This window comes from Phyllobates terribilis, unplaced genomic scaffold (assembly GCF_046119375.1).
Source record: "Phyllobates terribilis strain yellow unplaced genomic scaffold, ASM4611937v1 Scaffold_1__5_contigs__length_1240528914, whole genome shotgun sequence".
Classification (NCBI taxonomy): Eukaryota; Metazoa; Chordata; class Amphibia; order Anura; family Dendrobatidae; genus Phyllobates; species Phyllobates terribilis.
In genome coordinates, this window is record NW_027362761.1 from 733,168,101 (window position 1) to 733,240,189 (window position 72,089).

A 72,089-nucleotide genomic window follows, 5' to 3' on the forward strand; every position below is an offset into this window, starting at 1 on the left:
CACCTCGTCTGGCAAGCGTCACCTGCTCGATAACTTGAAACCTTAATTGTGAGATAGGGTGACCCCTGGAAATGAAATGTGCGGGAATGGGTAAGAGCGAACGACCACAGTGAATAGTGGATTTTTGCTGGGATATGTGGTCCCGGATATGCTGAGTGGTTTCCCAACATATCCGAGACCACAAGGGTACTTAATGAGGTACACCACGAATGATGATTCGCATTTAAAAAATCCTCGTACTGGAAAGTGTTTTCCAGATCTCGGGGGAGTGAATGAATCACCTTTAATGACATGAGAGCACAGGAGGCAGCCAAGACAGAGAAAAATCTGTTGCACTGATTGGTTCCGTGAAGAGCCAATATCGGCCCTAACTAAATGATCCTTCAAATTTCTCGGCCTCATATTACACAAAAGGTGTCTACTATTAAATTCTGAAATATTAAGGTAGGCATTATTCAGAATGTTCCAATGTTTAATGATGCAGTGATTGACCTTGCCCATAAAACGGTGGTATGTACTAACAAAGGCCATTCTTTTAGTGGAGTCGGATTGAGGGCTTCTTGGACTGGATAACATCGAAGTTGGAATTTAGTGTCCATATCGCGGTACCCTACTGCTCGATTGGATTTGCCTGAGACGATGCGGTCAATGCGACAGTGCTGTTGTCACGGGTGTGTCAGATGTGACAGATAGTCTCCCTGCAGTTGGTTGCAGAAGATCTCTTTGTTTGTCATTCCAGTCGCCTTCTTAGATCTGTATCACTCTAGGACCCAGTGGCTACCTCCCTCCTGCTAATTGACCCCCAGGCCTGCGTGTTTAAATACTTTCTGTTTGCTACAGGGAGGTGCCGTTGATATTCTCCACTCCCCCTTTAACTAGTGTCTGGGCTCCCTTCCCCTCTTCCCTTCATGTTGCACTTAGTGTTTCCTACACCTTGCATGACATCAACGGCCGTACACATTTAGAGAGAAAAAAAAACCTGACACTTGGGTTTATTTGTGTATTGCTTTTATCAGACGTGTTTTTTTTTTTCCTTTCTCCCTTGGTATGGGTTCAGTTGCAGAGCTCGCAGAGCGGCTGCGCAGTCTGTCTCTGGAGGTGAATGACCTCTGCTGTAAGGTTCAGCAACCACATCAGCGGCTACTGGTCGCTAATGGGGGGGTCTCTGCAAGTAGGCCTGTCCAGCCTGAACCCAAGGTTGCCCTCCCGGACAGGTTTTCCGGAGGTAGGGACAAGTTTTTTGTGTTCAAGGAGGCCTTCAAACTGTACTTTAAACTTCATCCTTACTCCTCCTGAAGTGAGGAGCAACGGGTGGGAATTGTGATCTCACTGCTACAGGGAGATCCTCAATCCTGGCGTTTTCTTTACCGCAGGATTCGATTTGTCTCCAGTCTGTGGAAGCGTTTTTTGGGGCCCTGGCCCTCATCTATGATGACCCTGATTAAATCGCCTTGGCTGAGTCTAGACTACGTCGCCTTCAGAAGGGAAATCGGTCAGTGGAGAAATATAGCTCTGGATTCCGTAGATGGGCAACGGATTCAAAATGGAATGAGTTTGCACTTAGAAGCCAATTTTGTGAGGGCCTTATTGAAAGGTTGAAAAATGCTTTGGTAGTATATGAAACCCCTGAGTCCTTGGAGGCTGCCATGTCAGTGGCTATACGTCTTGATAGATGCCTTCAGGGTAGCTTATGCACCTTTTCCAGGGGAGCAGTCTGGCGGTGAACAAGTACTGAGGGATGTGGAGGAACCCATGCAGTTGGGGGTGCCTCTGCATCATACATTTTCCAGAAGATTTGCCAGAAAAAAGGTGTATGTTTTTTTGTGGGAAAAAGGGACATTTTACTGGGGCATGTCCTTTGGTTCCTAAGCAAAAGGAAACTCGATTAACTCTTGGTAGTCTGGAGTTGGATAAGCAAGGGGTGCATTTATCACAAACCTGCAGTTCCCAGTTTGTCCTGACAGCAGAGGTGGTGGTAGAGAGCAAAACCGAGAAAAATTTTTTTGCTTGTTGACACTGGAGTCAGCATGGTTGATGCTGAGTTTGTGAAAACTCATGGTCTTGCTTGCTGGTATTTTAGCTAAGCCCATTCCCATCTTCGCCATTGACTCAGCGCCACTTGCACAGAAAACACTAACTCAGATTGTACATAATGTAAAACTGAGGGTGGGGTCAGTTCATTGTGAGATAATCTCTTGCTATATCTTGGACGGTCTTACCACCCCAATTGTTTTGGGTCTCCTCTGGTTGGTGAAACAAAATCCGTTGGTGGATTGGCAAGCCAGGGAGATAATTGAATGAGGAGATTACTGCCATGAGAACTGTTTATATATTTCCCTTGCTACAGTCTCTACGGAAATATTATATGCTTTGCTGTCTGGTTTTGAGGACGTTTTTTTCTGAAAGGGAGTGTCAGGATTTGCCTCTTCATTGTGCCTCTTCATTGTGCATATGACTGTCCTATTAACCTGACCCCCCGAAGCTAAACTAACAAAATCCAGACTGTATAATCTTTCTGGCCCTGAGAGATAAGCCATTAAGGATTTCATTGCGGAAAGTCTAAGAAGGGACACATTAGGCCCTCATCTTCGCCCGTGGAGGTATGGTTCGTCTTCGTGAAGAAAAATTATGGCAGCCTACATCCTTGTTTAGATTTCCTGGAATTAAATCAAATTACCATCCAAGATCCATATCCTCTTCCTCTGATTCCAGATTTGTTCAGCCAGATTGTGGGAACTAAGGTATTCTCTAAGTTGGATTTAAGGGGAGCCTAGAATCTGGATAGAATCAGGGAAGGGGATGAATGGAAAACAGCATTCAATAGCCCTGAAGGGCATTTCGAGAGTCTGGTTATGCCTTTTGGTTTGACCAATGCACCTGCGGTATTCCAGCATTTCATAAATGATATTTTCCAGCAGTTGGTGGGGAGGTTTGTGGTGGTCTATCTGGACGATATTTTGGTTTACTCACCTGATTTTGAGACACATCAGGGGAATGTTAAACAGGTGCTTCAGATATTAAGGGATAACAAACTATATGCCAAATTAGAGAAATGTGTTTTCGCCGTTCAGGAGATGCAGTTTTTGGGGTACTTTTTGTCATCTTCGGGTTTTCGGATGGATCCGGAGAAGATCTGTGCAGTCCTTGATTGGGACCGTCCCGAGAACCTGAAGGCTCTACAACGTTTTCTGGGCTTTATTAATTTTTACCGGAAATTCATCCAAAATTACTCCGTAATCGTGAAACCCCCTTACTGACATGACTAAGAAGGGGTCTGATTTTTCCAAATGGTCAGATGCCTCCCTCCAGGCTTTTTCTTCTTAAAAGAACTGTTTTGCCACGGCACCTATACTCAGTCAACCTGATGTTTCCCAGCCCTTTATTGTTGAAGTTGATGCGTTGGAGGTGGGGGTTGGGGCTGTGTTGTCTCAGGGTCCATCCCCTGGTAAATGGCATATCTGCCCTTTCTTTGCTAAAAAATTGTCTTCGGCTGACAGACATTTTGATGTGGGTAATAGGGAACTTTTGGCGATCAAATTGGCATTCGAAGAATGACACATTGGTTGGAGAGGGCTGTCCATATAATTACTGTTATTACTGACCATAAGAACCTGTCATACCTCCAATCAGCTGAACGTCTCAACCCTAGGCAAGCTAGATGGTCCCAGTTTTTTACTAGGTTCAATTTTGTTGTCACTTTTCGTCCAGGGGTCAAAAATGTCAAGCCTGATGCTTTGTCCCCGAGCTTCCCTGGTGGTGGCGACCATGAGAACCCTGCCCTGATATTACAGAAAGGGGTAGTCATTTCGTCATTGTATCCTGAACTCGAGAGTGAGGCATTGGAGGCCCAGGGGGATGCCCCTGCCTCCTTCTCTTCAGGAAGGTTATTTGTACCATTTAATCTGTGCCGCAAAGTAATTAAGGAACATCACAACTCTGTGCATGCTGGTCATCCAGGTGGTAAGGCAACCACAGACCTCCTCTCTCGTCATTTTTGGTGGCCAGGGGTTGCATTGGGATGTAATTAAACATGTATCTGCTTGTAGCATTTGCGCGCTTTCTAATGTATCGCATACCCATCCATCTGGTACTCTTCTTCCGCTACCTATCCCTAGCAGGCCATCGACATATTTGTCTATGGATTTTATTACTGACCTACTGGTTCCCGCAGGCAAAACAGTGGTTTTAATGCTTGTAGATAGGTTCAGTAAAATGGTTAACTTCGTCGCATTAACTGCACTTCCAAATGCCAAGACACTTGCTCAGGTGTTTATAAATGAGATTGTAAAATTTCTCAGGGTTCCTCCCGACGTGGTGTCAGATCAGGGGACCCAGTTAGTTTCCAAGTTCTGAAAAACATTCTGTTCTCAACTGGGGTGCAGCTGTCCTTTTCCTCTGCTTTCCACCCTCAGTCGAATGGACAGACGGAGTGGGTTAATCAAAATTTGGAGACCTACCTCAGCTGTTTCGTCTCCAAAAATCAGGAGGATTGGGCATCCTACTTACCATTGGCAGAATTTGCCATTAATAATCATCGTCAAGAATCCACTGGCAGTTTGGTTCCTTTAGTGGGGGAGGAGCTTCGGGAGTTCCTGAGGATGAACGTTTTGCTTTGTCGCTCTCCTCGGTGTGGCGGGGGGTTCTGAGTAATTTAAAGATCATGGGAGACAGGTATAAACATATGGCTGACAGAAACACTTGCCAGGTCCGTACCTGAATGTGAATGAGTTTGTGTTGCTGTCTACCAGGAATATCAATTTAAAAGTCCCTTCTTGGAAGCTGGGACCTATGTATATTGGTCCCTATAAAATACCCATCGTCATTACCTCAGCAGCATTTCGTCTTGAGCTTCCTCAGGCCCTTAAGGTCCACAATGTTTTCTACAGGTCCTTACTCAAGAAATATGTGGAACCTGTTGAACCCTCACCCCTACCGCCGCCCCCAATAATGGTTGATGGTAATCTGGAGTTTAAGATTTCAAGGATTGTAGATTCTCGTCTCCAACGTAGTTCCCTACAATACTTGGTGCTTTGGAAGGGTTATGGTCCAGAAGAGAGGATGTGGGTTTCAGCATCGGAGGTGAGCGCTCCCAGGTTGGTTCGCTCATTCCACAACTCTTATCTTGAGAAACCTTGTCCTGAGTGTCCGGAGGCCACTCGTAGATGTGGTGGTACTGTCACGGGTGTGTCACATGTGACAGTCTCCCTGCAGTTGGTTGCAGAAGATCTCTTCATTTGGCATTACAGATGCCTTCTTAGATCTGTATCACTCTCGGACTCAGTGGCTACCTCCCTCCTGCTAATTGACACCCAGGCCTGGGTGTTTAAATACTTTGTTTGCTACAGGGAGGTGCCGTTGATATTCACATGTTCCCTTGTGAAGGCTTGGAGCTATTGCCGTCTTCTTACTTCCTTTCTGGTGCTTAGGAGGATGTTTGGTGTAATCTCTCTGAAGTCGGCTCAAGCTAAGTTACTTTCCCCCTTGTTTGTCTCCCTTGTTGTCTTTAGTTGTTAGTGGGGACTGACTAATGCTCATCCCCCCTTCCCTATCCAGGGCTAAGCTCTAGGGAAATACAGGGTTTAGGTTCCTGTGCGACAATTGGTGAGGAACCAAATAGGGACATTAGGGGAGACAGGGTGATATCAGATCAGCCTAAGAAGTCTCCACTCCCCCTTTCCCTAGTGTTTGGGGTCCCTTCCTCTCTTCCCTTCGTGTTGGTTTTAGTCTTTCCTTCACCTTGCGTGACAGCTGTGATCTAGGGAGGGATTGTTTAATATGTCGTGGATAATAACTCGTGTAGTATAAGAGGCTATTTCTGTCGGTGGGTCTAACATATAGGTCCGTCATTAATGTGCCATCGTTCTGAATAGATACTTGAGTGTCAAGAAAATGGATGATATTGGAATGAAAATGGAGAGTAAATGTTAGGCAAGGAGTGTAGAAATTGAGGTCATTAAAAAAATGCAACTAGGGCATGCTTGTCACCATGCCAGATGACAAAAATATTGTCAATATATAGCGTGTCCAGTAAAGCACGTGCAGAAAAAAATGAGTATGAGTGTATACAAACAATTCTTCAAAATGTGACATGAATATGTTTGCATACGGAGGGGCCACATTTGAACCCATGGCCATCCCTCAGTGCTGTAAAAAGAGATGGTCTTCAAACATAAAGAATTTATGAGTGTTAATCTATTGATACAGAATTGTGATTGGTGTGGTGTAAATGCAGTATTGAGGCTTAGAAAGTTGGAATGCTGGTATACAATATAGACTATTCACATCTAAAGTGACCAAGAGACAGACAGAAATTGAAGAGATTATTATTATTTATTATTATAGCGCCATTTATTCCATGGCGCTTTACATGTGAAAAAGGGGTATACATAGCAGAAAAACAATAATCTTGAACAAAATGAGTCAGCGACTGGTACAGGAGGAGAGAGGACCCTGCCCGCGAGGGCTCACAATCTATAAGAGATTATAAGAAACCGGTTGTATCTTTCAGATGGGACAAGAAGAGTCAGAATTTTCTCCAACGTGATCGCCCGTGGAGAAAGGATGGAGCTGGTGGAAGCCACGATGGGACACCCTCGAGGTTCTCTCAAGTTTTTGTGAATCTTAGGTAGCATATAGAACACCAGAATGACTGGATTAGTGTTGTCTAAAAATTCTGCTAATTTGGAGTCAATAACCCCCATGCCCCGGTAGTGTACAATCAGGTTTTTAATAAAACCAGCTATTCTGGAAGTTGGATTATTTGGGATGCGTAAATACGTGGTGGAGTCATTTAATTAAGAGTATGCTTCGGAGGTATAGTATGCCCTGTCCATTACCACAATAGCACCCCCTTTATCCGCTGGTTTTATTATTATGTTTTTATTGTTTCTAAGGGATGTAAGAGCACTAGATTCTTCCCTGGATAAATTATTCTATAGGTTCAAATTGCCTTGACTAATTGAAAGTAGGGTTTCCGAAACATCACTTTGGACAAGTGAAATAAAGGTCCCAACAGGATGATGATTACATGGTGGGTAAAAGTTCTGGGATCCCGTAGGAGAAACCTCTCTGTTGTTGAGGGAGTAACATTAATCTCATCAGTGTGCTCCTTTTCAGCGAAGTGGACCTTCAGTCTCAGAGAGCGGTAGAAATTCTGAAGCTCCTGATCCAGATGGACAGTGTTAGATAGGAGAGGGGTAAAAGCACAAACCCTCATTATTTCAGGTGGGGAAAGGATGAGATATTGTAAACAATGTCTGGGGTCCTACCACTGACCGCGTCTTCATCCGATATGCCTCTGTGGTGTCGCCCCCTCCTGCTCCTTGTCTTCCTCGGTATGGGCGAGTTGTTCTTATTTTTTCTTATTTTCAAACCCCTCTTATGGCTTCTGTTGACATTGTGTGTATATATAAATATATATCATTCATATATTCTATTGTTTTACACTATACACCATGCACCCCACTTTAACCTTTCCATATTTTTCCCCTGTTCCATCTGGCTTCTTCCTGTCATTTCCTTTGAGCGTACAGCACTTTTGTTGACTGTGTTCACCAACTTTTGGCCTTTTCCGTTATGCGCATGCACACTTTATTCCCAGAAGTCTTTTGGGTTCTCTCGGCTTTTTTCGCCTGGTTACGGCCTTTTTGTGCTGTGCGCACATGCACCTTTTAACCAGGCATCCTATTTGTTCAACACAGGTACTGGTCCCTTTTCTTCTTGTTTACTTTGGTGCACAATTCAGGCACCTTTTTCTTTCGTTCTCTTTCTATGCTAGTCCATGGACCTCGTTTTAGTTCAGGGCAGATTATTTTATGGTTATTATCATATTTCTAATGTTTATTTGTATAATAATGCAATATCTCTTTTATTTATCTATAGATTACCACAGCTTACCATGTATACCTTTTCTTTGGCGCCTACTTCAAATTCTGTAGCACTCACCTTCCTACGTTACTCCACTGTTACTATATGCCTATCAACAATTATGTGGTATATACAATACAGACCAAAAGTTTGGACACACCTTCTCATTTAAAGATTTTTCTGTATTTTCATGACTTTGAAAATTGTACATTCACACTGAAGGCATCAAAACTATGAACTAACACATGTGGAATTATATACTTAACAAAAAAAGTGTGAAACAACTGAAAATATGTCTTATATTCTAGGTTCTTCAAAGTAGCCACCTTTTGCTTTGATGACTGCTTTGCACACTCTTGGCATTCTCTTGATGAGCTTCAAGAGGTAGTCACCGGAAATGGTTTTCACTTCACAGGTGTGCCCTGTCAGGTTTAATAAGTGGGATTTCTTGCCTTATAAATGGGGTTGGGACCATCAGTTGTGTTGTGCAGAAGTCTGGTGGATACACAGATGATAGTCCTACTGAATAGACTGTTAGAATTTGTATTATGGCAAGAAAAAAGCAGCTAAGTAAAGAAAAACGAGTGGCCATCATTACTTTAAGAAATGAAGGTCAGTCAGTGCGAAAAATTGGGAAAACTTTGAAAGTGTCCCCAAGTGCAGTTGCAAAAACCATCAAGCGCTACAAAGAATCTGGCTCACATGAAGACCGCCCCAGGAAAGGAAGACCAAGAGTCACCTCTGCTTCTGAGGATAAGTTTATCCGAGTCACCAGCCTCAGAAATCGCAGGTTAACAGCAGCTCAGATTAGAGACCAGGTCAATGCCACACAGAGTTCTAGCAGCAGACACATCTCTTCAACAACTGTTAAGAGGAGACTTTGTGCAGCAGGCCTTCATGGTAAAATAGCTGCTAGGAAACCACTGCTAAGGACAGGCAACAAGCAGAAGAGACTTGTTTGTGCTAAAGAACACAAGGAATGGACATTAGACCAGTGGAAATCTGTGCTTTGTTCTGATTAGTCCAAATTTGAGATCTTTGGTTCCAATCACCGTGTCTTTGTGCGACGCAGAAAAGTTGAACGGATGGACTCTACATGCCTGGTTCCCACCATGAAGCATGGAGGAGGAGGTGTGATGGTGTGAGAGTGCTTTGCTGGTGACACTGTTGGGGATTTATTCAAAATTGAAGGCATACTGAACCAGCATGGCTACCACAGCATCTTGCAGTGGCATGCTATTACATCCGGTTTGCGTTTAGTTGGACCATCATTTATTTTTCAACAGGACAATGACCCCAAACACACCTCCAGGCTGTGTAAGGGCTATTTGACCAAGAAGTAGAGTGATGGGCTGCTACGCCAGATGACCTGGCCTCCACAGTCACCAGACCTGAACCCAATCGAGATGGTTTGGGGTGAGCTGGACCGCAGAGTGAAGGCAAAAGGGCCAACAAGAGCTAAGCATCTCTGGGAACTCCTTCAAGATTGTTGGAAGACAATTTCCGGTGACTACCTCTTGAAGCTCATCAAGGGAATGCCAAGAGTGTGCAAAGCAGTCATCAAAGCAAAAGGTGGCTACTTTGAAGAACCTAGAATATAAGACATATTTTCAGTTGTTTCACACTTTTTTGTTAAGTATATAATTCCACATGTGTTAATTCATAGTTTTGATGCCTTCAGTGTGAATGTACAATTTTCAAAGTCATGAAAATACAGAAAAATCTTTAAATGAGAAGGTGTGTCTAACCTTTTGGTCTGTACTGTACTTGCATGGTTGACCATAATATGATGCCGTTTAGTTTCAATGTTACTTATGTGAATTGTTTAAATATTAGATTGTTGTTTATTTTTTCTTCAGTTTTATTTTTCTTCTAATCTTTTTACTTGCAATTTTGAGTGCCAAAGTAATTATTTTTTAGCTATACAGGGTATGTGAGGGCTCATACTGTATTTTGGAAGCTATGTGGGGGTTCATACCGGATATAAAAAGGCTGTTGGCTATGTGAGGGTTCATACTGTATATAGAGGATATTTGAGGGCTCATATTGTATATAAAAAGGCTATTTGGAGGCTCACAATGTATATAGAGAGGCTATGTGGGTGGTCATACTTTATATACAAAGGCTATGTGGGGGCTCATACTGGATATAGAAAGGCTATGTGGAGGGTTCACACTGTATATAGAAAGGCTATATGGGGGTCATACTGACGATAGGAGGCTATGTGGGCATGCATACTGTATATAGGAGGTTATGTGGGGGCTTATACTGTATATAGGAGGCTATGTGAGGGCTCACACTGTGTATAGAGAGGCTATGTAGGGGCTCATACTGTATAAGGAGAGACTATATGGAGGCTCATACTGTATTTAGGAGACTATGTGGGGGCTCATACTGTATATAGGGGACTATTTGAGGGCTCATATTGTATAGAGAGAGGCTATGTGGAGGCTTACAGTGTGAATAGAGCAGCTAGATGGGGGCTCATACTGTATATTGGAAGACTATGTGGGTGCTCATACTGTATATAGAAAGGCTAGGTGGGGGCTCATACTGGACATATAAAGACTTTTGTGGGCTCATTTTGTATATAGGAGACTATGTTAGGGCTCATATTGTATATACTGTAGAGAGGATATGTGGGAGTTCACATTGTATATAGAGACGCTATAGGAGGTTATGTGGTGGCTTATACTGTATATAGGAGTCTATGTGAGGGCTCATATTGTATATAGAGAGGCTATGTGGGGTTCACACTGTTTAAAAGGAGGATATATAGGGGTTAAAACTGGATAAAGAAAGGCTATGTGGGAGCTCATACTGTATATAGGAGGCTATTTAATGGCTAATATTGTATATAGAGAGGCTATATGGAGGCTTACAATGTGTATAGAGAAGCTATGTGGGTGCTCATACTGTATTTAGGAAGGCTATGTGGGTGCTCATACTGGATATAGAAAGGCTATGTGGGGGCTCATACTGTATTTAAAAGGCTATGCAGGGCTCATACTGTATATATGGGCTATATGAGGTCTCATATTAGAGAGGCTATGTTGAGGCTCACATTATATAGAGGGGCTATGTAGGGGCTCATACTGCATAAAGAAAGACTATGTTGGGGCTCATACTGTATTTAGGAGGATATGTGGGGGCTCATATATTTATATAGGAGGCTATGTGGAGGCTCATATTGTATACAGGGGCTATTTGATGGCTCATTTTGTTTAGATAGTATGTGGAAGTTTTCACTGTATATAGAGAAGCTATGTGGGGCTCATACTGTATATAGAAAGACTAAAGCTTATGTGCGGGCTCATTCTGGATATAGGAGACTATGTAAGGGCTCACACTATATAGAGAGTCTATGTGGGGGCTCATACTGTATTTAGGAGTCTATGTGGGGGCTCATACTGTATTTAGGAGGTTATGTGAGGGCTCATACTGTATATAGAAAGGCTTTCTGGCAATGTTATAGCTCATACTGTATTTCAGCGGCTATGTGAGGGCTCATACTGTATATAGGAGGTGATGTGGAGGTTCATACTAGATATAGAAAGACTGTGGGCTATGTGAGGGCTTATACTGTATTTCAGAGGCTATGTGGGGGCTCATACTGTATATTGGGGCTATTTGAGGGCTCATATTGTATATAGAGAGGCTAATTGGAGGCTCACACTGCATATAGAAAAGCTATGTGGGGGGTCATACTTTATATAGAAAGGCTATGCGGGGGCTCATACTGGATATAGGAAGCTATGTGAGGGTTCATATTGTATATAGAAAAGCGATATGGGGGTTCACACTGTATATAGAAAGGTTATGTGGGGGATCATACTGATTATAGGAGGCTATGTGGACGTGTATACTGTATATAGGAGGTTATGTGGGGGCTTATACTGTATATAGGAGGCTATGTGAGGGCTCACACTGTATATAGAGAGGCTATGTAGGGGCTCATACTGTATAAGGAGAGACCATATAGAGGCTCATACTGTATTTAGGAGACTATGTGGGGGCTCATACTGTATATAGGGGACTATTTGAGGGCTCATATTGTATAGAGAGAGGCTATGTGGAGGCTTACAGTGTGAATAAAGCAGCTTTATGGGGGCTCATACTGTATATTGGAAGACTATGTGGGGGCTCATACTGTATATAGAAAGGCTAGGTGGGGGCTCATACTGGTCATATAAAGACTTTTTTGGGCTCTTTTTGTATATAGGAGACTATGTTAGGACTCATATTGTATATACTGTAGAGAGGATATGTGGGAGTTCACACTGTATATAGAGACGCTATAGGAGGTTATGGGGTGGCTTATACTGTATATAGGAGGCTATGTGAGGGCTCACAGTGTATATAGAGAGGTTATCTGGGGCTCACACTGTATATAGAGAGGATATATAGGGGCTCATACTGGATAAAGATAGGCTATGTGGGGCTCATACTGTATTTAGGAGACTGTTGGGTCTCATATTGTATATACAGAGGCTATATTGAGGCTTACACTGTGTATAGAGCAGTTATGTGGGGACTCATACTGTGTATTGGAAGGCTATGTGGGGGCTAATACTGTATATAGAAAGGCTAGGTGGGAGCTCGCACTGGATATATAAAGACTTTTGGGGGCTCATTTTGTATATAGGGGACTATGTTAGGGTTCATTTTATATTCTGTAGAGAGCATATATGGGAGTTCACAATGTATATAGAGAGGCTATATACAGTATGAGCACCCACATAGCTTCTCTATATACAGTGTAAGCCTCCACATAACCCCTATATACAGTATGAGCTCCAAAATAGCCTCCTAAATACAGTATGAGCCCCCACATAGCCTTTCTTTAACTAGTATGAGCCCCTACATAGCCTCTCTATATACATTGTGAGCTATTGTGAGCTATGTAGAGGCTTATACTGTTTATAGAGAAGCTATGTGGGTGCTCATACTGTATGTACATACAGTGTGCGCATCCGCTATGTGAGGGCTCATACTGTATATAGAAAGGCTATGTGGGGGCTCATACTGGATATAAGAGGCTGTGTTGGGGCTGATACTGTATTTAGGAGGCTATACAGGGCTTTTACTGTATATATGGGCCATATGAGGTCTATTGTTATATAGAGGCTATGTGGAGGCTCACACTGTATATAGAGAGGCTATGTGGGGGCTCATACTGTACAAAGGGGGCTATGCGGGGGTTAATACTGAATATATGGGCTATATTGTATATAGAAATATTATGTGGGGCTCACACTGTATATAGGGGCTATGTGAGGGCTCAAACTGTATATAAAGAGGTTATGTGGGGTCTGATACTGTATATAGAAATGCTAGGTGGGGGCTCGCACTGGATATATAAAGAGTTTTGGGGGCTCATTTTGTATATAGAAGACTATATTAGGGCTCATTGTATATTCTGTACAGTGGATATGTGGGAGTTCACAATGTATATAGAGAGGCTATGAAGGGGCACATATTAGATAAAGAAAGGCTATGTGGGGGCTCATACTGTATTTAGGAGGCTATTTTGGGACACATACTGTATATAGGGGGCTATGTGGAGGCAGGCTTACACTGTGTATAGAGAAGCTATGTGGGTGCTCATACTGTATCCATATACAGTATGAGCACCCTCATAGCTTCTCTATACACAGTGTAATCCTGCACATAGCCTCTGTATCTATATACAGTATGAGAACCCACATAGCTTCTCTATACACAGTGTAAACCTCCACATAGCCCCCTATATACAGTATGAGACCCAAAAATAGCTACCTAAATACAGTATGAGTTCCCACATAGGAAGGCTATACTGTGTATAGAAAGGCTATGTGAGTGCTAATACTGGAAATAGAAAGGCTACGTGGGTGCTCATAGTGGATATAGAAAGGCTATGTGGGGGCTGATATTGTATTTAGGAGGCTATGTGGAGACTCATACTGTATTTAGGAGGCTATGCAGGGCTCATACTGTATATATGGGCTATATGAGATTTAATGTTATAGAGAGGCTATGTGGGGGCTCATACTGTATATAGGAAGCTATGTGGGGGTTAATACTGTATATAGGGGGCTATGTGAAGGCTCATATTGTATATAGAAAGACTATGTGGGGCTCACACTGTATATAGGGGCTGTGTGAGGGCTCAAACTGTATATAGAAGGTTATGTGGGCGTCTCATGATAATTCTAATTGTAATTAATATGTTAATATTAACAATGACCAGAATTAATTTCATTCTATTGGGTGGTCCCTCTACAACAGTCACTGTCTCTCATGTGGCCCCTCTGGAAAATTACCCACCTCTGTATTAGAGCATATTAATACATTTATTGCCTTAACGATCACAAAATTACTGCGATATAACATTTTATATCTAACCTATAACATTATATTTTGTAATCAGTGAATGTTTGATTGCCAAGACCCCAACTAATGTTTAAAATTAAAGGACCCTTCCATAGTTTATTTTCTGCACGTTGGTGCTTTTAAAGCACATGCTGTGCAGAAAATTGCATCACAGCTTCATTTAAGTGTCATGTTGAGGCATTTCTAGGTCTCATTTTAGAGAATCATTAGTCATGAAAAGGATTCCTGAACAGAACAGTAGGTAATTCTAAATTTTTTTCACTTCAAGTAATACTGAAATTCTTATTTCCTTTCAAATTACTTAATTATACTGTATATTAATAGAAACTTTGTTCCTATGCATGTGCTATACAATAGTCTATAGATTTTAAGATGAAGCTGCTTGTGCCTGATTGACTTTTGCTGATCTGCTCTTCCACTTAAGTGACTGTGACTCAAAGATGTCAACTTCCTTTTCATTTAGTAATGTTCTGAGACATGGGTCAATCGTCCCAAAAGTTGAATCATCTAAGTACATTGATTGCACTAAACCAATGTTCAGATTACTAATATGTGAAATACGGGTCAAGTAGTTTCCAGTATGTAGACAAACTGCAGTAGGAATGGACAATGACAACCTATGTGTCCAGGATGAATCATGCAGTCCAGTATTAGTCCATTCAGGTCATATTAAGTATTCCAATGTGCTCTAGAAATCTTCCATAGTACAGGAAATATTTGTTCAGTTTTAATAAGGGAATATTGCTATGAAAAGATATTAGGAAAATTCATTAAAGACTCAAAATGTAAAAAGTACATCAGTCACAATGAATTAGCAGATGCATATGTCAGTATAGCAATTGATATTACTTTATGCAGTCGGTTAATTTCTCCATTCATAACAATTTTGTTTTATCAGTAACAGTTGAGTTTGAAAAATTCCTGTGAATCAATTACTAGAAGGAGAATCTGTATCTCTCTGCTGCTACTTCTTCAGTAATATTGCAGCAAATACTAATAGTGTTTTTACATCTATTATATTCTTACCATAGAAATATATTAAAATTTTAGAGTCCTCAGTGGTTGATACCTTCTAATGACTAACTGAAAAAATGGTAAGAAATAGTAAGCTTTCGAGACTACTTAGGTCTCTTCATCGGCATAGAAAAACACAAAATTTGAAGAGTCACATATTTATACCCAACAGGGCACAGGAATAATGCAATAGATAAGACAAGTGATGGGAAGCAGAGCTATCAGTGTGAGAGGGAGAAACAGTTGTGGCCATAAATATTGGAACAGTTCATAGATAAGGAGTGTGAAAGTTTTAGTGTCCTGTGATTGAGGTCTGGTCCATGATTGTGATGCCCCCAAATGGTCTGAGGAGCACAATCCTTAGTTGATGTAGACAGACATAAATCCATGTGACACATTCATTTCTTTTCTGAGTCTGTCAAAGGTTGTCATAAGTTTGTACTCCCAAATTTTTCTATCTCTCTGAGATTTGAAGTTACCTTTTAATGTCAGTAATTTTATGTCCATGATGCTGTGATCAGGGATTCAAAAATGTTTGGCCACAAGTAGATCTATTATTTTTTCTTTTATTGTGTGGCGATGATAATTCATCCTTATTCTTTTTGCCCTGTCACCCCTACATACAGACCCCCAGTTGGACATCTGGCTCATATTATTAAGTAGAAGCACATTAGATGTGATACAGGTGAAAGTGCCTGGGATCTTGTAGTCCTGATGTGTTGGGTATCTTTATCTTGTCCATGGACAGGTTTTAATTTTTTTTCTGGTTGCAGGGAAAAGTTCCTGTAGCTGTTGGAGAGGACAGGGAGCTTCTGACAATGAAGTTTCTTACATTTGGGGATTGCCTAAAACACAGAAGTGGGGGTCTGGAAATATAGATTGTAATCGGGCATCTTTTTGTAATAAAGGTTGTAGTTTCCGTGCAGCTCCCCTTAGTACCTCCACATTTGGATTGTAGGTTACCACTAGAGGCACCCGGTTGCTTTCTTGTTTAGTTTTGAAATGTAGGAGATGATTCATTTATATTCTGGTGGCTCTTGTTATCAGGTTTTCAAAAGTACTTGGATGGCAAGTGTCGCACCCCCGGGGCCGTGGGGTACTCGGCAGCCGGGCCCTCAGATGCTTGGGGGATATCACGGTGGCTGACCCGGTCCGTGGCCCAGGGCGGACAACTGAAAAGAGGGGAATGTATATTGGGATAATAGGTTTGTAAATGTTCGTGACGCCATCTGTGGTGTCTGGTGAGGATCACCAGCGCTGCAGCAGTCCACTGAGGCCGGTGCTGTGGCAGCTTAGGTGGTATCGCTCCCCACAGGTGGAGAAGGGCCTCAGGGCAGCGTAGGAGGGGGGATGCAGGACAGAGGGGACCCAGCCGGGTCAGAGCAAGAATAGGAGCACACACGAAAGTCACTTCAGTACCTTTTACTGATGGAAATTCAGGCACATCCCGGAGCACTGTAGGGTGAGTGGTGCATGTCCGGATTCTCCCCAGTGAGCGGGTGTAGGGCCTCCTGTTTCTTGCCTCTCTGTAGTAAGTTTCTGATCTGCCTGGAGCTAGGCCTAACTTGGTTTCTGTTCTGCACCTGTTGACTTGGTGATAGGGCCTTCTGTTGGAGATCACTCTCCCTATTCTCTGGGGTCTCCGTGATTCCTGACCCTGGTATGTATCCGCTTTTGGTGATCCTGGGACATGTAGTTCTCCAGGGGTTCCGGTTGTTTTCTACTGGTCATGTAGATCCACGTAGACTCGGACCCGGTGTCCGGTATATGCTTCTGTGGTGAGCTTGTAAAGCTCCTCAGCCCCCTATGTTACTTTCTTCCACTTGCCTTCGGCCCCACTCAGGCCCTCACTAGGCTTCAGGGCTGCTGGAGGCCTAGCTTGCCTCACACAGCAGCCTGCGTGCAGCTACATCCTGTCTCTCTGCAGACTGAACACTCCTTCTGTGTATGAGCAGGAACTGCTGAATCACTGAGCTGCCTAGCTCCACCTTCCCTATGTATATCCCTAACGGGCTCCCTCTGGTGGTCTGAGGTGGAAGGTGGAGATGTGTGTGTGCTGTGGGGGCCTCTAGTGGAGGAATCCGTAAATGCACCCCTCTAGGATCTGTGGTACCCAGCGCAGCTGGGTGCCACATTCCCCCCTAGCAAAGCTCAGCACTCCCGGGCTGAAGTACATTTTGAATAAACATGAACAATAACAATCTTCCCTTTATGGGAGGCACATTCTTAAATGATGCATATAACATTATAAATAACAAATATATACATATATACCATAAGCAACCTTAGAATTTAAGTCTCTCTTGGTGAGGTTCCCCAAAAGGACGTCCATCTCACAGGGCAGAGTACTTGGTACCTTGAGGGACCTGTCCCAAACCTTCAACATAGGCCCTGGGGTGGCTGCAGGGCATGAAGATCCCGAGTTCAACCTCAATTAGAGCCACTCCAGACAGGTTTTGCTTCTGAGGTCACCTAAAGGGGGACTCCAGGGAGCGCGAATATTTACAGGGAAAAGTCTTTGGGCTGCTCAAAGTCCTCAGCCACAGAGTTCATGTGTATAGACCCTTACGGGTAACTGGAAATAAGAACGTGTCCATTTGGAAGGCAAAAACACAAATTAAGAAGTAAATATTCATGAAAATGCACAATATATGCCCCAGGGGCAACTATTTACACAGGCAGAGTCTCTCTATTCTCGCTCCGCAGCACCAGTCATTTGTCCCAGTACAATGGCGGCTCTGCGTCTGCCGGTCATAGAGTACATGTCCATCATACCGCAGATCTTCCGCTGAAACCCCGACAGGGTATCCGGTTTGTACTGGGGGAGCCACTTTGCTCCCGGCATATATGGTAGGGCCATGGGTATGACTGGGGTGACAGGCCACGCTGGTGGAGCGGCTGCCTGGGCCTGCTCAGCGCTGGGCGCGGGTGGAGCATCGGGGCTGTTCACCGGGGCTCCGGCGTTGGGCTGCCCTTCCAACATCCTGGCGCCCCCCTAGCAAACCGTGGCCTTCCTTCTTTTCTTTCTTCTCGGTAGGCCGCAGCTCCGCAGGTGACGGTCTTGCTGTAGGACCTGGCGTCGCTCACGTCCGACGTCAGAGCGTTCCAGGACCTGACGCTGCATCCGTGCATGGGGCGTGTCATGGGTTTCGCGTGGTTACGCCCTTCTTCTTCTCCAGAGACGACAGGGAAAATGGCGGAAATGGCGGGAAACCTCCGGAATGGCGGGAATTCTTCACCACAGTACACTTACAGTCTTTTAAGGCGCACAGTACCTGGTGGCGACGGGCACAACACTCCGTCGTTGCAACGGGCACGGAATCCTGTTCGTGATGCCAGAAGTTGTCGCGCCCCCGGGGCCGTGGTGTACTCGGCAGCCGGGCCCTCAGATGCTTGGGGGATATCACGGTGGCTGGCCCGGTCCGTGGCCCAGGGCGGACAACTGAAAAGAGGGGAATGTATATTGGGATAATAGGTTTGTAAATGTTCGTGACGCCACCTATGGTGTCTGGTGAGGATCACCAGCGCTGCAGCAGTCCACTGAGGCCGGTGTTGTGGCAGCTTAGGTGGTATCGCTCCCCACAGGTGGAGCAGGGCCTCAGGGAAAGCGTAGGAGGGGGGATGCAGGACAGAGGGGACCCAGCCGGGTCAGAGCAAGAATAGGAGCACACACGAAAGTCACTTCAGTACCTTTTGCTGATGGAAATTCAGGCACGTCCCGGAGCACTGTAGGGTGAGTGGTGCACGTCCGGATTCTCCCCAGTGAGAGGGTGTAGGGCCTCCTGTTTCTTGCCTCTCTGTAATAAGTTTCTGACCTGCCTGGACCTAGGCCTAACTTGGTTTCTGTTCTGCACCTGCTGACTTGGTGATAGGGCCTTCTGTTGGAGATCACTCTCCCTATTCTCTTCGGTCTCCATGATTCCTGACCCTGGTACATATCAGCTTTTGGTGATCCTGGGACATGTAGTTCGCCAGGGGTTCCGGTTGTTTTCTACTGGTCATGAAGATCCACGTAGACTCGGACCCGGTGTCCGGTATATTCTTCTGGGGTGAGCTTGTAAAGCTCTTCAGCCCTCTATGTTACTTTCTTCCACTTGCCTTCGGCCCCACTCGGGCCCTCACTAGGCTTCAGGGCTGCTGGAGGCCTAGCTTGCCTCACACAGCAGCCTGCGTGCAGCTACATCCTGTCTCTCTGCAGACTGAACACTGACTCCTTCTGTGTCTGAGCAGAAACTGCTGAATCACTGAGCTGCCTGGCTCCACCTTCCCTATTTATATCCCTAACGGGCTCCCTCTGGTGGTCTGAGGTGGAAGGTGGAGGTGTGTGTGTGCTGTGGGGGCCTCTTGTGGAGGAATCCGTTAATGCACCCCTCTAGGATCTGTGGTACCAAGAGCAGCTGGGCGCCACACAAGTATTTCCGGATTGCTCAAGCGGGAGCTCGGGTTCCCGCCTTGCATGTTTGGTGCACTTTAGAGAGCCAATAAACATGCAGGGATTGTTTGCCACACACTGTAGTGCCGTAGCAATGTTGGTTGTGGCATTACAGTGATTGGCTGGCCGCATAACATCATCAGGTCTATTTAAGACCCGGTGACACTAGGCTCGTCACAGTCTACCCAGGAAAAGGGCAGAGTAGGGAGAGGTGCTGCTGAGTCAGGGAGACATTTGCTTGTTTATAGTTAGTAAAAGTATTCCACAGCATATCTATATATTCATCTGAACTAACAGTCCTTCTGCGGACTAATCCAGCTGCATATATTCAATGGTGTGAGCAGGAGTTAGGCAGGCAGGGATTGCTGCAGACTGCAGTGCATACAGCACAAGAGGGTCCATTGCATGTTCTGACTGATCCTGCAGTTACAGATATTTGTAAACATAGCCCAAGGTATCAGGGGCCAGGGCTAATTTTTTATTATCTTAATCCTGATTATTTGCTTAAAAAGCAATCCAGAGTACACCATTTTTCTGCTTCATTTGCTTATTAGCATTGTAGAATGCCGCCAGATCTTTTTCATATTACAGCGAGAAAAACCCAGACATTTGTAGTGAACATGGAAAATATTGGCCTCCATTTACAGTTTGTTGCAGTTTGTCAGTGAAGCTATTCACACGAGGTCGTTGTGAAAAATAGTATTAGTAAACTACAGGCCCGCTATTTAAAACCGTGGTTGTCCGTCAGACATATCACATATAACTGAGGTCCAAATTCAGCCATTTCTGGCCTCCATTTACACGTTGTTGCTGTGTGTCAGTGAAGCTATTCACACGAGGTCACTATGAAGAATAGTATTAGTAAACTACAGGGTCACGATTTAAAACTCTTGTTGTCCGTCAGACGTATCACATATAACTGCGGTCCAAATTCAGCCATTTCTGGCCTTCATTTACATTTTGTTGCAGTGTGTCAGTGAAGCTATTCACACGAGGTCACTATGAAGAATAGTATTAGTAAACTACAGGTCCGCTATTTAAATACGTGGTTGTCCATCAGACATACCAGAAGGCCCTTGTTGTGGAGTTATTTAAAAAATTCCCATCTGAAAACGCTGGCGGCATCGCTCTCTCCCCAGCTCTGCATCAGAATGATTACAGGCGGGAGTGAGAGGGGTCCGATGCTGCTTGACATTGAGCCCCTCTCCCTCTCGTAATCTTGACTGATGTGGCTGCGTGGTGCCTGCAAGGGGCCCCCTCCACCTCCAGGCCTCGGTGAAACTGATCTAGGTACCTTATATGTGACATCTTCTCTAATTGGATTTCTTCTCATTCTTTAGTCTTCATCTGGTCCTGATGTCAGGATGACTTTTCCCATCCACAGCTCACCTCTGCAGACTTCTATCTTCTCCGCTCTTCTGCAGCACATCCCCACATGGTGCCTTTACAAATAACAGTATCATTATAATGCTCCTGAATAAATATAACCACCAATGCTGTGCCTTAAATAAGCCCTTTGCTGTGCCCCTATATACACTCTATGCTGTACCCTTATATACGCTCTATGCTGTGCTCATGAATAAAGAATTGCTCCTCACTGTGCTCCCTGCACAAATAATGATCCCCGCATTGTCCCTCTCATGTTACATAGTGTCCACAATGTCCTGTCCTATAAAAGATTCCCACCATACCATCCCCCCTTTTATACTATGACCACCACCATACTGTACGCCTTGGTAAAATACAACCATTACTGTCCTTGCTTATGAGTTATATCTACCACACCTTCATCCTTAATGAACAATGTCCTGCACATTGTTTGCTTCATGCTGACTCTCCACTATGATTTTACTCCATATTGAGCCCCCTTTTTATGCTGCCCCATCTCCACAGCCAGACTTGCCCCTCATGCTGTCCAATTTCCTCAGCCAGACTTCCCTTCATGTTGCAACATATCGACAGCCAGACTTTCCCCTCAGGCTTCCCCATTTCCCCATTCAGACTTGTCCCTCAGGCTGCCCCATCTCCACAGCCAGACTTGACCATCATTGAACATCAGGCTTCTCCATCTCCCCAGCCAGACTTGCCCCTCAGGCTGCCCCATCTCCCCATCCAGACTTGCCCCTCAGGCTGCCCGATCTCCCCAGCCAGACTTGCCCCTCAGGCTGCCCCATCTTCCCAGCCAGACTTGCCATTCATACTGTCCCATCTCTCCAGCCAGACTTGCCACTCATGCTGCCCATTTCCCCAGCCAGACTTGCCACTCATGCTGCCCAATTTCCCCAGCAAGTTTTTCCCCTTAGGCTGCCCTATCTCCACAGCCAGACTTCTCCTCAGGCTGCCCCATCTCCACACCGAGAGCTACCAAACCCTATCTAAGCTTACCGTCTCCTGGCTGCCACTCCCTCGTCCTCCAGCTCTCTGAGGCGCTCTCTGACGATGTCCGAATCATGATGAGATGACATCATCGCTCTGCACATTGGGCAGGGAGCTCATCTCGGAAGGGCCGGCGCTCGCACATTCATTTGTATTCGCATCTTTGTAGACGTGAATACAAGTGAATGCCGGAAACATTCGACACCGGTGCCTAGCCCTGGAATCCGGGAGAAAAGCTGTGCCGTGACGGGAAGCGGGACTGAGCCCTCAAATCGGGACAGTCCCGCCGAATACGAGACAGTTGCTGAAGGCCGAGGCTGGTGGGAGGAGCCTCCTATCCTGCTCTAAATAGAGCAGTGAGGCATCCTCTGCGCACCTGACACACAAGTTTTGCAGAGTTGGATTCTTTCTCCTGACTCCTGGGCCCCCCTGTCTCAGGGTTCCCATAGCGGCAGCATGGTCTGCCACTATGGACCATACGCCTCTGGCAACAATGCCAGAAACATTTTGACTGACTTAGGTTGTGTGCGCACAATCAGGAATTGCTTGCAGAAATTTCTGCAGAGTTTCTGCAACGTTCTGCACCTCTTGGCAGCAAAAATGCTGTGGAAAATCCGCAGCGTTTTTGATACGTTTTCATGCGTTTTTTGTGCGTTTTTGCCTGCGGATTTGTTATGAATTTTTTTCCAATGCATTGTATAGAAAAAACGCAGGCAAAAATGCAAAAAGAACGGACATGCTGCTTCTTTTTCCGTACATGAAATTCAGTCAGGAAAAATCCTGAACATGTGCACAGGTCTACCTAAATCTCATAGGAAATCAAAGGTTAAATTTGCAATGCGTTTTTGAGGCCAATTCCGTGTGGAATTGCCATATCAAAAACGCATAAAAAGGGCACCGTGTGCACATAGTCTTAGGGTGCTTTCACATTGAGTTTTGTGTCCCCGTTGGGACATACATCCTAAAATTCCCCGCAAAACGGGGTCTGGACGTATGTTGTGATGGGGGCCATCACCCTTTGGGTCAGGCAAAGTAGCTCATGTTCTCTGCATTGCACTTGTTCTGAATTTAATAATGCAATATTTCTTTAACAAATATACCTGCTTGAGGAGGTCGTTTTGGCTTTGAATTATCACCTCATTTCCACCATTTTTAAATTTCAAAGCATGCCATTCTGGCATTGCAAAGCCAGAATGATTTGCCAGAGATCTGCCTAATTTTCGATCTTGCAACTCTCTGAAATTCAACTCTGTGGGATCGTCTGAGCAGCATAAAGTAGTGAAAGACTATATCATCCAGCACCAAACTGGACCATGGGTTACTTTGAGATCTGATACTTGAGGTATGAGTGTTGCCTACTGAAGCCATTAGAAGAGGCGACCAAATTAGTCATTAGGGACACGTGTGGAATCAACTATGTCATCCCCTTCATATTTATCCTGGGAAAAAACGTTCACCAGAATGCAAGAAGGGATGGAGGAAGAACAGCAACTTGCACGTGTTCATCATCACCCGAAGCAGGTGGATGTGAATGGGGACATAGCATAGGGTTAGCACGGAATGTGGCTGAAGAAGTGAAAATGTTGATGACAACTTTGTTCAGGACAACCAACCATCGCAGCAGGATAATGAAAATGAACAAAGGGTGCCCTTGGTCATGGTGGCGACCATGGCAAGTTACAGTATATGCTGAAATGCTTGTGGAATGACTGGTATATTGTTAACATCAAGCATTGAGATAACTATTGGATAGCCATGCTTTTAGACCCTCACTATAAAAGCAAAATGGGGGGATTTTATTTTCCGTTTTCCAAAAGGGAGAACAAATTGGCCTATTACTAAGATAAGATGTTACCTGCTCTGCGAAGCTTTTGCCGAGGGTATACCTACCTTCCACACAGCTGACTAGAAGACCCCTCTGCACTCCATGCAGACACAATGCACCCCTGCCTGTAACAGCATTAGGGCTACAATAAAAAGCCAAGACAGCAACAGCTACAGAATATTTGATATGATGGACCAAATGTTTTATCTGCTATTGAGACAGCTAGCGTAGTTCAGTAAGCAGAGATACACTGGCTGAATAACCAGGTTCAGTCTTACCTGGATTGTTCTTTCTCAGGGAGATACCCTGAGCCTTGATCTCATAGACTTCTGGGTTAATAGATTGGATCAGTGGCAAGAACTGGCCCATAATCATTTCCAGTGTACTGTCAAAGTGGATATTCAGCATGGCCATTGCCTTCGCCACAGCCAAGCAAACAAGATCCTCTGCAAACATGGAAAACCTTACATTTGTCAAAATGAATTGGGAATAGATCAATGGCAACTTTAATTCAACTACAACTGATGCACATGATTAAACTGGCCATAGCATCTGCCTGCCTAACTGTTCGTTATCTGTCTTCTACACCTCTGCTACTGCCAGTGCTGCTGGCCTACTCTCAGCTTGGCATCTATTTCTTGTCCTTCATGTTGTCTGTACTGTAGTACTGCTGCTGCCAGATCTGCCATTGCTGGCCTTATACTGCCACACATCTCTTTACCTGCACAGTCCAAATTCTCTACTGTTCAGCTTCTGCCGCTGTTACTGCCACTGCACAGCCATGCCAGTCACATATCTCCTGACTACCCACTTTGTTTTATAGTGCTATTCTTTACCGATGCTGGGACACGTACTGTATTGCAGGTAGACAAACATGAAATAACTCCGAAAATTTAACTAACATTTTGAAATGCTTGTTGACAAGTTCACTTTGAAAATAGATAGCCGGTCCCTGCTCTTTAAAAGGGAATAATTTTTGGAAGGCTTACCAAAAAGCCATTGTAATGACTTAAATCTTTTTGAGAATAGCAAACCTGTTGCAGATCCAAAAAAGGGGCAATTTTTTCCACTCCTATTTGAGAAGCCATTACTTCTTTGCATTTAAAACAGCACACTATAAAGGGTATCTTTTTTTAATTGCGTCTGAAAAAGATATCATTACTTCACTTGGCAAAGAGAAAAAACAGATGATACTTCCCAAACGGATACATTTTGCAATACCCTATGTGAAAAAGCCCAGGCCTTTTCTGCTTGCACAGCCTGTGTATAAGCACCAGCAAGACGGGTGTGTGAACCCAAAAGGAGATAATTGTTGGACAACTTTTATTATTTACTTAGCCTAAAAATTCTGTTACTGCAATGTGTTGTTAAATAGACTGTAGGTTATTATGGATTATCATCCATTTACCCCTAGTCAGATAGGCTGAGGTCACTTGGACATTAATAAGGCTATGTTTGCTTTAAAGAGCTTGAATTGGGTTCAATACACTCCTACAAGACTACAGAGTGTTATAACATATTTCCTGGGCAGTCAGAGGCTTTGTAATATTGCACTTTGCATCAAATGTATTTACTGTGAATCAAGTTTTGTGGAAAAATTTGGCTTATTTCAATTTGAAACTATCCAGCCAACTCTAGTGGCTGGGTATCTCCCATTGAGTCTTAGTGTACACAATTATTTAACGAAAGGCAGTCGACTCCATTAGGTGGTATGGCAATGACTACACCAGCAACAACTTGAACAGTTGAAGTTTAGTTGGCGCACAAGTGGATGTCTGGGAGTGTACTCCTGTTTCCTCAATACACAATCATGGTGCATATCTGATGGTGCAACGAAGAAGGAGGAGGAGGAGTACTCAGAGAACAAAAAGAAGTAGCGATGGTGAATGATGATGGTTATAATGACACCAACCAGGTACTACTTGAGGATATGTCTTAGTTGACAGAAAGACAAGAAAGAGTAAAAGGGGTAGGAAGACATCTTGAGACTTGCTCTGATTGTTGACCAGCTTGTTTTTCTTAAATGAGCAAGTGATGTTGCTTCATGTGCTGATGGAGAACTGTAATTTCTAGTCTATGTGAGCCTGACATCAAAGGATTCTTTTTTGCATGCAGACCAATAAAGATTTGTCTATTAGTAATGTGCAAAATAACTTCCATACCCAAGATGCTCACAGGTACTGCTCGCCAACACCAAGACCAAAGCTTTCAAGCGTGGTTGAGACTCCTACATCGACAACATATGAGGCATCAACTGCTCCTAAGCCAATTGCAAAAGAAGGAAATTTGATGTTTTAGCTGCACGCCGCTTTTACTGTGTATAACTGAAGCCAACACCCTCTTACTCTGATAACACCACCTTTTTAGCACCCCTATCTATTCCCAGATGTTGTCCACAACAGAATCATCATCATCAACTCTGACTCGCCTAACTGTTGCCTCTGTGTGAATAATGGCTTGAGGTCCTTGCCCTCCCACCTGATTCTCATCTTGAGATTTGCCTTGGCTCAGAGTGCCACTACCACTGCTGGTGCCACTACCATCATGGCTTGTAGAGTCAGCAACACTGCTAGGCATTTGAGTCATGTCATCCATTTTCTGTAGCACCATATCGTCTGAGTACAAAGGCTGACTGTTCAACTCCTTCAATAAATCAACTGGAAGACGTTGCTTTAGTGAAATATCTTACTTAGCTCCACAGATGCTGTAAGTTAGAGGACTAAGAAGCAGAACAGATATAGGTATCATTGACAGAACTGAAATTCTGCTATATAAAACATTAAATGTTATTTCGGCAAAGGAAATGGACTGAACAGAACACGGACTCAAGCTGACAGTGTCGCTGTAAGTGATAACATCATTCTACTGTACATTTTGATCACAAATATAAAGTTTACCAGAGCCGCACAGTCTGTACCAGTACTAGTGGCTGTCCTGTCTGCTATTCAGAGCCTCTCAGTCTGTACCAGTACCAGTGGCCGTCCTGTCTGCTACCCAGAATCACATAGTCTGTATGAGTACCAGTGGCCGTCCTGTCTTCTACCCAGAATCACATAGTCTGTATGAGTACCAGTGGCCGTCCTGTCTGCTACCCAGAATCACATAGTCTGTATGAGTACCAGTGGCCGTCCTGTCTGCTACCCAGAATCACATAGTCTGTATGAGTACCAGTGGCCGTCCTGTCTGCTACCCAGAGTCACACAGTCCTTACCAGTACCTGTAGCCATCCAGTCCTCTATCCAGCGTCGCACAGTCTGAACCCGCACCAGTGGCCATTCTATTCTGTCTGGTACACTCTATCCTAACCAACGTCTCTGACCCTTGGGATCAGCTGCTACTGTTCCTGGAAACTGCCCTGTAGTGGTACCTGTCAGCTACCTGCCGCACAAGCCTGACCTCACCATCAGAGGCTCCAGTGAAAACCAGGTAGCTGCTTGGTTACACACCTCCAGGGTAAGCCCGGCCTGTAGCGCAGTGGGTCCACAATCCACAAGCGTTACACTACACATGGAGGTAGTCTTATTCACAATTTGGGAATGTGATTGGTCGATTGGTGTGAGTTTCAGCACAGCTGTCTGAATCCAGCTACTGTATAGGGAGAGGGTTTTAATGTTCTGGCTGATTGGTGTATAGTATACATGAGAAATACATAAGTTATCTTGATATATATGCAATCTAAACCATTAAATAAAAGACTAGCAGATTTTGAGCAGTACAAGTCAACTAAGTCATATGCATCAGTTTCATTTCGGAAATTTGTCGACATAATTTGTGGCTCTATGGCATAAATACCATCCCACATTCAAGTGCAGAAGAAAACATCCTTTTTAATGTTTTCTGTTCTGCAAAGATTTGCTCATGTTCTGGAGAGTCAAAAAACAAAAGACTTCTTGTCTTGGGGTGAGCCAGTGTCTCGAGATGTGGTGCCATTTTCAAACATCTATTGTTCATTTTTACTCACTCAGTATTCAAGTGGTTATGAGTTTCCCGCAATGCCTCAATGAATTGGTCAGTGAGTAAGAAATTAACATCAGAAGTCCATTTTCAGTAAAATTTATCTACGATGACTAAATCTTTGTCTTTGCTAACAGTTTTTACAGTAACAAGTCAGTTTGTCTAATTCTGTTCATCTTTGTAGTTGAATCATATGCAGTGTATAACTGACAAAAGTAATGACCATTTACTGTGTAAATTACTTATTAGTGATGGGTGAGCACTAAAAATGCTCGGATGCTCGTTACTCGTAACAAGATTTCTGTACTGTTTGAGTTCTCGTCTCGAGTAAGGCTATGTTCACACATGTTGGGTTTTTCGGGGTCACAAATCTACAGCAAAACCTAATCTCTGGCAGGAAATCAGCTGCGTCAAAAACGCAGGATTTGCTGCATTTTTTGATGCGTTTTTTGTGCATTTTTTCAGCGCTTTTTTCACTGTCCTTCTATCTCTATTTATGCATGTACATAAAGTTCTGTGATAAAAAAGAACCTCATTCTATTTTGTCATCAAAAACTCTATAAAAACCCTGATGCAAATTTTGGTGCGTTTTTTCTTCATTTTTTTTCACCACCCATCACTTCCTATGGGTGAAAAAATGCTGAAAGAAGTGACATGCTCTATTTTCCAAAAACCAAACCACGGTAAAAAATACGCAACAACAAAAAAAAACAAGATGTGTGAACAGAGAATTCTGGTTTCTCATAGACTTTGCCGCTACTGCACAACGCAGCTGAAAATTGAAAATTTGCATAAACATCTGCAGCAAAAAACGCTGAAAAACCCAACATGTGTGAACATAGCCTAACGAGCATAATGGAAGTCAATGGGAAACTCGAGCATTTTTCCAGCGGACCCTCCCAGGAGGTCAGAGGGCAGTAAAATTGCTGAAATGGATGGAACAAGTTCTCAAATGGAATGGGCACAGCATTGGGAAGATGCCTGGATGCATTTCTGATTCACAGGTTGTTTCTGGAAACAATGTTGTCATTACACCACTTTTACAGACTGATAATAAAACATAAAAAAACGAAGATAAAATGGATTTGACAGGAAAAAATGTTAAGAAACATTCTTTCCTGTATAATGACTTGAATATAAGGCAAAATAAAAAAAAAAAGAAAACAAATAACCCACCCCCTCCACCCCTTAGGCTAAACATTCTCTTTAAGGGAACCTGTCACCAAAAATAACACTATTAACCTGCAGATATGGGGTTAATCTGCAGGTTAATAGCATTATTATGCTGCCCGGTGCCTGCACTTAGCCGAATGCAGCTGTTTTAGTCACCGCTCTCAGAATACAGAGCGGCAGCTGTAACTTCACCCCCAGCCCTGACTGACAGGCAGCCGCAATGCAGAACCAGTGTCAGTATTCTCAGAGCGGTAACTGAACCAGCACCACCCCCATGAATGAAACTGAATGCTGCCAGGGAGAATAAAGTTCATTTTCTCCCCGCTGCATAAGGCTACGTGCAGGCACCAGGCAACATAATAATGCTATCAACCTGCAGATTAACCACATATCTGCAGGTTAATCGCATTATTTCTGGTGACAGGTTCCTTTTAACCCCTTAATAACATCTGACGTACTAATACGCGTCTGTGCCCTGGGACTTAAGAGCCAGACCCGCATTAGTACGTCATCGCGATCGCGCGCGCACACAGGCTGTGCGGGCGCGATCGCCGCCGGGTGTCAGCTGATTGTCACAGCTGACACCCGGTGCTATGTGCAGGGAGCGGTCCTGCACCGCTCCCAGCACATTAACCCCTGCGATGCTGCGATCGAAGTCGATCGCAGCCGATCGCAGCATTGCGGGGGCAAGGGGAGGTGATCGCAGATACTCACCTCCTTTTCCGGCTTCCAGCGCCGTCTGCAAAGGCTTCCCGGGTGTTGCCATGACGACCCGATGTCGTCATGACAACATCCGGGTCACCAGACAGCAGGAAGATTGTTTGGACATGCGCAGTGCATCTCCAAACAATCTTCTCACTGTGCAGCGCTGATAGCCTGTATGACACAGGGATGGTGCTGCATTCCTGTGCCATGCAGGCGATCAGAGAAAAAAAAAGTGAAAGTCCCATAGTGGGACAAAGTAATAAAGTATAAAAACTGTCAGTAAGTAAAAAAAAAAAAAAAAAAAATTGCAAAAATATAAAAAATAAATAAATAAAATAATCCACCAAAAATAAAAATATAATGTACCCATCAATAAATATTATTATAAAAAAAAACAAAAAAACAATAAAAGTACACATATTTGGTATCGCCGCGTCCAGAACAACCTGACCTATAAAACTGTCCCACTAGTTAACCCCTTCAGTGAACACGGTAAAAAAAAAAAAAAAAAAACGAAGCAAAAAACAATGCTTTATCACCATACCGCCAAATAAAAAATGGAATAACACGCGATCAAAAAGACGAATATAAATAAAAATGGTACCGCTGAAAACGTCATCTCGTCCCGCAAAAAACAAGCTGACATTTATCTTCATCAGCCAAAAAATAAAAAAGTTATAGCTCTCAGAATAAAGCTATGCTAAAAAATATTTTTTTCTATAAAATAGCTTTTATTATGTAAAAGTGCAAAACATAGAAAAACGATATAAATGTGGTACCGCTGTAAACGTACTGACCCGAAGAATAAAGCTGCCTTATCACTTTTACCATACGCGGAACAGAGTAAAAAAAAAAAAAAAAAAATTCCTGAACTGTTGGTTTTTGTTTATTCTGCCTCCCAAAAATCGGAATAGAAAGCGATCAAAAAATGTCACGTGCCTGACAATGGCACCAATAACAACGTCAACTCATCCCGCAAAAAACGAGCCGTCACATGACTGTCTGCCAAAATCTGGAAAAATTATAGCTCTCAAAATATGGCGATGCAAAAACTAGATTTTACAAAAAATGCGTCTTTTTGTGTGTGACAGCTGTCAGTCATAAAAACCCCATATGATTCTGGTATTGCTGTAATCACACCGACCCGAAGAATAAAGTCGTCTAATCACTTATACCGCACGAGGAACGGCATCAAAAATAAACTCTTGGGTTAGGATTGGGCTAGGGTTAGGGTTGTGCTAGGGTTAGGGTTGTGCTAGGGTTAGGGTTGTGCTAGGGTTAGGGTTGTGCTACGGTTAGGGTTGTGCTACGGTTAGGGCTGGGGTTGGGGTTAGGGTTGGGGTTAGGGTTGTGATGGGGTTGGGATTTTTTTCAAAAGTAAGAAAAAAGATGACGATATGGTGACTAGTGTTGAGCGCAAGTGCTCGCTACTTGAGTTTGCATCGGGTGCTCTGGTATGCATTGAATATCGTGGGTATTTGAGTGACATGCTCGAGTCTCTGCCCCATATGCTTCGCGGCCAAAAAAACTTTACGGGGATTGCCTGCCATGCACCAGCGATCCCCGCATGTTTTTTTTGGGGTGTCTAATAACCGTGAAACATGTGGAGCAGGGACTCGAGCATGTCACTCGAGCACACGCTGTACATGGTGCATACCTGAGTACCCGATGCAAACTCAAGTAGCGAGCACTTGCGCTCAAGACTATTGACAACTTATTCAATATGATGACCAAATGTAAACAAATTCTGTGTCGTACCTCTGGGTTCAAAATGTTCACTATACACCTTAATAAAATCCTTGAGGGGTATAGTTTCCAAAATGGGGTCACTTGTGGGGGAGCTCCACTGTTTAGGCACATCACGGGCTCTCCAAACGCGACTTGGTGTCCGCTAACAAATTGAATGGAAAATCGGCTCAAATTGTTAGCGGACGCCATGTTGCGTTTGGAGAGCTACTGCGTGCACAAACATTGGAGCTCCCCCACAAGTGACCCCATTTTGGAAACTAGACCCCCCAAGGCACCTATCTAGATGCATAGTGAGCACTTGGAACCCCCAGGTGCTTCACAAATTGATTCGTAAAAATGAAAAAGTGAAAAAAAAACACTTTTTCATATTTATGAATCAATTTGTGAAACACCTGGGGGTTCCAAGTGCTCACTATGCATCTAGATAGGTGCCTTGGGGTGTATAGTTTCCAAAATGGGGTCACTTGTGGGGGAGCTCCAATGTTTGGGCACACAGGGGCTCTCCAAACGCAACATGATGTCCGCTAACAATTTGAGCCGACAATTTGCTAGCGGATACCATGTTGCATTTGGAGAGTCCCTGTGTGCCCAAACATTGGAGCTCCCCCACAAGTGACCCCATTTTGGAAACTAGACCCCCCAAGGCACCTATCTAGATGCATAGTGAGCACTTGGAACCCCCAGGTGTTTCACAAATTGATTCATAAATATGAAAAAGTGTTTTTTTTTCATTTTTTCATTTTTACAAATCAATTTGTGAAGCACCTGGGGGTTCCAAGTGCTCACTATGCATCTAGATAGGTGCCTTGGGGTGTCTAGTTTCCAAAATGGGGTCACTTGTGGGGGAGCTCCAAAGTTTGGGCATACAGGGGCTCTCCAAACGCGACATGGTGTCCGCTAGCAAATTCAATGGAAAATTTGCTCAAATTGTTAGCGGACGCCATGTTGCGTTTGGAGAGCTACTGCGTGCCCAAACATGGGAGCTCCCCCACAAGTGACCCCATTTTGGAAACTAGACCCCCCAAGGCACCTATCTAGATGCATAGTGAGCACTTGGAACCCCCAGGTGCTTCACAAATTGATTCATAAAAATGAAAAAGTGTTTTTTTTTTCACTTTTTCATTTTTCCGAATCAATTTGTGAAGCACCTGGGGTTCCAAGTGCTTACTATGCATCTAGATAGGTGCCTTGGGGGGGTCTAGTTTCCAAAATGGGGTCACTTGTGGGGGAGCTCCAATGTTTGGGCACACAGGGGCTCTCCAAACACAACATGGCGTCCGCTAATTATTCAAGCAAATTTTACAATCAAAAAGTCAAATGGCGCTCCTTCCCTTCCGAGCCCTGCCGTGCGCCCAAACAGTGTTTTTTCCCCACATATTGGGTATCTGCGTGCCCAGGGGAAATTGCACAACAAATTTTGCGGTCCATTTTTTATTGTTACCTCTGTGAAAATAAAAAAAATTGGGTCTAAAGTAACATTTTTGTGAAAAAAGTTAAATGTTCATTTTTTTCTTCCACATTCAAAAAATTCCTGTGAAGCACCTGAAGGGTTAATAAAGTTCTTGAATGTGGTTTTGAGCACCTTGAGGGGTGCAGTTTTTAGAATGGTGTCACTTTTGGGTATTTTCTGTCATAAAGACCTCTCAAAGTAACTTCAAATGTGATGTGGTCCCTAAAAAAATGGTTTTGTAAATTTTGTTGGAAAAATGAGAAATCGCTGGTCAACTTTTAACCCTTATAGCTCCCTAACAAAAAAAAATTTTGGTTCCAAAATTGTGCTGATGTAAAGTAGACATGTGGGAAATGTTATTTGTTAACTCTTTTGTGTGACATATCTCTCTGATTTAAGGGCATAAAAATTCAAATTTTGAAATTTTCTAAATTTTCGCCAAATTTCCGTTTTTTTCGCAAATAAACGCAAGTGATATCGAAGAAATTTTACCACTATCATGAAGTACAATATGTCACGAAAAAACAATCTCAGAATCAGGGGGATCCGTTGAAGCGTTCCAGAGTAATTACCTCATAAAGTGACAGTGGTCAGAGTTGTAAAAATTGGCCTGGTCATTAACGTGCAAACCACCCTCGGCACTTAAGGGGTTAATAAAGCATACACACATACATTCATTCTTATTTATCTAATAGGATGACGACAGCTGTCCATCTCACCACAAGTACCACTCCGGAGTAATCCCTGGAGAATTAAATCATCCTCAGTGACAAAGTGAGGGGCTATGCAACCCCCTATGGTCTCAGGGTATTGACTCTTCTAACAGTGCTGCTCAAACTGTTGGGGTTGAGCTGTGAGACCCTATTTTCAGAGATGATGTCCTCCACCCAACTCTCAAAAAGCTGAAAGGGTCTTCAGTAGAGATGGGTAGTTGAGCTGGGCTATCAGACAGTCACCTCTGTAGCTGTGGTGTCCTTCCTATGGTTAGTATTTTTTATAGGGCCATCAGAGGCAGTGGGGTGGCTTGAGGGAGAAGGCAGGAAATTGTACCCCAGAGCAACCACACGCGGCAATTTCCCTCGTCGAGGTTTAAGTGTTCCTTTTTTTGCTAGTGTATTTCTATTCCCATGCACCCCTTCCCACCTAAAAAATAATTTAGGTTCATGTTTTTTTTTCTTGTCCTCATCCACCATTTCCATAGAGTCATCATGCAACCCTCACTCAATTTTTAGAGGGCCATCAGAGGCAGTGGAATGTCCATAGGGAGAAGGCACTCAACTGTTGCGCCCATTTCTGCAAGTCCACTACAACTGCTGCTTGTCTGGCAGTGTTGCAGCAGCGCATGCAAGTGCCAGCTCACTGATTGGTTTTCGATCTGCCCATGTGCTGGAATTAGTGATGAGTGAGTATGCTCGTTACTTGAGATTTACGAGCATGCTTGGGTGTTTTCCGAGTATCTTCAGCGTGCTCGGGTGTTATGCTTCAGTCACTCCATGTTCACGATTTGCAACTGTATGACAGCTTTAATACATGTGAGGAATGCTTGTTTCTTGGGCATTCCTCACATGTATTAAAGCTGTCAAACAGTTGCAAATCATGAGCACGGAGTGACTGAAACATAACACCCGAGCACGCTAAAGATACTCGGCGAGTACCCAAGTATGCTCGTTGAAAGGGTTAACAGAACATACTCGCTCATCACTAGCTGGAACTCAAAATTAAATATGTACTTGGCATGGCTTTAAGAGCAGCAGTGGGCAGTAGTTGAATACCAGCTCCAACATGCCCATCGGTATTCTGCTCAGCCTCTACACATAACAAGTGATGAGTGGCCATGGATGTATGACATCTGTGAGGAATCAACCAAGATGGTGAGTGGCAATGTTACCATAATAAGCATAAACATTCCGCTTCTGTGTCGACTCAAATGCTCTTTGCTCACAATTTAAAGAGGATGCTTTACATGTGGGCCAGGTGAAGATGGAGGAAGAAAGTACACAGGGTGCTTCGTGCTTGCCAATCTCCTTTCCAGGACGCAGGCTCAGATGTGTCCAGCCCTGCAACTGTCGTTGCACTTTCGTAAGCATCGTTTAGCTGTCCCTACCCCAGGCCTTGAAATGCAAATAAAATACCAAGCCACCCACCCAGCCACAGGACCAAACACTAAATGGGCACATTTACAGACTGCTTGCCCCGGAAATCTTGCCATTAAGGCTTGTGGACACTTTGGGTTCCCGCAACTTCATGGCGGCATACGTCCCTCGGTACTTGGCCCCCATCCACCACTTTTTTTCACGGTATTTCGTCCCTGCCTTACACCAGCACATGTCTCATAACAACACTCGTGCCTTGACCAAAGCAGTTACTGTGAATGTCCACCTAACGAATGACATGTGAAAAAGTGCTTATGAACAAGGACTGCATCCTTATACACACAATGATGGACAAACAAAGCAGGAGAGATATAACCAAAGGACTCTAAACAGTCTAAGAGTTGCCAAAATCTGACCCCGATTTGTTCCTGCCTGACTGTGCAGTTTGGCACCCTAAAATTGTGCAATGGTGCCCCCACTAAATGTCAGCTGGACCATACATTTGGGAAGGCCATCAGGAGGCCCTCAACCATTAATTTAGGAAGACCTTCTGCCATACATTTGTGAAGGCTTTCAGTCGGCCCTCTACCATTAGTTTGGGAGGGCCTTCAGGCGGCCCTCTACCATTAATTTGGGAGGGCACACAGGTGACCCTCACTCAATTTTGGGAGGGCCTTTTTTTAATTTTAGAAAGGCTGTGATGACTGTGTGGTTCCCCTGTGGGTTCAGTCGCCACAGAGGTACTGCATCTCACCCAGAGGTGTGGTATTTCACTCTCCGGTAAGGATGGAGTACTGCCCGGGACCCTAACACCTGCATCCAACACACCACTCCAGGCCAGCAGGAGGGGGCAAGATGCCTCTGGTTCTTGCTGAGTCCCTTCCCTGGCTGGAGTGGGGGGGAACCTAGTGAGAGGGAACCATGTAGTGGGTGTGGGTGGAGGACGTAGTTAGGGGAGCACATGAAAGGAAGCTGTATAAAAAGGGGAGCCATCTTAGAAAGACAAGCCAGTCAGAGGAGGAAAGGTAGGGGAGCAGAGGCTCTGCAAGAGCTCTGCTCCAGAGCGGGCCTAGTGAGAGGCCCAGGACTGAGAGAGAAGGAGAGAGAGAGAAGAGGAGAGGGAGCAGGAGAAGGGCTCCAGGAACAGAAGGGATCCCAGGGATACAGGCAGTGCTGGAGGCCACCCATACGCCCAAATCTGCCAGGCGGTGGAGGGATCAAGCCACAGAGGGGACCGGCCCCTTAACTAGTGGAGAACTACAAGGCTCGGCTAGAAACTGGAGGCTTCTGTACTTTCAGGGTGCAGTGGCCACATCCGCAATTATATTACTGAGAAGGTGGCCACAGAGGGTCGAGGGACTGCAGGTCGCCTGACAAGACCCGAGGTTACCGGATTGGGACACTGATTGCGAGGCGCAGGGCAGGAGGGTGAGAGCCAGGCGACTAAGAAAGGCACACAGAAAAGGGTCCCGCTAAGTGCTCCTGAATTATCTGGGGGATTGCTGAGCCCCTGCTTGGTGAACGCAGCGCGACGTGGGAGGCTGTACCTGTACAGTGCAGCCTGAAGAACTTAAGAACTGTGAGTAAACTTGGAAGACTGCACCCCACTGTCTCTGTGATTATTGCCTGCGCCATCACTACAACGCCCAGCATAATGCATAACATCTACACTGCCCTGGAGCTAAGCTCTACCTGTGGAGAGCCACACCATCCCTGCTGCAGTAACATCAGCTCCAGAGGACCTGCTCCGCAGCGGTGGCTCCCTTAGCCGCATACCACAGGTGGCGTCACGAACTTTATACAATCACTATAAATCCCCTATCAATAACCCCTTTTTATTGACCACCCTGGGTCACGGACCGGGTCACCGCCACTGTGACATCCCCCAGCATTTACCGGCCCGGCACCGGGTACCCCACGGCCCAGGGGGCGCGTCAACTGCAGGAATAATTTTTGGGCAGATCATCAGTTGACAGTGTTGCAATTATTCTAAATTATCTGCCTCACTGGCTTTTTGCTAAATTTTAAAAAAATTTTGGCCAGCAACAAAACTGAAATGCTAGGAGGAGGAAGAGATGGAGAATCCTCCTCCTTGTGGGGACAGGGAAGTCTTAACTGTTGGGAGTCATGACATGGCTAACTTTATTTCCCACTTTGTTTCCTGTGACCCACTTGTTATATTCATTTTGGACAACACTGATTACTGGCTGTTCACCCTTATCGTCCCACGCTCCGAGGAGAACTCATAAATACACTCATAAATTTTGGGGGGGGCATCAGCCAGCCCTCACTTATAAATTTTGGAGGGCCATCAGCCGGCCCTTACTCATAAATAAATAATTTTGGAGCACAACAAATATGCTCATCTACAAGACCTAGATTCCTGTCTCACTTTGCAGGGGGGTGCGGAACAACATTCTTTAAGGCAGAACCGTGTGAACAGGTGTTCGGTTGTATGGCAGATAATGCTTCCAGAATGTTTACCATCACCAGTTTGTCTTCAGCATGGTCTAGTCTCAGTAGCCAAGAGTCTGGACCACCTAATCATCAACCTAATCCTTTTTCCTCCCACCATGGAAAGAGACAAGTGATCCCACACTCGGACGCTCTGAGGAGCCAGAGTTCACATTTGCATTTATTGATTCCAGCCTGTCGCCCTGGAAATTTCAAGAGGGACATGAGGATGTTGTGTGTAGTGATGGCCAAATATTTCTGCAGCCATGGTCAGAAGATGACTTTGTGCTCAGATGTTCATTAGAGTCTCAAACGGTTGATGATGATGAGACACCGTTGGCAACAAGTGATGTTGTTAAGTCAGGAGGAAAGCCAGATTGCGGAATTGGAAGAAGAGGTGGTGGATGATGAAGTCACTGACCCAACCTAGAAAGGTGCGATGAAGAGGGAGCACAGCAGTGCAAAGGTGGCGGGATCAGCAGCACAGTAACAGGCAAGAAAAGGCAGTAGGGTGGCTAGAGGGAGAAGCCAGACAACTGTTCCCCAGAGCATCCACACAAGTTCTCAGGCCAAGGGTTAGGTGTTGTTTTTCTTTTGGATGTATTCCCATGCACCCCTTCCAACCATTAAAAGGGTATTCGGTTTATGATTTGGTATTTTTTGTGTCCTCCTCCTCCTATACTATAAAGCTATCCCTCCTCAGGCACCTATTCCTACATTAAATGCAGCTAACACCGATATTACGGTACTAGGGAATAGAATACAATACATGTAACCATGATTAGGACTGTTGGTTTTAGATTGCAGCACAGAGGACTGTAATGTAATAATAATCCCTGAAGAGATACCTCTAAGACACTCTCCCTTCTGCATAAACTTTGCCTACACTAATTGCAGCTCAGAACAGTATTATTTGTGAATAGAAGCTATTTGAATTAGCCCTGAAAAAGACCGTTGCCTTAAGGTTGTGCCAGCATGTACTGTAATGCAATTAACCCTGCCTAAATGCCTGTAAGGCTATGTGCGCACATTCAGGATTTAAAGCAGAAATTTCCTGAGCGTTTCTGCATCTCCTTGGCAGGAAAAATGCTGTGGAAAAAACGTGCGGTTTTGCCGCGTTTTTGACGCTTTTTTATGCGGTTTTTGAAGCGTTTTTTGAAGCGTTTTTGTACATCAATGAATGATTTTTGGAGCTAAATAAAGTTATTTGGTGGGAAATTGCTTAAACCCTTGGATTACCATCAGAACTGGGATGAGTATATTGATTAATTTAAATGATTAAAGAATGTGTCTGTTGTATTTCAAATAAAGTGTTTGCTCTGTGCCTGTGTGTTTATTTAATTCTTTACTTTAATTAGGTTTGGTGATGAAAGGGTCTGATTGACACTTTGTCATCACCAAACAAAAGAGCTAGGTGTCATCTAATCCCCTTCGCCCAAACCTATTAGCATTTCCATTCATGTAATTTATGCGGCAGCTGTGAGCTGCTATTTTTATCCTAGGAAGGTGCCATTTGCAAACATGGTCCCTGGCCATTATTGACAGCTCACAGCTTTTTCGTTAGCCGCTAAGTCCCCAAGATTAGTACTCAAAAGCGCTTTGGACGCAGCATATTTTTGCTTCGTCCAAAACGTGGTGTTCTAATGCCGCACTTTTGTTGTCGGTACATGTGAATCCACCACATATAATGACACTTCAATCAGTCAAAATCTGCAGCGGAGACTAGCGTGTCCGATACAGAAATTGACATGCTGCGGGTGACTTTGGGTACATCGCCACGATCAGGGGCTGCTGCAGGTTTGAAGCTGCGTGTTTATACATTGTCAAACCCGCAGCGTCCAGATGTTACAGCATAGTGGATGGCATCTCTTGAAATCCCATGTCCACTATGCGTGTATCAGAGGCTGCGAATCACCTGTGGACACTGACATGCGGCATGTCAAATTCTCTTGCGGAGTCGCTAGTCTCCGCAACATAAATTTGACCACTAGAATGTATTGAATGAGGTAAATGCACATGGTTCAGTGAACACATGTGGATTTACCTGCGTTCAATAGAATGCAACGTTTTGGACGCAGCAAAAAAAATGCGTCCAAAGTGCTGCTAAGTCGGGATGGATCATGGGCACAGAGCCTAAAATTAAAAAAAAAAATGGTGTGGGCTCCCGCATCATTTTTATAACAAGCAGAGAGAAAGCCGACTGCAGGGGGCTGATATTAATAGCTGGGGAAGGGGCCATTAGCCAAAAATGTTCCCTGGCTATTAATATCAGCCCACAGCTGTTTGTTTAGCCTTTACTGGCAAGATTACAGGAGGACCCCAGAAAAAAGATTGACGTGGGGTCCCCCTATGAATTCTAATTAGAAAAGGCTAAACAGACAGCTGCGGGCTGATATTAATAGCCAGGGAAGGGGCCATGGTACTAGCCCCCTCCGCAGCTATTAATATCACCCCTCAGCAGTCCCAGAAATGGAGCATCCATAAGGTGCACCAAATCTGGCGCTTAGCCTCCTATCTTCCCACTGCCCTGTGGGGTAAAGGGGTTGGAGTTCACATCAGCATTGTATTGGCGGCTGATGTGTCACTGCTGTAGAAGTGTGTAAAATCAATCCCGTCAGTGTACATTGCTGCTGCAGGAGTGCGGTCACTGGGGTTCATCAGCTGAAAATCAGCTGATCAGCCCCGGTGAGCTCACCAGCATGGGAACATTCTTCAGAATGTTCCCACTGTGAGGTCATGTGAGCATCGCCAGGGACCGAAGACCAGGAGGACACCGGGAGGCGCTAGACAGGTGAGTATAGTGTTTTTTTTTAAAAATGTAAATAAAGACAAACACCCAGCATAAAATCCTCTCTTTGAAATTACATGACACACTTTTTTTATTGATAATTCTTAATTTACCCCCCAAAAAATACTTACCTAACGCCCATTCCATTGAAGCCCTCGTCTTCTGTAAGAAAAGAAAAATAAAAAGCCACCATATGCCTCACCTGTCCGAAGATGTGTCCCATGCAGTAATCCAAGTCTGGGCTAAATAGTTTTCAACCAGAACGGGTGCTAAGATGCAACCATCCTGGCTGAAAACCACTGAGGAATGAGCTGCTGCGAGCTCAGCCTCATTGACTAGCAGTGACGTCATATAGTTCACCGCCTGTCATTGAGGCTGAGTTCCCAGCCGCGCCGCTAGCGGTGATCTAACTGAGTTCTCCGCAGTTCATTGGCACGACTGGAAACTGAGCATCAATAACCGGCGGTGAACTTTATGACGTCACCGCTAGTCAGTGAGGCTGAGCGTGCAGCAACTTCATTCCTTAGTGCTTTTCAGGCAGGACGGTCGCTTCTTTGCACCGTCTTGGTTGAAAACTGTTTTGCCCTGACTTGGATTACTACATGGGACAGATCTTCGGACAGGTGAGGGATATGGTGGCTTTTTATTTTTCTTTTCTTACAGAAGACGAGGTCTTCAATGGAATGGGCGTTAGGTAAGTATTTTTTTTGCTAATTAAGAATCAAATAAAATTGTGTGTGCTTTTTATTTCAAATAAAGGACTTTTTTATGGCCGTGTCTTTATTTCTCAAATTTTACTGTAGGATTAGTAATGGGGGCGTCTTATAGACGCCGCTCCATTACTAACATGGGCTTCATGTCAGCCGCTAATACAAGTCTGACATGAACCCTAACCATATTACCCGACTCGCGACCACTAAACGGTAGTTGGAAGAGCGGAAGCAGCGCCTTTTCTGGGGCGGCTGAGAGCTGATGTTTTTAGTCTGGGAGGGGGCCAATATACATGCTGTCTACCAATAACCAGCTATCTGCCTTACCTTTGCTGGTTAATAATTATAGGGGGACCCCACATCAATTGTTTTTTGGGCTCCCCCATTTTAATAACCAGTAAAGGCTAAGTATACAGCTGTGAGCTGATATTAATAGCCTGGGAAGCTCCATGGGTATTACCCCCTGCCCAAGCTAAAAACATCAGCCCCTGCTGTCCGCTTTCTCTCTGCTGGTTAATAAAATTACGAGGGACCCCACGCCATTTTTTTCCAGAAATTGTATCATTTATTAATAAATTACATGAGCTGTAAGGTACACACGCAAAGCACTGATTATATATCTCACATGTTTATATCTATCTATATATCTATTATCTATCTATTTGTATATCTATTATCTATCTATCTATTTATCCATATATCTATCTATCTGTCTATCTATCTGTCTATCAATCTATCTATCTATCTATCAATCTATCTATCCATATAAACAATGAAAAAAGGAAGGCACTCACCAGTCTGTATACGTGGGGGTTATTCATGTTGCACCTATGCTGGCGTCAACATAGGTGTAACACGTATACCCCCCAGCTTGTGTTCGTTTAAAATGAAGAAATAAAGAAGCAAGTTTTATACAGACTGGTGAGTGCCTTCCATCTTTTTTCATTGTTTATAAGCACTTTCGTACATTTATATGGAAGTTAATGCACCTAGTCTCAAGGGATAGGTGCTTAGCCCTGCAATAAGGAGAAGTGATTGGAGGCACAGGTGCCGGCTTTTCTGTTTTCTTCAGTTGTTGGACCTATCTATCCATATAGCTATCTATCCATCTATCTATCTATCCATATATAAAGAAAAAGAAGAAGCACTAGCAAACTATGGAAGCAGTGCGGGTGGCCAGTCTTCCAGGCAAATACCAAACCTCAAAATAGATACAAAAAAACGAAGACAGCACTCCTTTTTAGAAAAAATCAAAAAAAGTGATTTTAATGGCCCATAAGGGCTAAATGCTGCGTTTCAACGCCAAGTGTGAGACTTGAAAAGTAGTGCTGTCTTTGTTTTTTTCTATCTATCCATATATTTATCTATTATCTATCTATCTATCCATATATCTATCTATCCATGTATCTATTTATCTATTATCTATTTATCTATCTATTATCTATCTATTATCTATCTATGTATCCATATATCTATTTATTTATCTATTATCTATCTACTGTGGAAAGACCACTCACTCGGCTGCAGTCGAAAGTAGACACAGGAACGGTTACGTTTGCAGGTTTATTATGTCAGCATAAAGCACTGCAGACTTCAGCAAAAATAAACTCAGCCTTTCTGGCATAAAGGTAAAGCAAAAGACAAATGGTAACACAGTGCATATGTGTGCGGGATGTCCTGCACCAGTTTGCAGCACCTTCAACTCCTCTCTGAGCTGAAGTTACACAGCCTGGAGACATGTCTCTCAAGACTCACCAACAACACAGAAAAAAAAACAGGACTGAACATTTAAACCATGCTCAAGAATACCCTGAGGGGAGGTTTGGTGAATGGCATCCCTTCCATCTCTATGTCCTTCACATAAAACCACACCCTTTAAAAGAGTTAACGCCCAGCATATAACATGCTGGCAGAAATTCACTAGGTCTCAGTTCACACAGGAGAGCAACCTGAGTAACACATACCTTCCCTTGTATATCACACCACTGACTTTGTCACATATTCCCTCCCTCTGCCCAAAGCTGGGGGTTTGGGCACCTTCAGACACAAAGCAGGGAATTATGGAAAGGGCATCAGCATTAGCGTGTAACTTCCCGGGTCTATGTTCCACATGAAAATGAAAGTCTTAGAGACCTAAGAACCACCTAGTTACCCGGGCATTCTTACCCTTCTTTTCCCTCAACCATCTCAAAGGGGCATGGTCTGACACCAATTTAAACTTTCGGCCAAGTAGGTAATATCTTAGCGTGTCTATGGCCCATTTTATAACTAAGCATTCTTTCTCCACAATGGCATAATTTTTCTCGCAGAACGAGAGCTTTCGGCTCATATACAGGATGGGATGCACTTCCCCATTTATCTCCTGTGACAGCACAGCTCCTAGTCCAACTTCTGAGGCGTCTGTCTGGAGCACAAACTCTTTAGTAAAATCTGGTGCGACCAGGACCGGCTGCTTACAGAGTGCCAGCTTCAGCTGTTGGAACGACCTCTCAGTTTCAACCGACCATTTCACCATCATTGATTTTGTGCCTTTCAGGAGGTCCGTCAGTGGTGTGGCAATCATGGCAAAATTTGGGATAAACTGCCGGTAATATCCCACGATTCCAAGAAACGCTCTCATCTGCTTCTTGGAGAGTGGTTTCACCACCACCTCATACGGGCCTTGCCACTTGGCCAGGAACTTGCTCTCGACGGTGGGAATAAGTACCAGAACACGATCCCCAGGCTGGAACAGTCTCAACCTCGCTGACCGGTTATAGACCCTTGCCTGGGCCTCTTGTGCCAGGAGGAGATGCGCCTTCACGATAAGCATCACTTTCGCCATTCTCTCCTGCATCTGGGCAACATGTTCTATGATGCTCCGGTGGGGTGTAACCTCAGCTTCCCAGGTTTCCTTGGAAATATCCAGGAGCCCTCGCACATGTCGTCCATACAGTAGCTCAAATGGAGAGAAACACGTAGAGGCTTGTGGGACCGCTCTTACCAAGAAGAGCAGGAACGGTAGCAGGTAGTGATGAGCGAGCATGCTTGCTACTGCTCGGTGCTCACCCGTGCATCTCACTGCTCGAGATGCTCGGCGCTAGCCGAGTATTTCCGGGGTTGCTCGGCGGGAGCTCGGGTCCCCTCCCTGCATGTTTGGCTCTCTTTAGAGCGCCAATCAACATGCAGGGATTGTCTGCCACACACTGTAATGCCGCAGCCATATTGGTTGTGGCATTACAGTGATTGGCTGGCCGCACAGCGTCATCAGGTCTATGTCAGACATGGCGCCGCCGTGCTCGTCACAGTCTAATCCCTAATCAGGCAGTGTTGGGAGAGGTGCTGCTGAGCTAGGGAGAGATTTGGTTGTTTATTAGTTAGTGTAAGTATTCTACAAGATTCTCTACATATCCATCTCAACTAACAGTCCTTCTGAGGACTAATCCAGCTGCAGAGATATCAGTGCTAGGCAGGCAGGGTATATAGCAGACTGCAGTGCACATAGCAAGAGGGTCCATTCCAGTTCTGTCTGCTGGTACTTTTACAGATATTTGTAGAAATAGCCCCAGGTTTCAAGGGCCAGGAATTTTTTTTTTAACTTAATCCTAATTATTTGCTTAAAAAGCAATCCAGAGAACACAGTTTTTCGGCGCCATTTGCTTGTTGGCACTGCAGAATACAGCCAGGTTCTTTCCATATTACAGCGCTAAAAATCCAGCTATTTAAAACTGTGGTTTGTCTGTCACACGGATCCCATATAATTGTGCTGAAAATATTGCCATTTCTGGCATCCATTGAAATTTTGTTGCAGTGTGTCAGCGAACTTATTGACACGAGGTCGGCGCTGTTAAAAATAGTTACCTACAGGCCAGCTATTTAAAACTATGGTTTGTCCGTCGCACGGATCACATATAATTGCGCTGAAAATTCTGCCATTTCCGGCCTCCATTAAAATTTTGTTTCAGTGTGTCAGCGAAGTTATTGACACCAGTTTGCTGTTAAAAATAGTTACCTACAGGCCAGCTATTTAAAACTGTGGTTTGTCCGTCACACGGATCACATATAATTGCATTGAAATTCTGCCATTTCTGGCCTCCATTGAAATTTTGTTGCAGTGTGTCAGCAAACTTATTGACATGAGGTTGGAGTTGTTAAAAATAGTTACCTACAGGCCAGCTATTTAAAACTGTGGTTTGTCCGTCACACGGATCACATATAAGTTCGCTCCAAATTCAGCCATTTGTAGTGAGCGTGGAAGATATTGTCCTCCATTTAAAATGGGCAAGGCGCATGGCCAGGGACGGAGAACTGGACGTGATGGTGAAGGTGATGGTACATGCAGAGGCCGAGCCCGTGGGCATGCTGAAATTGTGCCACAACAAACACCCACATCTTCTTGCTCGACCTTCCGGTCCCAATTAATAGGGGACCACAGAACACCACTATTGAACATAGAGCAGGATGAAAAGGTTAATGGTTGGATAGCAGATAATGCTTCCAGTCACTTAGCCACCACCACCCTGTTTTCCACACGGTCAAGTCTCAGTAGCCATGAGTCTGGACTGCATGTTCCTCACCCTGATCCTCCTTCCTCCCACCATGCTGAGTGCCCAGAGACAACTGATCCCACACTTGGACACTTTCCCAAATTATAGATTCGAGCCTCTCTCCTGGTCCACTTGAAACGAGGCAAGAGGAGATGGCATGTAGCGATGCCCAAATATTTGAGCAGCCACGGTCATACGAAGGCGACGGTGGTAAAGTGTCACAAGAGGTGGACGATGATGAGACACAATTGCCAGAAAGTCAGGAGGGGGACCAGGGTGCGGAAGTGGAAGACGAGGTGGTGGATGATATATTAACTGACCCAACCTGGCAGGAGGACATGCAGAGCGAGGACACATACAAAGGGGCAGGGAGGAGAGCACCCCAACAGGCAGGAAGAAGCAGTGTGGTGCCCGCAGACGGAAGGCGGGCAACCATTTCCCGTAACACCAACATGACGGAAGTTGCCAGTACAACTGTTAGGTCTTCCTGAGTCTGGTTGTTCTTTAAAGACTCTGCCGATAACCCCAAAAAGGCCATTTGCACCACCTGCCAGGCCAGCATCAGCAGGGATAGCAAAACTAGCAGCCTGACCACAACCAGCATGATCAGGCATATGGCAGCAAAGCACCCGACTTTGTGGGCCGAACCCCAGGGTCCAGGAACAGCGTCTGCGGGTGACACCACTGCTTCTTCCGCTGTTGTGCGTGCAAGCCAATCCCCTGTCCATAGTGCATGCGAAGATGCCTCCTGCCCTGCACCTGTTGTTGCACACTCTCAACTAGCACCATCAGCAAGCATGTCCTTGTCCCAGTGCAGCGTTCAGTTGTCCATACTTCAAGCGCAAATACCCCACCAACACCCCACAGGCCACACTACTAAATTCCAACATTTCTCGACTGCTTGCGCTTGAAATTTTGCCTTTTAGGCTCGTGGAGATGGAAGCTTTCCGCAACCTGATGGCAGCGGCCGTCCCACGGTACTTGGTCCCCAGCCGCCACTATTTCTCCCAGTGTGCCGTCCCCGCATTACACAAGCACGTGTCCCACAACATTAGCCTTGCCCTCAACAATGCAGTTACTAGGAAAGTCCACCTAACCACGGACACGTGGACAAGTGCTTGTGGGCAGGGACGGTACATCTTGCTGACAGCACACTGGGTTAACATAGTGGAAGCCGGGACCCAGTTGGACCTTGGGATGGAACACATCCTCCCGACACCGAGGATTGTGGGCCCTAGGTCAATCAGGGTTGCCCCCACAGTCTACAGCTCCTGAACCTCATCCTCCTCAGCCTCCTCCTCTTCTTCAGCCTCCATCTCTAAAATGACCACATCAGTCGCAAGCTGTAAGCACTGCCGCACTGCCTCAGCCAAGCGGCAACAGGCTGTGCTGAAGCTAATATGCTTAGGTGACAAACCGCACAATGCTGAAGAGTTGTGGACAGCTCTGAAAGAACAGGCAGATCTGTGTCTGACATCGCTGAACCTACAGCCAGGCATGGTTGTGTGTGACAATGGCCGGAACCTGGTGGCGGCTCTGAGGTGAGCTCACACATGTACCATGCCTGGCCCATGTGCTTAACCTCATGGTTCAGCGGTTTCTCAAAACCTACCCGGAGCTGCTGGATCTGCTTGTCAAAGTACACCGCCTGTGTGCCCATTTTAGAAAAAGTCAGCTACAGCTTCTGCCGCCCTTGCGGTGATTCAGCAGCGTTATCAGCTTCCGTCTCAACGACTAGTGTGCGATGTCCCCACGCATTGGAACTCTACACTGCAGATGTTGGGAAGGATTTGTGAGCAGAAGAGGGCAGTTGTTGACTACCAGCATCAACAAGACCGTCGGTATTCAGTTCAGACTCCACACATAAGACCTCAGGAGTGGACATGGATGTCAGACATCTGTACCATCATCCAAAACTTTGAGGACTCCACCAAGATGGTGAGCGGCGATGACGCCATAATTAGCGTCACCATCCCGCTTCTCTGTCTTCTGAAATGCTCTCTGCTCACAATCAAAGAGGATGCATTGCAGGCAGAGCACGATGAGATGGAGCAAGGAACCATACAGGGCGATTAAACACAGCGAAGTCTCATCTCATCCCAACATGGATTGGGTGACAATGAGGAAGAGGAGGAGGAAGAACAGGAGCTAGTTTCATGCGCTATAGACGGTACTACCTGCTCAACTGTCATACCATCTGTTCAGCGTGGATGGCCTGAGGACAGGGAGGAGGAGGAGAGCATGATCAGTCATCCTCTTGGTGAGGACACGGAAGTCTTACCTATTAGCAGTCTGGCACGCATGACTAAGTTTATGTTACGCTGCCTTACCCGTGACCCTCGCGTTCTCAAAATTTTTGGTGACAGTCATTACTGGTTTGTGACACTTCTAGACCCACGCTACAAGGAGAACTTTATATCTCTTATTCCTGACGCGGACAGGTCTACACAAATGGGGCAGTACCAGAAGACCCTTATTGCGGAACTATTAAAAAAATTCCCATCTAAAAACGCTGGCGGCAGAGGTCACAGTTCATTGGACAACTAAGGAGTACAGGCAAGAGAGACACAAATGCAATCCAGCAGAGACAAGAGGACACTGTCAAAGTTCTGGAGAGTTTTCTCAGCCCCTCCCATCGCACAGGCCCTGAGGCGCGGGGTACTCTCACAAGGACTGCAAAGTTTGGGAAGATGCTGAGGAAGTACCTTGCCGACCGTACCAACGTCCTCCGTGATTCCTCTGTGCCTTATAATTATTGGGTATCCAAGCTGGATTCGTGGAATGAACTGACTCTCTATGCCTTGGAGGTCCTGGCCTGCCCTGCCGCTAGCGTTTTATCAGAGCGGGTTTTTAGTGCCGCTTGTGGAATTATAACTGATAAGCGCATCCGCCTGTCAACTGAAAATTCTGGCAGGCTGACTCTTCTCAACACCACCGAATGATAGCAGTGTAACATAAACTCAAATCCAGTGTCTTTTTTTGCGAGGTGTATTCCAATGCATCTTTTCACACCCACACATGGGTATAGGCTTCCTGATTTGGGCTATTTGCTCTTGTCCTCCTCCTTCTCCTCATCCTCATCCTCCACCACCATATCACCAGGATGACCGTGGTCCATGATGCAACACCCACACATTTTTTATAAATGGTGTTTATGATGCCCGTAAAAAAAATTTTTATACAGTATGTTCATGTATACCCCCCAGGGGTAAATGTTTGTCAGCCCATACACTTAGTGCATGGGCATTACAAGTATAGGAGACCCGCTCCTTTCTAATGGGAACATTTTTTTATGAGGCCCTCCTCCACGTCTTTTCCAAGGTGCATTGGAATGCCTCCCAATTTTTGGCAGCCCTTGCATTCACTGCATAGGCCAACACTATGGGAGACCCACTTCCTAATAATGGGAACATTTTTTTCTGAGGCCCTCTATGTTTCTTCCAAGGTGCATTGGAGTGCCTCCCAATTTATGGCAGCTCTTGCATTCACTGCATAGGCCAACACTATGGGAGAGCCACTTCCTAATAATGGGAACATTTTTTCATGAGGCCCTCTACGTCTCTTCCAAGGGGCATTGAAGTCCCTCCCAATTTTTGGCAGCCCTTTAATTCATTGCATAGGCCAACACTATGGGAGACCCACTTCCTAATAATGGGAACATTGTTTTCAGGAGGCCCTCCTCTAAGTCTCTTCCAAGGGGTCTTGGGGTGCGTCCAAATTTTCAAAGGGGTCTTGGGGTGCGTCCAAATTTTGGGCAGACCTGCCACTCACTGCAATAGCAATAACAATATAGGAGACCCACTCTTTAGTAATGGGAACAACAAAGCATAGCCGGCTGATAGCTCTCTAAGAATAGTGAGGGCCGACTGCTGGCCCTTTAAGAATAGTTAAGGCCGCCTGATGGCCCAATAAAAATAGGCTTTGTGACTTTCAGAGTCCCTCCTTCATAAATGAAACAGGATGTGTCTGATCATGTCTCACACACCACATGGCCAGATAAGGTTGTAAAATGTTAAAATGACATTTCTCGGTGAATGCAATTGTCTTGGTTGAAAGCAATGCAAAAGTGCAAAAATGCATCAAAAATGCTACGTGTGAACATAGCCCAAGGTGTGGAGGAGTATTTTTGTATTTGGTTATTTATTTTTCCTTATATACAAGTCATTACCCTGGAAAGGATGTTCCTTAACATATTTCCCAAGAAAATCCATTTTGGTTTAGTTTTTGCATGTTTTATTGTGAGTCCGTAAAAGTGGCTGAATACCTGACAACGTTGTTCACAGCAGTGACCTGGGAGTCAGAAATGCTTCCAGGGGTCTTCCCCATGTTGTTCCCATGTCATTTTGAACACTGTTCTCATCGATTTGGGCAATTTTTAGGCCCTCTGCAGACTGCCGGGGGGAGCCGCCGGAAAAATGCTCGAGTTTCCCAGAGACTTACATTGTGCTCATTGCTCGGGTCGAGCACCCGAGCATTCCAATTTGCTCGACCCGAGCATCGAGCACCCGAGCATTTTAGTGCTCGCCCATCACTAGTAGCAGATAGTCCCAGTAACGACCATCCTTCTCTACTACTTTTTTGAGCATTGCTTTTAAGGTTTTATTAAAGCGCTCCACCAGGTCATCTGTCTGCGGATGGTAAACTGAGGTTTGCAGCTGGGTAATCTGAAGGACTTTACACAGCTCCTTCCTTACCTTGCTCATGAACGGAGTTCCTGGGTCTGTTAGTATCTCCTTCGGGACACCAGTCTTGGCAAATATATGGACAAGTTCCCGGGCTATGCTCCTACTCAACGAGTTCCTCAGTGGTACCGCTTCTGGGTACCGGGTCGCATAGTCCATGAATACCAGGATGTATTGGTGGCCCCAGGCTGATTTGACTAAGGGTCCCACTAGGTCCATGGCAATCCTCTCAAAGGGGATTTCTATCACAGGTAGGGGGATTACAGGACTAGGGAAGTGGGAAGAGGGGGCGGTTATCTGGCAGGTGGGGCAGGACCTACGATAGTTCAAGATCTCCTGGTAACACCCTAGCCAATAAAATCTCCTCAATATCCTCTCCTGAGTCTTCTCGACTCCCAGGTGTCCCCCCTAGAACATATGAATGGGCCATATCTAATACCCTCTGTCGGTATGGCCCCGGAACTAATAGCTGCTCTATTATCTCATCACCCCTTTTTTTTGTCACCCGATACAATAACTCCCCCTGAACTGCGAAGTGTGGGTACTTGGTATCTGCCCCCGGCTCTTGAGCAACCCCATTACAGACAGTAACATTTTCCCACGCCCCCTTCAAGGTCAAGTCCCGAACTTGAGCAGACCCAAAGTTCTCTCCTGGCACCTCTAATTCAGGGAGGCCGGCCTCCTCGGTCACAGTCTCGTCCTCGTCACTGGCAAGGACACACAATGGGAGCTCATCTCTTCAGATGTCGACACGGATATTTCCCTAGGGACCTGGATTTTGTCCACCTGACTCAGTCCGGTTCCTTTCCCCAACAAGTCCCAGAACAACGGGAAATCGCGGCCAAATATGACGGGATGTATCAGGTCCTTGACCTCCCCGACCTCGTTGGATTGGGCACCACAGTCTGTTCCCACTGTCATTGTGGCCACAGGTTAGTCCTTGGCGTCCCCATGTATACAGCGAACGCACACAGTCTTGGCAGAGATCAGCTGGTGGGGAAGGGTGGCACTGATTAGGGTCACTAGACTCCCTGAATCAAATAGTCCAAGCACCATCGCCCCATTAACGGACATGGCATGTGTCTGCGGCCCCTCACCAGGTTGACCATCCACTCTACAGGCCAGATAGGCATAATAGGAACAACGCTGTCCTAGGCTGCAGTTCTTTGGTTCAGGGGACATATGACACTGGTTGGCTATGTGTCCAGGATTATGACATCGCCAACACACCACATCCCTCACAGCAGTCTTTGCAGAGCCCTCAGTGGAATTGGGACGACCCCCATTTGTGACTCTACACCCCTTACGTGGTGAGCCCACCCCTCTTTGGGTACTCCAGTATGGGGAATTGACTATGTCCGCTTTCCCAAGGGATTTTTCGACCACTTGGTACCTCTCTACCAGGCCCACGAGGTCGTCTGCTTTCCGAGGGTCGCCCTGGGAAACCCAGGTCTGCACCGGCCTGGGTAGGGAATGGATGAACCTGTCCATCACCACTCGTTCAACCATCTGGGAAGGAGAGGAAGACTTTGGCTGCAGCCATTTCTGGACTAGATGTAGCAAGTCATACATCTGCGAGCAAGGGGGTTTGTCGCCAGCATACGCCCAGTGGTGGAGGACCCTTTGTGCTCTGACAGACATAGTCACTCCCGAGCGTGCCAGTATCTCTGTCTTTAACTTGGCATACTCCTGTGCATCCTGTGGGGCCAGGTCATGGTAGGCCATTTGGGGTTCACCTGTTAAATAGGGAGCCAGCACCTCGCCCACTGCTCCGGCGGCAGTTTTTCCCGCTCTGCTACCCTTTCGCACACAGTCAGAAATGCCTCAACATCATCCCTTGGGGTCATCTTTTGCAACGCATGCCTTACTACCTTCCGGATGTATAACACATCACCTGGACTTGGGGGAGGGGCAGCCTCCCTGCTGCGGATCTCCCCTGCTAGGAGGTCCATCTGCCATTGCTGCTGTTGGATCTGCTGCATGAGGAGTTTATTGGTCTCTTGCTGCTGCTTGCTGGCTCTGCAACTGCTGCTCTCGTTGCTGGTGTAGAAGCTCCCAGTGCTGCTTCTGCATTTTATGCTGGCTCTGCAAGTGCTATTGATGTTGCTGTTGTTGGCTCTGAAGCAAGTGCTTGAGGAGCTTCTCCATGTTGCCGGACATCTCTGGCTGGCTGACGGCCTTTACCCAGGACATCCACTAATCTCTGCTCAGGTACACGTGTTCCTGGAATCGTGCTCGCACTGTCACACCAACTGTAGCAAGACGACTCACTCAGCTGCAGTCGGAAGTAGACACAGGAATGGTTACGTCTGCAAGTTTATTATGTCAGCATAAAGCACTGTAGACTTCAGCAAAAATAAACTTAGCCTTGCTGGCAAAAAGGTAAAACAAAAAAAAAACGGTAGCACAATAAATATGTGTGCGGGTTGCCATGCACCAGTGTGCAGCACCTTCAACTCCTCTCTGAGCTGAAGTTACACAGCCTGGAGACTTGTCTCTCAAGACTCACCAACAACAGAAAAAAAAAAAGAAAGAAAGAAAAAAAAAACAGGACTGAGCATTTAAACCATGCTCAGCCGCACCCTGAAGGGAGGTATGGTGAATGATGTCCCTCCAGTCTCTATGTCATTCACATAAAACCACACCCTTTAAAAGAGTTAACCCCCAGCATATAACATGCTGGCAGAAATTCAGTAGGTCTCAGTTCACATAGGAGAGCAACCTGAGTGACACATACCTCCCCTCGTATATCACACCAGTGACTCTGTCACACTACCTATCTAATTATCTATCTATTATCTACTTATCTATTTATCTATTTATCTAGCTAGCTATATATCAATATATATATTTATCTATTATCTATCTACCTATCTAATTATCTATCTATCAGTCTATCTATCTACCTATTTTCTATCTATACTTATATCTATCTATCCATATATCTATCTATTATGTATCTGTATATCTATCTATCTATCTATTATCAATTATCTACCTATTCATATATGTATTTATCTATTATATATCTACCTATCTAATTATCTAGTTGTAGGCTTGCAGCCCAAGAGAGGCATGTAGGCAGAGTAGTACCCATCAGACGGGAGGTCGCCTTGCGGGGGTTGATGGGCACACATGAATTGGCCAATGTATGTGCTGGGAGCCTCCATTTTTTGTAAGTAAAGTTTACTGAGTAATAACACAGTTTAGATCAAATGTTTTTATTGTCTTTATGTATCTTGGCCATAATGGAGTGCTGCTGCGCTTTCTTTTTATGTATATTGTACAATTTCTGCTGCTAGCACCTGTTCACACTTAGGATGTGCTGGTCAGTTTTCTTATTACATATCTAATTATCTATCTATCAGTCTATCTATCTATTATCTATCTATTTGCATATCTATCTATCTATATATTCATATATCTATCCATATATCTATTTATCTATCTGTCTATTATCTATCTATAATCTTTTTATCCATATATCTATTTATCTATTATCTATCTACCTATGTCATTATCTATCTATCTATCTATTATCTATCTATCTATAAATATATCTATCTATCTGTATATCTATCTATTATTATCTATGTATCTGCATATCTATCTATCCATATATCTATATATCTAAAAAACAAAAAACAGAAGCAGCACAAAAAATTACAGCAGGAGGTGCTGAACCACCCAGGTACATACCAGATGAATATCCTCAAAAAAATGGAGGCAGAACACAGAAAATGAAAAAGTATGTTATTTATTAGCCCATGTGGCTGTGGCGACGTTTCGGTCCAATGTTGTGGACCTTTCTCAAGCTTGAGAAATGTCCACAGCATTGGACCGAAACGTCGCCACAACCACATGGGTTAATAAATAAGATACTTTTTCACTTTCTATCTGTGTGCTGCCTCCAATTTTTTGAGGATATCTATATATCTATCTATCCATATATCTATCTAATATCTATCTATCAATCTCAATCAGTCTATCGATAGCTGGATAGATAGTTATATAGATAGACAGATGAGTAATAGATACAGTACAGACCAAAAGTTTGGACACACCTTCTCATTTAAAGATTTTTCTGTATTTTCATGACTATGAAAATTGTACATTCACACTGAAGGCATCAAAACTATGAATTAACACATGTGGAATTATATACTTAACAAAAAAGTGTGAAACAACTGAAAATATGTCTTATAGTATAGGTTCTTCAAAGTAGCCACCTTTTGCTTTGATGACTGCTTTGCACACTCTTGGCATTCTCTTGATGAGCTTCAAGAGGTAGTCAACGGAAATGGTTTTCACTTCACAGGTGTGCCCAGCCAGGTTTAATAAGTGGGATTTCTTGCCTTATAAATGGGATTGGGACCATCAGTTGTGCTGTGCAGAAGTCTGGTGGATACACAGCTGATTGTCCTACTGTTAGAATTTGTATTATGGCAAGAAAAAAGCAGCTAAGTAAAGAAAAACGAGTGGCCATCATTACTTTAAGAAATGAAGGTCAGTCAGTCTGAAAAATTGGAAAAACTTTGAAAGTGTCCCCAAGTGCAGTTGCAAAAACCATCAAGCGCTACAAAGAAACTGGCTCACATGAGGACCGCCCCAGGAAAGGAAGACCAAGAGTCACCTCTGCTTCTGAGGATAAGTTTATCCGAGTCACCAGCCTCAGAAATCGCAGGTTAACAGCAGCTCAGATTAGAGACCAGGTCAATGCCACACAGAGTTCTAGCAGCAGACACATCTCTTCAACAACTGTTAGGAGACTTTGTGCAGCAAGCCTTCATGGTAAAATAGCTGCTAGGAAACCACTGCTAAGGACAGGCATTAAGCAGAAGAGACTTGTTTGGGCTAAAGAACACAAGGAATGGACATTAGACCAGTGGAAATCTGTGCTTTGGTCTGATGAGTCCAAATTTGAGATCTTTGGTTCCAACCACCGTGTCTTTGTGCGACGCAGAAAAGGTGAACGGATGGACTGTACATGCTTGGTTCCCACCGAAAAGCATGAAGGAGGAGGCGTGATGGTGTGGGGGCGCTTTGCTGGTGACACTGTTGGGGATTTATTCAAAATTGAAGGCATACTGAACCAGCATGGCTACCACAGCATCTTGCAGCAGCATGCTATTCCATCTGGTTTGCGTTTAGTTGGACCATCATTTATTTTTCAACAGGACAATGACCCCAAACACACCTCCAGGCTGTGTAAGGGCTATTTGACCAAGAAGGAGAGTGATGGGGTGCTACGCCAGATGACCTGGCCTCCACAGTCACCAGACCTGAACCCAATCGAAATGGTTTGGGGTGAGCTGGACCGCAGAGTGAAGGCAAAAGGGCCAACAAGTGCTAAGCATCTCTGGGAACTCCTTCAAGATTGTTGGAAGAACATTTCCGGTGACTACCTCTTGAAGCCCATCAAGAGAATGCCAAGAGTGTGCAAAGCAGTCATCAAAGCAAAAGGTGGCTACTTTGAAGAACCTAGAATATAACACATATTTTCAGTTGTTTCATACTTTTTTGTTAAGTATATAATTCCACATGTGTTAATTCATAGTTTTAATGCCTTCAGTGTGAATGTACAATTTTCATAGTCATGAAAATACAGAAAAGTCTTTAAAGGAGAAGGTGTGTCCAAACTTTTGGTCTGTACTGTATATAGATGATAGATAGACAGATAGACTGCTAGATAGATAATAGATTAATAGATAGATAATAGATAGATACCTAGTTTACAGGGGGACCCCAGAAAAAAATTGATGTAGGGTCCCCCTATAAACTCTAGCCAGTAAAGGCTAAACAGACAGCTGTGGCCTGATATTAATAGCCAGGGAAGGTGCCATGGATACTGGCCCCCTCTGAGGCTAATAATATCAGCTCTCAGCTGCCCCAGAAAAGGCGCATCCATAAGATGCGCCAAATCTGGCTCTTAGCCTGCCCTCTTCCCACTGCCGCGCAGCGGTGTCGAGTGGGGCAATAGGGTTGGGGTTCATGTCAGCCTAGTTTTCACGCTTATTTGATGCGTTTTAGGGGGCAGATATGAAGCAGAGTTTTTAACACTTTTTTAATAGTACAGAAAAGCTTTGATTCTCCGCTTAAAAATGCAGCCGCATTTTTTTCTTCATGCGTTTTTTTTCAGAAGAAGCATATTGTAAGGTGGCAGTGTTCACACCGTGCAGTAACTGAGGCAGTGACCCAAGCAAGTCCAACATAAACAGCTTTTATTTCAGCAACTCATGGGTAAACAGAAAGAACTCCGGTTCGCAGCCGGGTTAACAAAAGTCCATACACAACGGTTGCTGTGGGCAACAGCCGCACCGGGCCGCTCAAAGCCTGTCGGGTCCAGAGCCTTCCCAGGCGTGGGTTCAGCTATACACAGTTCTGCCGAGTTTTCCTGCTATGCTCCTAGCAGGTCCCAACACTGAACAACACTAATCCTTAGTACATGGTTTTTAAAGGACCTGTGGCAAGAGCCACTGGAAAACCCGGGTTGGAGGGAAGAGGCCGCCCCACTGCCTTCCTGTAGCCTCCTCCAAGAAATGAAGGCCCTGCCGGGTTTTATTAATCTGCCTTAGCCAGATAGCCTGACCAGGTCAATGCTCACCTTCAATCCTGCATTGCAGCCCCAGGTGTGTCTGACTGCAATGCACTCCAATTGATTTAATAGGTTTCTGTACACATTCTGGGGGATATATAATGTCCCTCATATATACGATCCCAATCACTGCCTCACATATCCTCCTCCTCTGTTCAAATTTGTGGGGTTGAACATTTGACATCATACAGGATGCCCGGGACAGGGCATCCGCGTTTGCCTGCAACTTCCCAGGGTGATGTTCTACAGAGAAACTGAAATTTTGCAGTGACAGGAACCACCTGGAGACTCGCGCATTCCTCTCCTTGGCATTCCTCATCCATACCAAGGGTGAATGGTCCGTCACCAAGCGGAACTGACGAGTAAATAATAACGTAGCAATTCCAAGGCCCACTTAATAGCCAAACACTCTTTCTCTACCACGCTATAGTTTTTCTCTGCCGGGACAAGTTTTCTACTCAAGTAGGTGACCAGGTGCTCTTCACCATTCACTTTTTGTGACAATTCCCGCCAGTAGGCCTACCTCCGAGGCATCTGTCTGTACAATGAAGGTTTCTTGAAGTTGGGGCTGATGAGGATCGGCTGTCCACACAGGGCCAACTTCATGAACTGAAATGCTTCTTCTGCCTGAGGGTTCCACCCAACCATTACCGATTTTTTTCCTTTCAAGAGATCGGTCAGGGCTGCTGTTCTCCCAGCAAAATTAGGTATAAACTGGCGGCAATACCCAAGGATGCCAAGGAACGCCCTCACCTGCTTTGTACTTGACGGTTTAGGCCAGTTTTTTATGGCCTCAACTTTATTGATATGGGGCTTGATAACTCCTCAGCCAATCACATACCCCAAATATCGGGCTTCCTCTAGCCCTATCGCACATTGGGTTTGCCGTTAACCCCGCGGCTCTGAGAGAATCCAGCACCGCTTAACGATCCGTCTGGTTTCGGAATCAGTACGATGGGGCTAGCCCACTCACTCCGTGATTCCTCGATGACGCCTAACTGGAGCATTTGTTTTACCTCAGCCATGATGGCTTGCCTCTGGGCTTCGGGTACCCGGTAAGGGCTTACCCCAGGTTCGGTGACAATGTCATGTTGGAGAACATCGTTTTTAACAAAGTTGGCAGATAACATGAGTTGTATCATTATTTGAGCTCTCAAAAAAGACCCAGGCTAGGCAAGTAAAGACCTGTGAACGCTGCTGGCCACTGTCAGAGTTGGGGCTCCAGGATACAGTGCTTGTCGTGGCTGCATAACTCTGTGTCTGTGCGGGAAGCCGTAACGTAACCTCCTCGTCTTTCTCCTCCTCCACCTCCTCTGCTGAGCTGCTCAGCTTCTTATCTCTAATATCATACCTGTCTCACAACCCTAAACAGCTATTCAGTACTTTCAAGTCTCTCCTCCGTCCACCAGCTCCCCCTCCCTCTCCTCTCATCTCAGCTGAAGACTTAGCATCAGTCTTCAAGCAGAAGACTGACAACATAGGGCAAAGTTTTTCCTTAAAGTCCCCACAGCCCCTCCTCCTAACTACTCAACTCTCCTCCTAAAAACCAGCTTCTCTGCCATCACGGAAGATCATATTTACTCTCCAAATCACATCTCACCACATTGAACTTGACCCAAAACCGTCCCACCTCATTCTAAACCTTACCACAGTCTTCATCCCAAGCCTAACCCTCCTTCAACCTTTCACTAACAACTGGTGTCTTCCCCTCATGATTCAAACATACCTCGATCACACCCGTCCTCAAAAAGCCCTCCCTTGACCCATCCTCTTTGTCTAGCTATCGCCCCACCTCACTTCTCCCCTATGCCTCCAAACTACTGGAACAACACGTCCATTTTGAACTGTCTTCCCACCTCTCCTCCTGCTCCCTCTTTGACCGCTTACAATCGGGCTTCCGACCTCACCCTTCCATTGAAGCTGCCCTGACTAAAGTCACCAACGACTTAATAACTGCCAAATGCAAGCAACATTACTCTGTCCTCCTCCTCCTAGACCTGTCAACTGCCTTTGATACAGTAGACCATTCCCACTTACTAAAGACTGTTTCTTCTCTCAGCATCACAGACTTGGCCCTATCTTGGATCTCTTCATACTTAACCGACTGGACATTCAGTGTCTCCCACTCACACACCACCTCCTCATCTCAACCCCTATCTGTCGGTGTCCCCCAAGGTTCATTTTTAGGACCTCTGCTCTTCTCCATCTACACCTTTGGCCTGGGGCAGCTCATAGAGTCTCACGGCTTTCAATATCACCTCTATGCTGATGGCACACAGATCTACCTCTCTGGACCTGATATCACCTCTTTACTAACCAGAATCCCACTATGTCTGTCCTCTATTTCATCTTTCTTCTCTGGTAGCTTTATAAACCTTAACATGGATAAAACCGAATTCATCATCTTTCCACCATCTCATTCATCCCCCCAACTGACCTATCCATCAAAGTCAATGGCTGCCCACTCTCCCCAGTCTCGCAAGCTTGACTCTGATCTGTCCTTCAAATGTCAGATCCAAGACCTTTCCACTTGCTGCCGACTCCAACTCCAAAATATCTTCGGGATCCGCACATTCCTCAACCATGAATCTACAAAAACACCAGTGCATGCCCTCATCATCTCCCGCCTTGACAACTGCAAGCTCCTGCTCTGTGGCCTCCTTTCTACCACTCTCGCACCCCTCTAATCTATCCTAAACTGTGCTGGCTGACTAATTCACCTGTCACCCTACTATTCCCCAGCTTCTCCCTTCTGTCAATCCCTGCGCTGGCTCCCCATTGCCCAGAGACTCCAGTTCAAAAGCCTAACTTTGGCATACAACGCCATCCAAAACCTGTCTCCTCCACACATCTGTGACCTAGTCTCCCTGTACTTACCTGCACGCAACCTCCCATCCTTACAAGATCTCCTTCTTTAGTTCCCTCTTATCTCTTCTTGCCACAATCGAATACAAGATTTGTTCCGTGCATCTCCCCTACTGTGGAACTCTGTACCCCAACACATCAGACTCTCTCCTACCGTGGAAACCTTCAAAAGGAAGCTGAAGACCCACTTCTTCTGACAAGCGTACAATCTGCAGTAACCCTCACTCCACCATACGACTGCACGACCAGCTATACCCTCACCTACTGTATCCTCAACCAGACCTTGTAGATTGTGCACCCTAGCGGGCTGGGTCCTTTCTAGAGATGAGCGTTGTTCTACTCGAACTGTTCGCCAATCTCAAATTCGAGCTGTTTTGGGCGGTGTTCGAGCCGGTCGGCGAACACGAACAATTTGAGAAAAATTCGGCTGTTCGAGGTTATGTTCGATAACTGTTCGTGCACCAAAATCATAACTGGATTTTTTCTCAGTAATGATGAAAATTAATGTTAATACGCAGTTTGAGTGTACAGCGGGGCGGGGGGAGGGGCAGGGGATGGATCTCTGCAGGAACAATGAAGATCTCCATTTTTTTTTCTCTTTCCCGCATTTGCAGTGGGGAGGTGCAATCTGTCAGCCTATCAGCAGCGCACACACGGAGCGAAGTGCTTTTTTTCACACAAGCAAGGGCATGTGTGATTGGCAGTGTATGTCACATGTCCTTGCCCTATAAGACCAAGCCATTTTCCCCGTCGCCACCATTTTCTCACTGCTGCAGCTGCGTGTTAGACGGCACCGCTGTTGCTGTGTGCGCTATACCTTGTTAATTTCAAGCCAATTTTCGCACAAATATACAGATAGCTTGGGAGTAGGGAATAGTTGTGATTGCAGTCCTTTTAAGGACTAGGTTACAGCATTTCCTACGACTTTTATCAAGCAGGTCTGTGCTCTTAAATAGATAGATTGTGGGAGTAAAGACTAATTGTAATTGGAGTCCTTTTCAGGACTAGGTTACATCAGTTCCTATCAGTTTTTGCCAGGCAGGTCTGTGCCAGTGCTGTGCAAGTTTTTTTCACAGCATTTGGCTGAATCTAGCAAAGCTAATCCTTTTTGGCCTATTGCAGAGTGTGTTAGTCAGTGGAGTAGCCTATCTGTGTTGCAAGATATACCACCTGTGTATAGAATACCAATTTTTTTACTGCACCTAGTGAAGTAAAATCTTTTGGGCATAGCATCATTCTATTAGTCCATCTATACTGACCTCCATCAGGTTGCAAATTAAAAATATTTTTTTTCTGCATCTAGCTCTGAAAAAATATTTGGGCTTCTAGCAGTGTGTGGGACTTGGTCTATTAGTCCATCTATACTGACCTCCATCAGGTTGCAAATTAAAAATAATTTTTTTCTTCATTTATCTCTGAAAAAATATTTGGGCTTCTAGCAGCGTGTGGGACTTGTTCTATTAGTCCATCTATACTGACCTCCATCAGGTTGCAAATTAAAAATAATTTTTTTCTGCATCTAGCTCTGAAAAAATATTTGGGCTTCTAGCAGTGTGTGGGACTTGGTCTATTAGTCCATCTATACTGACCTCCATCAGGTTGCAAATTAAAAATAATTTTTTTCTTCATTTATCTCTGAAAAAATATTTGGGCTTCTAGCAGCGTGTGGGACTTGTTCTATTAGTCCATCTATACTGACCTCCATCAGGTTGCAAATTAAAAATAATTTTTTTCTGCATCTAGCTCTGAAAAAATATTTGGGCTTCTAGCATTGTGTGGGACTTGGTCTATTAGTCCATCTATACTGACCTCCATCAGGTTGCAAATTAAAAATAATTTTTTTCTTCATTTATCTCTGAAAAAATATTTGGGCTTCTAGCAGCGTGTGGGACTTGTTCTATTAGTCCATCTACACTGACCTCCATCAGGTTGCAAATTAAAAATATTTTTTTTCTGCATCTAGCTCTGAAAAAATATTTGGGCTTCTAGCAGTGTGTGGGACTTGCTCTATTAGTCCATCTATACTGACCTCCATCAGGTTGCAAATTAAAAATAATTTTTTTCTGCATCTAGCTCTGAAAAAATATTTGGGCTTCTAGCAGTGTGTGGGACTTGGTCTATTAGTCCATCTATACTGACCTCCATCAGGTTGCAAATTGAATAAAAAAAATTTCTGCATCTAGCTCTGAAAAAATATTTGGGCTTCTAGCGGTGTGTGGGACTTGGTCTATTAGTCCATCTATATTGACCTCCATCAGGTTGCAAATTAAAAATAATTTTTTTCTGCATCTAGCTCTGAAAAAATATTTGGGCTTCTAGCAGTGTGTGGGACTTGGTCTATTAGTCCATCTATACTGACCTCCATCAGGTTGCAAATTAAAAATAATTTTTTTCTTCATTTAGCTCTGAAAAAATATTTGGGCTTCTAGCAGTGTGTGGGACTTGTTCTATTAGTCCTTCTATACTGACCTCCAGCAGGTTGCAAATTGAATATAATTTTTTTCTGCATCTAGCTCTGAAAAAATATTTGGGCTTCTAGCGGTGTGTGGGACTTGGTCTATTAGTCCATCTATACTGACCTCCATCAGGTTGCAAATTAAAAATAATTTTTTTCTGCATCTAGCTCTGAAAAAATATTTGGGCTTCTAGCAGTGTGTGGGACTTGGTCTATTAGTCCATCTATACTGACCTCCATCAGGTTGCAAATTAAAAATAATTTTTTTCTTCATTTATCTCTGAAAAAATATTTGGGCTTCTAGCAGCGTGTGGGACTTGTTCTATTAGTCCATCTATACTGACCTCCATCAGGTTGCAAATTAAAAATAATTTTTTTCTGCATCTAGCTCTGAAAAAATATTTGGGCTTCTAGCAGTGTGTGGGACTTGGTCTATTAGTCCATCTATACTGACCTCCATCAGGTTGCAAATTAAAAATAATTTTTTTCTTCATTTATCTCTGAAAAAATATTTGGGCTTCTAGCAGCGTGTGGGACTTGTTCTATTAGTCCATCTATACTGACCTCCATCAGGTTGCAAATTAAAAATAATTTTTTTCTGCATCTAGCTCTGAAAAAATATTTGGGCTTCTAGCAGTGTGTGGGACTTGGTCTATTAGTCCATCTATACTGACCTCCATCAGGTTGCAAATTAAAAATAATTTTTTTCTTCATTTATCTCTGAAAAAATATTTGGGCTTCTAGCAGCGTGTGGGACTTGTTCTATTAGTCCATCTATACTGACCTCCATCAGGTTGCAAATTAAAAATAATTTTTTTCTGCATCTAGCTCTGAAAAAATATTTGGGCTTCTAGCAGTGTGTGGGACTTGGTCTATTAGTCCATCTATACTGACCTCCATCAGGTTGCAAATTAAAAATAATTTTTTTCTTCATTTAGCTCTGAAAAAATATTTGGGCTTCTAGCAGTGTGTGGGACTTGTTCTATTAGTCCTTCTATACTGACCTCCTGCAGGTTGCAAATTGAATATAATTTTTTTCTGCATCTAGCTCTGAAAAAATATTTGGGCTTCTAGCGGTGTGTGGGACTTGGTCTATTAGTCCATCTATACTGACCTCTATCAGGTTGCAAATTAAAAATAATTTTTTTCTGCATCTAGCTCTGAAAAAATATTTGGGCTTCTAGCAGTGTGTGGGACTTGGTCTATTAGTCCATCTATACTGACCTCCATCAGGTTGCAAATTGAATAAAAATTTTTTCTGCATCTAGCTCTGAAAAAATATTTGGGCTTCTAGCGGTGTGTGGGACTTGGTCTATTAGTCCATCTATACTGACCTCCATCAGGTTGCAAATTAAAAATAATTTTTTTCTGCATCTAACCCAGCCAATAGTTTTGGCCTAATACCACAATTTGGCCACTCAGCTCTGCTCGGTTACCATCCATTGTTTTTTGTGCAAACAACTCCAGAGTTGTGAATTAGTTAACCACCAAAATGAGTGGAAAAAGGCCTGCTGCTGGTGGAAAGGGGAATAGGCGTGTTGGGAAGGGGAAAAAAGCTTGTGTCCGTGGGGTAGGTGCAGAAGAAAGACCATCTTCCAGCCAAACTAAAATGTCTACTTCTTTTAGCGGACAATGTGATAAGATCCCTTTCTTACGGCCACGCCAATCGCTACAAATTCCAGATGAGGCACAAAAACAGCAGGTGCTTCAACGGATATCAAGTGCTCCTTTAAGTGGGCTCTCCTCCACATCAACTTCAACATCACAAATACTCCAGTCCTCAAAGGTGTCACCCAAATCGCACTTGCTTCCTCACAGCTCCCAAATCTCCAGCTGCCCGTCTGAGTATGAGGTAGAACAGATGGTTGAGTCTGCAGAGCTGTTTACTCATACTATAGCCTGGGAATCAGAAGTCGACTCCAGCGCTTCTGTGAATCCAGACGAGGAAATGATCTGCACTGATGCCCAGAATCTTTATGAGTCGGATCCAGGACCAGACGCAGAAGGTTCTGACCATAATGTAGACCCTCATTCCCAAACTGTAACTCCTGTTGGTGGAGACAATGAGGAAGACGATGATAAGACTCAAATACCTGATTGGAGCGACAACTTTAGTTTTTTGTCAGGGCAGGAACAGGTTGGCTCTGAGGACGACGGGTGTGATAACGCACAGGGTGATGATGATGAGGTCGGAGATCCCACTTACTGTCAACCCACAGTCAGCCAAGAGATGAGGTCAGCAGAGGAGGTGGAGGAAGATGCTAGTGACGACGAGGTCAGGTTGCGCCTTCCTGGACAGAGACGTAGTACTGGAAGCACGTCAACAACTGCATCCTCAAACACAACTCTGCCTCTCACCACAAGTCGTGGTGGCTCTTCAGGTCGCATGGGTGCTAAGCCTTGCATAGCCTGGGCATTTTTTCAGATCGATAAAGATGACCCAACTCGTGTTATCTGTAACATTTGTCAGCAAAAGCTAAGTAGAGGCCAAAAAATACATAGTTTGAGTACTTCATGCATGAACCGGCACATGGACATGAAGCATATGTTGCAGTGGGAAGCTCAGTGTGCTACAATGCGGCCTAGCCGGCCGGGCCAACCACCGTCTGCCATATCTTGTGCATCCGCGGCCTCTTCATCCTCTGTGACTGGGGGGACAGCAGTCACACCTGTTTTGGGGCGCAGACCTGCCACCTCTTTACCCGCAACAGCCAGCGTGATTGGCAGGTCATCATTTTCTTTGGAGGTGGTAACACCAGCTGGTCTTGAGCGCTGTCCGACATCGATAGCACCACCTTTGGATCAAGGCAACCTAACATGTCCGCCTGCATCTTCCTCACAGACCGGCAGTTTGCCGGGGACACCCTTATCAACCCCGTCTAAGCACAATAGCCAGCCCTCGGTCCCTCAGATGTGGACAAGTAAAAGACCATTTCCTCCTAGCCATGAGAAAGCTAAGAGGTTGAATTTCACCATCTGCAAGCTCTTGGCTACAGAAATGCTGCCTTTCCGCCTGGTGGACACAGAGGATTTTCGAGACCTTATGTCCGTCGCAGTGCCCCAGTACCAGATGCCCAGTCGGCACTACTTCTCAAAGAAAGGTGTGCCTGCGCTCCACCAGCATGTCGCACACAACATCACCGCTTCTTTGAGAAACTCTGTGTGTGACAGGGTGCATTTCACCACAGACACTTGGACGAGTAGGCATGGACAGGGGCGTTACATGTCGCTGACTGGGCACTGGGTAACTATGGTGACAGCAGGACAAGGGGCTGCTGTCCAAGTCTTGCCGTCCCCACGAGTTGTGCGTCAATCCTCTTTATGTCAAAGTTCCTCCACTGCTTCTGCCTCCTCAACCTCCTCTCGGTCTTCCACCTGCACCCAAAGCCTGTCTGGTCATGCCACAAGCTTTCTAACTGCGCAGAAGGGATCCTGCACACCTCCTTACTATGCTGGCAGTAGGGCTCAACGTCATCAGGCGGTTTTTACATTGAAATGTCTGGGATATGTGAGTCACACAGCTGAGGAGTTGTGGTCAGCTCTGGAGAACCAATTTCATGAATGGTTGTCTCCACTGGACCTGAAACCAGGGAAGGCCGTGTGCGACAATGCTGCAAACCTGGGTGCGGCCCTTCGCCGGGGCAATGTCACACACGTGCCTTGTATGGCTCACGTGTTGAACCTGGTTGTCCAGCAATTTTTAGCCCACTATCCCAGACTAGATGGCCTTCTGCAGAGGGCACGGTCGCTGTGTGCTCACTTCCGCCGTTCGCATCCCGCAGCTCAGCGACTTACATCTCTACAGAAGTCGTTGGGCCTGCCACTTCACCGGCTAAAATGCGATGTGCCTACCCGGTGGAATTCAACTCTGCACATGTTGCAGCGACTGTGGCAGCACCGACAAGCCCTGGTGCAATACGTTCTGACGTATAGCCTGGGCCAACGAGATTCAGAGGTGGGGCAAATCACGCTGGAGGAGTGGTCTCAGATCAGGGACCTATGCACCCTTCTGCACAGTTTTGAAATGGCGACGAAGATGTTTAGTGCTGACGATGCCATTATCAGCATGACTATTCCGGTGATTTACATGCTGGAGCACATGTTAAACAGAATTCGGAGTCAGGTGGTGGCACAAGAGGAGGTGGAGGAAGTAGAGGAGGAGGAGTTGTATGCGGAAGGGCTAACATCTGCAAGGTCCAGACGGTTGGCAGCACCAAGGCGGCAGGCATGTGAGGGTGGGGGAGATGATTTTACCAGGGCGCATGGTAGCAGCCAAACTAGTGAGGAAGGTGCAGGAGCCCAGGAAGAAGTGGAGGACGAACTGATGGAAGACTCATCAGATGAGGGAGACCTTGATCACATTTCTGTTGTGCGAGGTTGGGGGGAGAGGACAGAGGAAGGAAGCATGATTGTTACCTCGCCACCAACACAACAGGGACTTGGTGCTCCTGGATGCGCAACACACATGAGTGCCTTCTTGCTGCACTACCTGCAACATGACCCTCGAATTGTGAGAATTAAAAATAATCCTGACTACTGGGTTGCCACACTGTTAGATCCCCGGTACAAAAGTAAATTTGCTGAAATTATTCCTGCCATAGAAAGGGATGCACGCATGCAGGAGTATCAGCAGAGACTGTTGCAGAATCTTACATGTGCTTTTCCACAAAATACCAGTGGTGCACGTAGTGAATCTCACAGTTCCAACTTGCCAACCGTGGGACCGTCAAGTGTTCAGCACTCAAACCGTAACAGAACCACAGTATCTGCTGGTAACATCAATTTTGCGGAATCATTTCACCACTTTTTTAGCCCATCGTTTGCAAGGCCACAGGAGACAAGAAGTCTGACACATAGTCAACGCCTAGAGACGATGGTACAGGAGTATCTCCAAGTAAACATTGAAGCCACGACTGTGTCACTGGACCCTTGCTCTTTTTGGGCTTCCAATCTGGATAAATGGCCGGAGCTAGCCACTTACGCCTTGGAGATCTTGTCATGCCCCGCAGCCAGCGTTCTGTCTGAACGTGTGTTCAGCGCTGCTGGTGGTGTGCTGACAGATAAGCGCACGCGGCTCTCCACTGATAATGTAGACAGACTCACGTTCATAAAGATGAACAAATCATGGATCCGAAACGACTTTTCTACCCCTGTGTCATCCTGGGGAGAGTAAAAGCTTGATGATTGGTTAAAATCACCCTACCAACCGTTTTAAGCTTTCAAATTACTAATCATGTTTATCTGTATCTTGACTGGAAAATAATTTGGGCTTTGTAGCAGTGTGCAGCACTGATCCTATTAGGCCATCTATAATAAGCTTCACCAGATTTAAAATTAAAAATAATTTTTAGCTGCATCTAGCCCGGAAAATAATTTTGGGGCTCCGAGATGCGCAAGACACATAAGTGCCTTCTTGCTGCACTACCTGCAGCATGACCCTCATATTGTCAGAATTCGAAGTAATCATGACTACTGGGTTGCCACACTCTTAGATCCCCCAAACTTTTCGATCAACCTTTTCATTTTAATAAAGACCAAAAAAATGGTCATTTTTGAAATTATAAGCATTAGCAGGTTGTTAGAAACTGAAATCAAACAGTTTTCAACTCAAAACTTTATTCTAGGTGATGTTACATTTTCACATAGGACCCCTTGTTCGAAAGGAGCTTCTGAACTCTCTCGTCCATTGAATTTGTCAGGTTTTGGATGGTTTCTGCTTCAATTGTTTTGCATGAGGACAGAATACCCTCCCAGAGCTGTTGCTTAGATGTGAACTGCCTCCCGCCATCATAGACACTCCTTTTAATGATGCTCCAAAGGTTCTGAATGGGGTAGAGGTCAGGGGAGCATGGGGGTCACACCATAAGTTTGTCCCCTTTTATGCCCATATCAGCCAGAGATGCAGATGTTTTATGTGCAGCATGAGATGGTGCATTATCATGCAGAAAAATGATCTTGCTGTGAAATACACGGTTCTTCTTCTTGAACCATGGCAGGAAGTGCTGTTTGAGAAAATCCACATACATTATGGAGTTCATCTTTAGCGCCTTCAGGGATCCTAAAGGGGCCGACAATCTCTCTCCCCATGATTCCAGCCCAAAACATTACTCCACCTCCTCCTTGTTGGCGCTGTAGCCGCTGTTTGCGTGGGGTGTCCATCAACCAGCCATCCTCCACTCCATTCATCTGGACCATCGAGCGCTGCACGGCACTCATCCGTGAACAAAACAGTTTTGAAATCAGTCTTCATGTAATGTTTGGCCCACTGGAGCCGTTTCTGCTTGTGTGAAGTGGATAGAGGAGGTCGACAGGATGGCGTATGCACAGCTGCAAACCTCTGAAGGACCCTGCATCTTGTTGTTCGGGGGACGTTGGAGGCACAAGCAGCTTCAAAAACTTGTCTGCTGCTATGACAAGGCTTTTTTGCCGCTGCTCTTTCAACCTGACGTAATTGCCTGTAGGAAAGAGTCCTCAATTTGCCCTTATCAGCACGCACACGTGTGTACTGTGAATCAGCTACATACTTCTTGATTGCCAAGACACTTCATCCTGATCATCGCACAATGTTGATTGTAGTCATGCCTTGACCTAAACACTCCACAATTTGTTGCTTCTCAGCAGCCGACACATCCTTTTTCTTTCCCATTTTGGCAGAAAATGTAGGCTGCTTAATAATGTGAGAGAGCCTTCTTAAGTAGTCTTGCCTTTCATTGGACACACCTGCCAAACTAATTAGCACAGGTGTCTGCAATTGCTTACAGTGATATAAAGAGCCCTGACACACATCACCATCAATGAGTTTAACTGACAAACAAACAAATTCTTCCCTTATCACTCCTAAACACTTTTTGCATAATAATTTGGAACGCGGTGTACATGTGCTTTTCCACAAAACACCAGTGGTTCACGTAGTGAATCTTACAGTTCTAACTTGCCAACCGTGGTCTGTATGGAATTGTTCAATAAAGGGCCCAAAATTAAGATAACATAGATGGGAGAGGTCTCTATGAATAGGAATTCCTAAGTATTTGATACCCTGTGAGGGCCAGGCAAAGGGAAAGTTGGACTGGATGGAATCCTATATGGATTTAGGGAGGGAGACATCGAGGGCCTCAGACTTCGCTGCATTGATTTTAAAATTTTACCATGTAACAAAGTGATCTATTTCAGCCATAACAGCAGGGATGGATATATGTGATTGAGTGATATATACTAGGACATCATCAGCAAATAGAGAGCACTTGTACTCGGTGCCTCCCACCTCAATCCACCTAATATTGGGGTTATGGCGAATTGATGAGAGCAGGTGCTCCGTCACTAGGATGTATAAGAGAGGGGACAGAGGACATCCCTGCCTTGTCCCATTGGTGATTGTGAAAGGTGATGAAAATGTTCTGACGCACCCCCTGGGCCTTGGGACACCCGGAGCCGGACCCTTTTTGGTGGATGCTGGTGGTTGTAGTCTTCGTGGCGGCGATCCGGTTCCGTGGCTCAGGGCGGTCAAACCAGTGGCGGAACTATTTATGTGGTTTTGATGTTTAAATGTCCGACTACGCCACCCGTGGATTGCGGTCAGAGTGAACCGCCGCTACAGGGCAGACCGCTAAGGCTGGTGTTGTGGGTGCAGCAGAGCGTAGCATAACTCCCCACGGGAGGAGTATAGCCTCAGGGCAGTGTATGCGGAGGATGGGGGTGATGGTGCAGGGCAGCAGCAGTAACGACACGGAGTCAGTGATGCAGTTCAGTTCCTTTACTCACAGTTCTTATTATCCAGACCACGTCTGCAGGTAACGGCTGCCCACGTCGTACTGTGCTCACCAGGTGAGGGGCTCAGACAACTCCCAGATAACTTTGGAGCGCTTCACAGGACCCCCTTTGTGTGTCCTTTGTCTGGCCTTTCTTACCAACACTTCTGTCCGGCTGCCTCGGGCCTCCTCTTGGTAAACTTGGTGCCAGTTTCCCTGACCCTATGTGGTGCCTTCCTAGCGGGTGGAGCAAGGGGCTGCGCCACATAAAATGTCAGAGCCTCCGGTTTCTAGCTGAGGGTCGTTTCCTGCCTCCACTAGTTCGGGGACCGGTCTCCCCCTTTGGCCTGACCCCTCCACGCAGGTGGATTCGGGCGTGCGGTGGCGACTCGCCCGTCCGCACCCCTGGGATCCCTTCATTCCTCGTTCCTGGAGCCTTCTCCGCTCCTCTTCCTTCCTTCTCCCTCTTGCAGGCCTGGGCCTCTGTTACTAGGCCCGCCTCCGGAGCAGAGCTCATGCAGAGCCCCTGCTCCCTGCCACTTCTGCTCAGACTTCTCTGCACTGAACTAAGATGGTGCCCACCTTTTATACTCCCTTCTCAATGCACCCAGGAACTGCTTCCTCCCTGCTCCTGCACTGCAGGGTTCCCCTTCCTCAGTGTTCCCTCCCCCCACTCCAGCCAGGGACAGGGACTGTCGTGCCCATCTCAGGGGCATATTGGTCGCCCTGCCCCACGGCAATGTGGTGTAATGCATGCAGGTGTCGGGTCCTGATCCACACTCCATCCTTATCTGAGAGTGAGATATCACACCTCTGGGTGAGGTGCAATACGTCTGTAGCAACCGAGCCCTCGGTGCTACAGTTCCATTTATCTTCAGCCTAGGTGACGTATTGTGATACAGGGCCGTGATTTTGGCTATAAAAGGGTCCCCTAGACCCCTACCCCAAGCTTTTTAAGAGAATAATATATGGCGTGCCAGGAGACTCTATGGAATGCTTTCTCAGCATCCAACGAGAGTATCTACTTACAAATTTTTAACTGCATCTAGCCCAGGAAATACTTTGTGCCTAGTAGCAGTGTCTGCTAGTCAGCGGATTATCCCGGCTGTTAAGCAAGCTACACCACCTGTAGTTTGGACACTTAATTTTTTCAAAGGAAATGCTTCGGGACCACGGTATACTCAGTGAAGAGCATCAGGAGGCACCCCAAGGCATAGGGGCTGGGACTGGCACTAGGATGCCTTGCGGTGGACAGCCGAGCTCGATCCTTATAAAAGCTTTTTAACTGCAGCAGCTTTAGTGGACGCTACTGGAGCTGGAATTACGCGGCTGCTGGCATGAGACTTGCCCTCCAATAGATCCTTGTAAATGGATTTAAAGTGTATTCATTCAAATTAGAGGGACAATTTAAATTAAAAAGCTTAGAGCTGCCTCCACCACAGGGGGGCTCTCTCGACCCACCAGCGGACAGGCACCAGTATTGGGAGAGGGGGGCTGGCCGTCAGGGTTCACCGCGGCTCTGGCACAAACCCGGCGACACGGAGGTGGCACGGGCAGGAGCGGACTGGCCGTCTCGGCTTCTCACTTTTTGGATTTTAGAAGGGCATGACATGCCTATATCTGTGTCTCCCCCTCCTTTTACTCCTCCACCTCTTTTCTTCTCTTTTCGCATGACTATATGTACTTGTCACTTTTCCATGTGTTAGTTGTGTCTTCTGAGCAGTTTGTCAGCTTTTGGACACCTTTGAAGGTGTTTTCTATGTGTTTCTATGTGTTTTTGTTTGCCTGCCATTGGTTTTAACGGTGTTCGAAGGTGTTCGACGAACAGTTCGACGAACAGTTCGGCGAACACACGGGTGTTCGAGGAACCGAACCGAACTCGAACACTACGGGGGTGGCTCAACACTAGTCCTTTCTTCTCTTGTACCAGTCTGTGACCCCTTTTGACATGTAAAGTGCCATGGAATAAATGGCTCTATAATAATAAATAATAATAATTATACTACTTGTACTCTGGGTCAATTGATGCCGCTTACCTGGTGTCTGCCCCTAATTTAATCTGTTTTGGCAGCTTTTGGGCCCGTTTGAAGGTGTTGTGTATGCGTTTGGTGTTGCCTCCCATTGAATTCAATGGTGTTTGGATATGTTTGACAAATGTTCGACAAATTAATATGCGAATATTGCAAATTTGATGGTCATAAACCAAACCGAACATTGAAATGTTCGCTCATCTCTAGTCCTGTCTCCTTTGCAGAAAAGC